The 72,089-nt window shown below is 41.0% G+C and overlaps 2 protein-coding genes across 3 annotated transcripts; one reads left to right on the top strand and one right to left on the bottom strand.

Moving 5' to 3' along the window:
* The first annotated feature begins 42,127 nt into the window (after nt 1-42,127).
* On the top strand, nt 42,128-56,495 carry fancl (FA complementation group L). Its single transcript, XM_037272010.1, has 14 exons — nt 42,128-42,440; nt 42,865-42,923; nt 43,030-43,090; nt 43,651-43,707; nt 43,969-44,066; nt 47,288-47,384; nt 48,904-48,972; nt 51,187-51,337; nt 51,946-52,029; nt 53,527-53,572; nt 54,222-54,303; nt 54,943-55,059; nt 55,627-55,698; nt 56,089-56,495. The coding sequence occupies exons 1-14, from the start codon at nt 42,354-42,356 to the stop codon at nt 56,122-56,124; spliced, it is 1,116 nt and encodes a 371-aa protein (XP_037127905.1). The 5' UTR covers nt 42,128-42,353; the 3' UTR covers nt 56,125-56,495.
* Nucleotides 56,492-63,603, bottom strand: LOC119134865 (serine/threonine-protein kinase VRK1-like). Of its 2 annotated transcripts, none has more exons than XM_037272008.1 (13): nt 63,456-63,603; nt 62,575-62,709; nt 62,391-62,446; nt 62,236-62,305; nt 62,075-62,162; nt 61,845-61,953; nt 61,616-61,708; nt 61,333-61,465; nt 58,830-58,950; nt 58,335-58,393; nt 58,012-58,190; nt 56,931-57,086; nt 56,492-56,778 (listed from the first exon to the last, which is right to left on the bottom strand). In XM_037272008.1, the coding sequence occupies exons 2-13, from the start codon at nt 62,702-62,704 to the stop codon at nt 56,584-56,586; spliced, it is 1,389 nt and encodes a 462-aa protein (XP_037127903.1). In that variant the 5' UTR covers nt 62,705-62,709; nt 63,456-63,603; the 3' UTR covers nt 56,492-56,583. The 2 variants fall into 2 exon arrangements, with proteins under 2 accessions (XP_037127903.1, XP_037127904.1); XM_037272009.1 differs by having other exon boundaries at nt 56,492-56,775.
* Between the last annotated feature and the right edge of the window lie 8,486 nt (nt 63,604-72,089).

Here is a 72,089-nt window from a genome sequence, read left to right as displayed (position 1 = left end):
AGCCATTCCCTCCACAGGTATTGCAACACAGGTGAGTTCCCTCTAGGTACTTTGACTTCCCTGAAGAGGATTGATCCCCAGCTCTTCTGCCCTGAGTGGCTTGACCTGGATACCTAGCGGTGTTAACGAAGGGTCAATGCGACTCAGGGGGTACGTATGCGGCCCCCCTGAGTTCCGACTCTAGGAACAATGCACGCAGGGTGTGGTGGTCCAGAGCGGAAGGACCTTAATCCAGGCTCAGTCTTCTATGAGGGTTAGCCTCGCTCATGCAACAGCACATTGCACCACACACGTTAAAATTGAACTCTAAATGGTGACCTGGAACAGGTTCCAAATTCTTGCCCCTAATATTCACATCCCCTAGTCCAGCTTAGGTGACTAGGCCGAGGATGCACCGGGACCTAGGCGATGTAGAGTAGGGTTTCTTTTTCAGCCATTCCCTCCACAGGTATTGCAACACAGGTGAGTTCCCTCTAGGTACTTTGACTTCCCTGGAGAGGATTGATCCCCAGCTCTTCTGCCCTGAGTGGCTTGACCTGGATACCTAGCGGTGTTAACGAAGGGTCAATGCGACTCAGGGGGTACGTATGCGGCCCCCCTGGGTTCCGACTCTAGGAACAATGCACGCAGGGTGTGGTGGTCCAGAGCGGAAGGACCTTAATCGAGGCTCAGTCTTCTATGAGGGTTAGCCTCGCTCATGCAACAGCACATTGCACCACACGCGTTAAAATTGAACTCTAAATGGTGACCTGGAACAGGTTCCAAATTCTTGCCCCTAATATTCACGTCCCCTAGTCCAGCTTAGGTGACTAGGCCGAGGATGCACCGGGACCTAGGCGATGTAGAGTAGGGTTTCTTTTTCAGCCATTCCCTCCACGGGTATTGCAATACAGGTGAGTTCCCTCTAGGTACTTTGTTTGACTTCCCTGGAGCCTCGCCATGTCGGAAGCACAGCAAAGTTGGAGGAATGGATCCAGCATCTCCTTAGGTCGTGCGTTGACATGGGACAAAGAAGATTGCTCAAGAAGAAAGAAGCCTTTTTTTGTAGGTACAACCGGGAGGAGAGCACTGGGGAGGCACTGCTTAGTCAGGGCTGGCTCCAGTGCTCTTGAACCCCGATCAGAGGAGAAAGGCAGCGGTTCACCGCGGCTGGTTCTCACTCTGATTGGGGAGGATTGATCCCCAGCTCTTCTGCCCTGAGTGGCTTGACCTGGATACCTAGCGGTGTTAACGAAGGGTCAATGCGACTCGGGGGGTACGTATGCGGCCCCCCTGAGTTCCGACTCTAGGAACAATGCACGCAGGGTGTGGTGGTCCAGAGCGGAAGGACCTTAATCCAGGCTCAGTCTTCTATGAGGGTTAGCCTCGCTCATGCAACAGCACATTGCACTACACACGTTAAAATTGAACTCTAAATGGTGACCTGGAACAGGTTCCAAATTCTTGCCCCTAATATTCACGTCCCCTAGTCCAGCTTAGGTGACTAGGCCGAGGATGCACCGGGACCTAGGCGATGTAGAGTAGGGTTTCTTTTTCAGCCATTCCCTCCACAGGTATTGCAATACAGGTGAGTTCCCTCTAGGTACTTTGACTTCCCTGGAGCCTCGCCATGTCGGAAGCACAGCAAAGTTGGAGGAATGGATCCAGCATCTCCTTAGGTTGTGCGTTGACGTGGGACAAAGAAGATTGCTCAAGAAGAAAGAAGCTTTTTTTCTTGTAGGTACAACCGGGAGGAGAGCGCTGGGGAGGCACTGCTTCGTCAGGGCTGGCTCCAGTGCTCTTGAACCCCGATCAGATGAGAAAGGCAGCGGTTCACCGCGGCTGGTTCTCACTCTGATTGGGGAGGATTGATCCCCAGCTCTTCTGCCCTGAGTGGCTTGACCTGGATACCTAGCGGTGTTAACGAAGGGTCAATGCGACTCAGGGGGTACGTATGCGGCCCCCCTGAGTTCCGACTCTAGGAACAATGCACGCAGGGTGTGGTGGTCCAGAGCGGAAGGACCTTAATCCAGGCTCAGTCTTCTATGAGGGTTAGCCTCGCTCATGCAACAGCACATTGCACCACACACGTTAAAATTGAACTCTAAATGGTGACCTGGAACAGGTTCCAAATTCTTGCCCCTAATATTCACATCCCCTAGTCCAGCTTAGGTGACTAGGCCGAGGATGCACCGGGACCTAGGCGATGTAGAGTAGGGTTTCTTTTTCAGCCATTCCCTCCACAGGTATTGCAACACAGGTGAGTTCCCTCTAGGTACTTTGACTTCCCTGGAGAGGATTGATCCCCAGCTCTTCTGCCCTGAGTGGCTTGACCTGGATACCTAGCGGTGTTAACGAAGGGTCAATGCGACTCAGGGGGTACGTATGCGGCCCCCCTGGGTTCCGACTCTAGGAACAATGCACGCAGGGTGTGGTGGTCCAGAGCGGAAGGACCTTAATCCAGGCTCAGTCTTCTATGAGGGTTAGCCTCGCTCATGCAACAGCACATTGCACCACACACGTTAAAATTGAACTCTAAATGGTGACCTGGAACAGGTTCCAAATTCTTGCCCCTAATATTCACGTCCCCTAGTCCAGCTTAGGTGACTAGGCCGAGGATGCACCGGGACCTAGGCGATGTAGAGTAGGGTTTCTTTTTCAGCCATTCCCTCCACAGGTATTGCAATACAGGTGAGTTCCCTCTAGGTACTTTGTTTGACTTCCCTGGAGCCTCGCCATGTCGGAAGCACAGCAAAGTTGGAGGAATGGATCCAGCATCTCCTTAGGTCGTGCGTTGACATGGGACAAAGAAGATTGCTCAAGAAGAAAGAAGCCTTTTTTTGTAGGTACAACCGGAAGGAGAGCACTGGGGAGGCACTGCTTAGTCAGGGCTGGCTCCAGTGCTCTTGAACCCCGATCAGAGGAGAAAGGCAGCGGTTCACCGCGGCTGGTTCTCACTCTGATTGGGGAGGAATGATCCCCAGCTCTTCTGCCCTGAGTGGCTTGACCTGGATACCTAGCGGTGTTAACGAAGGGTCAATGCGACTCAGGGGGTACGTATGCGGCCCCCCTGAGTTCCGACTCTAGGAACAATGCACGCAGGGTGTGGTGGTCCAGAGCGGAAGGACCTTAATCCAGGCTCAGTCTTCTATGAGGGTTAGCCTCGCTCATGCAACAGCACATTGCACCACACACGTTAAAATTGAACTCTAAATGGTGACCTGGAACAGGTTCCAAATTCTTGCCCCTAATATTCACGTCCCCTAGTCCAGCTTAGGTGACTAGGCCGAGGATGCACCGGGACCTAGGCGATGTAGAGTAGGGTTTCTTTTTCAGCCATTCCCTCCACAGGTATTGCAATACAGGTGAGTTCCCTCTAGGTACTTTGACTTCCCTGGAGCCTCGCCATGTCGGAAGCACAGCAAAGTTGGAGGAATGGATCCAGCATCTCCTTAGGTTGTGCGTTGACGTGGGACAAAGAAGATTGCTCAAGAAGAAAGAAGCTTTTTTTCTTGTAGGTACAACCGGGAGGAGAGCGCTGGGGAGGCACTGCTTCGTCAGGGCTGGCTCCAGTGCTCTTGAACCCCGATCAGATGAGAAAGGCAGCGGTTCACCGCGGCTGGTTCTCACTCTGATTGGGGAGGATTGATCCCCAGCTCTTCTGCCCTGAGTGGCTTGACCTGGATACCTAGCGGTGTTAACGAAGGGTCAATGCGACGCAGGGGGTACGTATGCGGCCCCCCTGAGTTCCGACTCTAGGAACAATGCACGCAGGGTGTGGTGGTCCAGAGCGGAAGGACCTTAATCCAGGCTCAGTCTTCTATGAGGGTTAGCCTCGCTCATGCAACAGCACATTGCACCACACACGTTAAAATTGAACTCTAAATGGTGACCTGGAACAGGTTCCAAATTCTTGCCCCTAATATTCACATCCCCTAGTCCAGCTTAGGTGACTAGGCCGAGGATGCACCGGGACCTAGGCGATGTAGAGTAGGGTTTCTTTTTCAGCCATTCCCTCCACAGGTATTGCAACACAGGTGAGTTCCCTCTAGGTACTTTGACTTCCCTGGAGAGGATTGATCCCCAGCTCTTCTGCCCTGAGTGGCTTGACCTGGATACCTAGCGGTGTTAACGAAGGGTCAATGCGACTCAGGGGGTACGTATGCGGCCCCCCTGGGTTCCGACTCTAGGAACAATGCACGCAGGGTGTGGTGGTCCAGAGCGGAAGGACCTTAATCCAGGCTCAGTCTTCTATGAGGGTTAGCCTCGCTCATGCAACAGCACATTGCACCACACACGTTAAAATTGAACTCTAAATGGTGACCTGGAACAGGTTCCAAATTCTTGCCCCTAATATTCACGTCCCCTAGTCCAGCTTAGGTGACTAGGCCGAGGATGCACCGGGACCTAGGCGATGTAGAGTAGGGTTTCTTTTTCAGCCATTCCCTCCACAGGTATTGCAATACAGGTGAGTTCCCTCTAGGTACTTTGTTTGACTTCCCTGGAGCCTCGCCATTTCGGAAGCACAGCAAAGTTGGAGGAATGGATCCAGCATCTCCTTAGGTCGTGCGTTGACATGGGACAAAGAAGATTGCTCAAGAAGAAAGAAGCCTTTTTTTGTAGGTACAACCGGGAGGAGAGCACTGGGGAGGCACTGCTTAGTCAGGGCTGGCTCCAGTGCTCTTGAACCCCGATCAGAGGAGAAAGGCAGCGGTTCACCGCGGCTGGTTCTCACTCTGATTGGGGAGGATTGATCCCCAGCTCTTCTGCCCTGAGTGGCTTGACCTGGATACCTAGCGGTGTTAACGAAGGGTCAATGCGACTCAGGGGGTACGTATGCGGCCCCCCTGAGTTCCGACTCTAGGAACAATGCACGCAGGGTGTGGTGGTCCAGAGCGGAAGGACCTTAATCCAGGCTCAGTCTTCTATGAGGGTTAGCCTCGCTCATGCAACAGCACATTGCACCACACACGTTAAAATTGAACTCTAAATGGTGACCTGGAACAGGTTCCAAATTCTTGCCCCTAATATTCACATCCCCTAGTCCAGCTTAGGTGACTAGGCCGAGGATGCACCGGGACCTAGGCGATGTAGAGTAGGGTTTCTTTTTCAGCCATTCCCTCCACAGGTATTGCAACACAGGTGAGTTCCCTCTAGGTACTTTGACTTCCCTGGAGAGGATTGATCCCCAGCTCTTCTGCCCTGAGTGGCTTGACCTGGATACCTAGCGGTGTTAACGAAGGGTCAATGCGACTCAGGGGGTACGTATGCGGCCCCCCTGGGTTCCGACTCTAGGAACAATGCACGCAGGGTGTGGTGGTCCAGAGCGGAAGGACCTTAATCCAGGCTCAGTCTTCTATGAGGGTTAGCCTCGCTCATGCAACAGCACATTGCACCACACACGTTAAAATTGAACTCTAAATGGTGACCTGGAACAGGTTCCAAATTCTTGCCCCTAATATTCACGTCCCCTAGTCCAGCTTAGGTGACTAGGCCGAGGATGCACCGGGACCTAGGCGATGTAGAGTAGGGTTTCTTTTTCAGCCATTCCCTCCACAGGTATTGCAATACAGGTGAGTTCCCTCTAGGTACTTTGTTTGACTTCCCTGGAGCCTCGCCATTTCGGAAGCACAGCAAAGTTGGAGGAATGGATCCAGCATCTCCTTAGGTCGTGCGTTGACATGGGACAAAGAAGATTGCTCAAGAAGAAAGAAGCCTTTTTTTGTAGGTACAACCGGGAGGAGAGCACTGGGGAGGCACTGCTTAGTCAGGGCTGGCTCCAGTGCTCTTGAACCCCGATCAGAGGAGAAAGGCAGCGGTTCACCGCGGCTGGTTCTCACTCTGATTGGGGAGGATTGATCCCCAGCTCTTCTGCCCTGAGTGGCTTGACCTGGATACCTAGCGGTGTTAACGAAGGGTCAATGCGACTCAGGGGGTACGTATGCGGCCCCCCTGAGTTCCGACTCTAGGAACAATGCACGCAGGGTGTGGTGGTCCAGAGCGGAAGGACCTTAATCCAGGCTCAGTCTTCTATGAGGGTTAGCCTCGCTCATGCAACAGCACATTGCACCACACACGTTAATATTAGACTCTAAATGGCGACTTGGAACAGGTTCCAAAGTCTTACCCCTAATATTCACATCCCCTAGTCCAGTTTAGGTAACTAGGCCGAGGATGCATCGGGACCTAGGCGATGCAGAGTAGCTATTCTTTTTCAGCCATTCCCTCCACAATTATTGTGATTACAGATAAGTAACACTCAAAAATTGATTGTCGGTTACTTTGTTGGCAGGTATACTGTATGAGACATGTGGAACATCTTGATTTGTTCGAGATAAGTTGAAGAGAAGCCTGTCCAAGTATGGTCATTTGTATTCATTAACAGTGCTAACGAATGAAAGCATTAGTTCAAACATGGGATGCATCCTCCCATCTTTTCTTTTTATCTTAATAAAGTAAAGAAGAAATGGTGTATCTACTGTAAAAGTCAACCTTGCATCTATAAGAGTTTCATCTTTCCACCACTGGGAAAACACCCCGATCCTTTTAAGCATGTATCCATAGTGACCCCATCCTTTCATCAAAAGTGATAAAAGCTTTGCCTTAACTTCTGATGCCACCTTTCCCCAAGCCCCCCACTTCCTCACTACCTACAGTCACCACATTAGAATCAAGAATGCAAATGGGGCTGGTGCCTCACAAAGCCTGGGGTGACCTATATTACAGCTAATGATCGGCCACAGTGTCGGAAGAGGAGCTGGAATGAAAGAGAATTTGAATGAAGCTGACCCACATACAAAGACACGACCAGTTGGAAAGGCATGTTCTCTTCCTACTAAGTAGGCCACAATGGGCTTCAGGATTATGCACAAGTTCCCCTTTTCTCCTGATGGAGGAAAGTGATGGTGAGCCCCTAGCAACAAAAGTCATCCCTTGAATATCCTAGCTAACAGGTTGCAGCTCAACCTGGTCTCAACTTGAATTGGGTTCAGGCTGACGTTCATGGAGCAAGGCGAGCAAACAGAACCAAAATGTTAAGTTCATGTGGAGCTTGTTGTTCCTTTATCAGCAAAGTCCTCGTGTAAACACATCAAACAGAATATACAGATCCCAAGGTTGTGTTTTCGCTCATTTGTTTTGCTTCAAGTGATACGCAAACCAGTTGTAGTGTTTTGAGCTTTTTTTTTTTTTTTGGCTTTGTTTCCATGACTGTATTGCCTGTCTTAAATACATTAGTAATTCAATAGAGAGAATTAAATGGGATACTGTTTTTCTTACATAAACATTTTTATTACAGTCTCCAACCTTTAGAACATAGGTGTCAAAATTGAGGCCCGCCACATCATTTTAAGTGGTCCTCCATAGGAAAGCATGATTAGAATGCAACCCACGACAAACGAGTTTGACACAATAAAGCAACAGCTGATTAAAATCAAATTTGAGTTAACATAAAAAAATTTAAGATTTGCTTTACACGCTTTTGGTCTTTAGTACGTCAGAGCAAGCAGCATGCTTCTAAATGATGAATGCTTTTGTTTGGTACCTTAGCTCTTGTCAGCACACAGAGGCGAGAGGCTTGTCTTTGTGAACACTAATAGGAAATGCTTTATTTCCTGAGTTCATGTGGTGAACGAACAGGTAGTAATTGGTGCATGTGTTAATCCTGGGATAACAAGTGTTTTCTAAGGAGAGTCAATGATCATCTTACAAGGTCAGTTTAGCCCTCTACGCTGCATGCATAATGGAGAATGCAAAGGCTAATAGGAGCATAATCACATCTCAAGCGCACACACACATGCACACACCTACACACACATGGCTGTGTTTCTTACTCATTTTAAAACTAAAGGTAATCTCAGCACAAGCCAAGAAAACAAAAGTTTGTTCTTCAATGACAATCTTCTGTCTGTCTGCCATTCTGAAAGGCTTTCCAATAGAACAGAGACACCCTGTGGTACAGCCTCCACTTTACTGCCATCTTTTCAAGGGGCCCTTCCCCCTTTCCCTCAAGCCAATGGGATTAGAGCCAGGAGGTGGCGGCAATAGCGACCACGCACTGTGACCCGTCCGTTTTTTATGACTTCATTATTTTCCCTCCCTGCCACGCTCATTTTCATTTGCCAAAGCGAGAGCATAATGACTGCGCTATAAAAACGCTGCTTTAACGTTTGCATACTGTTCTCATTTGGTCTGGCCCACAACCCTTCAGCTAGCATATGGCAGGTAATCAGGTCTGCAATCAGGGCTGCACGTTACACAGGGCCTCGCTTTCTGCACTGGGGCTATTACCCATCTGTCTCAACACACACATGCGTACACACACACACTATGCAAGGAACCAAATACACCAATAGATATGGACACACCCTCAATGGACATTTCAATACACACACGTCTTTGCATTGACTGCAAACACAAAATATCACATATTAATGATCCCCTGAGTATTTGTGCTAACTTATGGACGCTATGATCCAAAAATGTAATCGCACAGGTAATTCACTGTATATGTGGCAAATTTGCTTTTGAAATGAAGTAATTTTACCATTCCATCACCAAACTCCTTGGGCTGGTATGATTATTTTAAACACATTAACTCTTTCCTATTAGTTCTAGAATGTTAGGCTACATTCACACTGTGGACAAATGTGACTCAATTTTTTTTTTTGTGCAAATGTGAGACATCATTCTGGATTCCATTCTCCATTGATTGGCCCTCTTGTGTGGAGTTTGCATGTTCTCTACATACTGTGGTTTTATAGGCAATTTGGCTTTCTCCCACATTCCAAAGATATCCATGTCGGGCAAAGTTACAATGCTAAATTGCTCATAGGTGTCAATGTGAGTGTGAAATGGTTGTTTGGACTATACGGTGCTGCTTGCTCTGCACAGCGATAATAAAAAAAAAAAAAAAAAGCTCTGCACGCACTGACATCAGATGCTTCCATATTTACTCCCATAAAACATTAGCTGAGTTTGTTCACATAAATCCAGAGTGAAAAAAGAACATTTCTGTGTCGCACACAGCAGTTCTGAGAATTGGCAATAAGGAATGAAATAGGACAGCCTGTTTTATGTTTATGGTTTTAATATGGTTGACAGACTATTGTGTAGTCCAAAGGTCACAGTTTCTGACGTGAAAATTGAGGCCAGACAAGGATCATCTTCTTTGGCAGGCAAGAGTGGAACTTCCCCTACTCCAGCCAAAAGACCAAAAAGATATTTCAAGTCAGCATAAAATTTTAATCTGAGGGGCAGCCAAGATTTAAGGTAAAACATGGTTGTTCTGCAAATATATAGCAGCAGTAAAAATACAAATCCAATCTGACAACAGAGATGGAAACCTTTACCTCCAACTGAACCAGCTTTGAAGATTGAAGGTGTCTTGCCGTGGTATATCCTGCCCCCGACCAGGCGCCACAGTTGAATCCATCACTGCTGCCTCATTGGTACTGACGTATTTGTACAGGTTGACTGACTATAAACATGCACAATGTATATACTGACTCTCCCGGTCTTGTTTGTCGAGCTCTCGGACTGAAATCCATTATTACCTCCTGAAATGACAACTCATTTCCCCAAATGTGATGCATCCCTTGCCTCCATGAGGAGGGAAAGTAAACACAGCCCCAATCTACAGTGGGTGGAAAAGCAGGGTAGGGAGATAGTACTTCAAATTTGCTAAGTGAACTGGAAATGGAGAACACTCGACTTACAGAGTTAAGATGATAATGAGAAGAAGCATTTGAAGCTATTTATCCCAGAGCACCAATAAGGTATGGTAACACAGTTTTCCAAAAGAGGTTTTGCGCGCGTGCATGCAAGTTATGAAGTTGCGCTTTTTTTTTTTTCACTCCCGCTCGTCCGCGAAGCACACGGCGAGAGCGAGCCCATGATGTGGCTGCTCTTGTCATGAAGCTTCATCATAAAGTTTAGAAATGCATTTTGTTCTGGAAAAAATCTTGAATATGTGTAGACACCACCGACAAAATGCTATTTACACCCCCCCCAACTGGCCACCAAAATAATAATAAATAAAAATAAGTAAAAAAAATAAATGTGAGAATTAAAAAAAATGAAAACAAATGCTGAAAAATAAGATGGCAATACGCAAAATGAAGTAAAAATGGAAACTGTCAATAACTGTGATTTTTATCGTAGCCTTTTTTAGGTCATGTCGTGTTACTCCCTTCACGACTCTAAAATGTTTGCTCTAGACAGATTAAGTCTGAATATTGATCTGGTTACCGGTCTAAAACCTTCTATTTCTGCTATCAAGTCTTACAACATTCATAAAGATTACTAATCTTACTATGATTGTGAGGGATGTGAGTCACCCCGCTCACTCTTTGTTTGAGCTTCTGCCCTCTGGGAGGCGGTACAGGAGCCTGCGCTCCCGCACCACCAGACTTTCCAACAGCTTCGTACTCCAGGCTGTTAGGATCCTGAACTCGCTCCCCCTTTCAGCGTAGCGTCCTGTTCTTGCTGTATGCTCACTGGCTCGGTTTTGCCCCTCATGTTCAATGGGTTATTGGTCTGTTTTTATTCATCGCTCATTTTATTTTATTTAGTTATTATTTATTATTTATGGTTGTGCCTTCTTGTTTTTGTATTGTGTCGCCTACTTGTATGTCTCGTCACCGTGGGATGGAGGAAACGGAATTTCGGTTTCTTTGTGTGTCTTGACATATGAAGGGATTGACAATAAAGCTGACTTTGACTTTGACTTTGACTTTAATCTAAAACTTGCCCAAAATAGAAGTTACATCCCCTTTGGTTTCTCTCATCGGTCCCTCAAGTTTGTCTCTGTACTGTTTTTGGTAAATTCCAGCCCTACCTTTCTTGCAATCATTTACATGTACCTATATTTCTCTTCATGAAAACTAAAAGTAGGATTGTGAAACATTCTCTTTAGCCTTATGGGCTTTATTGCTGCTCCCACTCACGGTTTTTGTGTTCCTGCCATGAACTGCTGTCTGGCCTTCGATGTCTGTCATCGAGTTCACCAATGTTTTCTTTCTTTTTCAAGACATTCTAAATGCTTGTCTTGGCTAGCATCACTGTTTTAAGAAGGTCATTTTTCCACCTTCTCTCAGCTTCAATCAGCTTTCTGCTTGTCGTGTTGGTTACACTCGTCTTCAGTCTTATCAATGTAGTCTTTACATCTTAAAACCCAAATCGTAAATTGAGCGTTAAAAACTCAGTGCTATTTATTGTTTGAATAATCAAAGTCGCTTTCTTTTGTGTATCAGAACCAGATCTAAGCTGCTTCAATACCTTAATTAATAAGCACGCATAATCAAGTTCCATCCTGTCAGACTCGCTGGCAGGATAATGATGTGATGAACAACAAAAATAATGATAATTAAAAAAAAAAAAGAAAAGTCCATCAGCCTGCCCACCAATCCATCCCACACCATCAGCCACATTATATGTGACTGGTTTAATCGCAGGCCAATCACCGACAGGTCACAATTAATAAAAGCCACAGTAGGCACAAATAAACAAGTCTAAATTGCTGCTTTAATCGAATGATGCAAACACTGGCGTGTTGCAAAAGTTCACCACTGCCACTGACAATTTCCTAATTGTAGTCAGTCATTCATGGCAATTTTATTAACATGGAGTGAATGTCGTCTGCCCTTCCACTGTCACAGCACCAGGGATCTAATTTCATTATTTTCCACAAGATTTGCTTGACTACTGCCGTCATGCTTGTGGCGTGCCATGGCCAGATGTTTATGCTATTTAGATGAGGACGCAAACCCTGTTGGGTAAACATAATTAAAGAAAGTTGAGACTTTCCTTTTTTTTGTTTAACTCCTCGCGCTCTCTCTTTGTGTCTCTACCTCTGCTCCTTTGACTCCCTCTCATTGTTAACTTTACCTTCTCAGACACTTTCAATTAAATCCGTGCCACATGGCTCTCTGAGCAGAAGCAAGAGGCCTGCATGGAGGACTGAGTATGCAGAGAAGTGTGACTTAGTATGGGCAGATGCTTTCGCCAGCACTATGCATATAAATATGAAGACATTTTGCACAAATACATTTAAATTTACTGAAAGGCAATACAATCTTAAGTTAATGTGTCAATTAATGTATGACCGTTCTACCCTGCAAATGGAATCCAAACATTGTTGACCTCGTAGCTCACTCCATGCGTCCGTGTTTATTAAGACCATCAACTAGCGCCCTGGCACATAAGCGTTGCTGTCCATGTCTGGTGCATGCTAAATAACACGACTGACAGCGTAACAATGAAAGAGGCTGGGGGTAAACTTAATCACTCATGTCATACTGCTGTATCGGGCCAGACTCTTTCTCTATAAATGTGTGGAAATCGGCGCTACAAACCATTCTCTGGCTTTTAAAAAAAAAAAAAGATAAAAAAAGTGTATTTATATTTTATCACAATCAAATCACCGCTCTGCATTAGATATTTAAAAAAAAAAAAAAAAAAAAAATCATAAAAATAGAAGAAAATCAGTGCCATCTGGTGGAGCAATCCCTATGTACTGTTTAGGGTTAGGGTTAGGGTTAGGGAAATTGTGCAATACAACGTCCAACACAAGATGTGAGCTTAAATTTCTTGGATATTAAAAAGTGGCCATCCGCCTTTTATGACATGATGGCAGTGGTACAATAATACAAACGCTTAAAACCACAATACTACAAATGTCATCACAAGCTAAGTCTTTGCATTTTGTAAGGGCAAATCATTATCATGCAACTTTATTGATTGCATATGGGGTAGTGTATTTCTTAAGCCAAGGTAGCATTCATTCATTCAACTGAGTGATGTGATGACTGTATTTATTTATATGCGCTAAAAGTAACCAGCTCATTTGCACACTGATGAGAGAGCATTAATATGTTTGATAACAGAACAGAATGGGATCCTGGTTTCGTCAACGTACGTATGTTGGTATTTGCAGACATAAACATGAGTATTTTTTTTTCTTTATCCTTTTAAACACAATTGCATTTCCCTGTATTTTAGAATGGGATTCTGGCTACTCACGAAAGCCTTAATTTTAACCATCACAACCAGAAGCATTCATTTAGTCCCTTTGATAGAAAACACCCGATTCTCTGTGCGCATTTCAACCACGCGCAGCAGGTTTGATGGCTGAAATATGCCGCGTAGCTCTAACCATGCAGTCACTTTTTAAGTATGCAGGGCGCAGCACATTTGATACACTTTAGTGCACACGAACTGAGTGGCTGTCAAAAATACAACAGGCAACTCAAGTAATTATGCAGATTTATGCAAAACATTAACAAGAAGAATTAAAGGCACAAATGAGGTGGCTACACTTGAATTGTTAAGATTATGAATAATTACCATGAATCTTTTTACTCTTAATATAACTTGTTTTTGATAAACAAAGCCTTAATTATCGGAATACTTTGGAGGATTCTGGTGACCTTCATTAATCTTAGACAACAAGTCTCCGGTGAGACTTGAGATGAGGCCTGCACGCTCAAGCACACGTGCACGTCCCCGTGCCGGCATACACACGAAGTGACGCGGGGTAAACACGTGCGGATGGTGCTACATATGCTAACTAGCTACTTCAGCCTGGAGCGAGGTGGCGGACAGGTAGGATTCATAGTTAAGGTAGAAGAGCTTGCTTGTCTCACACTTTGGTTCGTTCAGGTACATGGACATGCGCATGCACACACACACGCACAGCAGGTGACGCGCAAACTCCGTTGAGAAATGACAGAGCCTGCTCCATTACTAATTACAATTACATCTCATTTCCTTCCCCTTCCTACTTCTTTCTAAGTTTGAATATACCAGCAAATCAAATTGGACGTGCTCCTCAGTACACTCCGTGATTAAAACAATGGTCTGCCAAAAAAATACAAGAAGCACTCGGACATTTTACAGGTAAAATTAATAAGAATTATTATAATTATTATTTTTAATTTGACATAGTCCTGTTTGTACTGGACAACGCAATACAATGATTTCTTCCTAAATAGTGTCCTATTCACACATCTCACATATCATATCATTATATTATATCATCTAATATCATGTAGTATGTCATGATTGGCTGTATAACTGATGAGAAAAAAACTATTTGGTTTGACCACAGCATGTCTGCTTAAAAGAATTGCCTACGCAGCTCCCAGGAATTTTTTTTTTTTTAATAAAACTTTAAGGACACATTCATTCAGACATTAATTAACTGATAATCCCAACTGTGAGTGCTAAGCTGCAGTAACAATAGTCAAAACACAAATGTTATTGTTTTGCACGCTCAAAGAACAAGCTGTTACTTGGCTCACCATGCCCTACAGCGTATGGCCAATTAAAAAGAAAAACAAGTGAGGATTACAACTTTCCTCTAGTGTTAGCAGTGTTAGCACAATTGCTAAAATGAAAACAAAAGGCTCAGTCAGCTAAGCCTTGACAATTTAAATGACATCCAAATCACTTTATCACGATCATATATGAAAATAATTTTTCGTGCACATTGCATATAAGCTGTAAAATATTAACATCCTGTAATCCTACTGCTGGCAAAATTACATTCACATTTTAAAAATCTGATTATCTTAAATGGATACTCTGCATACATCAAATTGAAAACTGCTTCAAGAATATTAAAATTGTATTGCAGCCATATTTAAATTCCTAAAGGAAGAGACATTTTCACTGTAGTTGTGAACAAGGTTATAATAGCATCCTCTTTTGCTGAGCTGGGCAATTCTTGTCACAAAACATGTCCAGGGCGTGGATGGGTTAAGGAGCATCTGATGAGAAATGATGTACATACGACATGGTAGGCAAAAAAACACTATTTGATTATTGTGCTATGCTTTGGTGAAGACAGGGGCTTTGCATCATTTAATGATTTAACAATCAGGCCTAGTCCCGGGGGCACCCGTGCCACGGGGTTCCTGTCAATCACGTGATTGTTGATTGTTGACATTTAGCTGCTCTATCTGTGTTTTTCCCCTCTCTGCCATGTCTGACTAGGAATGTCTATTACATCTTAAATCCTGATTACTTGAGGCTTTCAACATCTTGTGGTGACCAGCAGGAAGAAACCTGATCATTTGTTAATTCTATTCTGGAAAACCTTGGAATTTTCTCAAGGATTCTATGCCTTGTCAAGGACGTCACACTATATGATCGGCTTCTTCAAGATCTGTTGTTGAGGTCATTTACTTATTCCAAATTCAAACAGGTGCGTTAAGAGAAGAAGAACACAAAAAGAGAAGACTTAAATAAAGTTAACATCTGTGATGAGTCATTAGTCGAGCAGCTAGTGGTCATTCCAAAATCCCTTTTATTTTGTCTGGCGGAGATTTTTTTCTAGCATGCTAATGATCACATGAGGCTTGAAGTTTAGCAAAACTTCTTGTTTTTATGATTTTGGTTTTTATGAATCAATAAATCACAATATGGAATCCTATGCAGGAATATGAAGGATGATTAAAAATGTCCGTCATCCAGTTGTCACCTTTTACCGCAGTTGTCTGGAGAGATGGCATATACACAACCAAGGCCAGTGTGGTCTACTTATTGCTTTACTGTCACTACCAACAAGAGGAGTTACTCAGGCCTACACTATTGATCCGGGAACCATTACATTCCTCATCTACAGGAGAACAAAAGAAGCGGATACAGTTTGGGAATGCTTTACAACCCACAAGAAACATCAATGTAGGACTGCTGGCCCAGTTTACATAGTAGAAGGAGAAAACAAAGAACAAAGGAGTGGAACTAAGGGAAGAAATGGTCACCATTAAGCAGTTAGTCAAGGCAGCCAGATTTACTGTTTCTATTTCTACATTTTTTTTTTTTGTCTGTGGATCAATGAGGAGTCAGTTCATTTTCTCCAACATCAATACAACGCAAGCTTGGTACAGCCCGCTCCCCTCCAACTACCTTTCATCCTGGCCACACTGGAGTTTGTGAATGCTCGAGGTAGCGGCAGTCCGGGACCTTTCTGTGCCACAACCTCAGCTGTGTGGAGGCAAGTAGTATAAATGGGAAAGAAAAAGATGACCTCTCATGAGTGGTTTGGGGCGATGTCTGCCTCCGTTGGAGTTGTTTGCCGGAACTTTTGACAACCTTTCCCCACTTCTTGCTTGGTGGAAATGTTGGCCGGTCTTTGCATTTCCTGCCCTTGTGTTTCACAAAGGAGGTCTCTCATCTCATGGAGGGAGAGTGTTTTTTAAATGAGGAGGAGGTTTCTGCTGCTGTGCCCTCACTACTAGCTTCCCGAAGCTATAACCCCTGCCCCTCCCCGTCTCGTAACCCGTGTTTGAAAGCTGACAAAAAAACTGTCCAAAACTCAGCACCTCGGGCCAATCCCAACCTTCTTCACACCCTGACCTCCTCTGCTGTGTTTGGGATGGCATGGTTTGTTGAGGGAGGAAGGAGACTTGGCACATGGCTTTAAAGTGTGGACCTATACTGACAAAACTGCATGTGCTGGGCCAATGAGGACCAGTTTGTTTTCTTTGTTTTTCGTTTTTTTCTTTTTTTTTTAAATCACCATAAGGTAAAAACTGGCAGTAGGACTTATCAATTCTAGAGGAGTGGCAGAGGAGGACACGGTCGTCAACCAGATAAGAATTAGCCCCACACTTGATTGAACCGTGACAGCGCAATGACACCACCACCCAGAAATGGATGCAGCTACTGAGTGAAAATGTGTGAAACCAACCAGTGATGTATGTGAAGCATATTGCCCAGATTCAAGCCCCGGACCCTCTTTAATTGGGCTTAAGTGAAGTGTTGTTGTTTTTGTGGCCCCTGCCCCTGCCTGCAGTTACCTGCTCCAGCATGACCTCTTGAAAGAAACTGCCAGCACTGCCATTTGGGCCCGTGTGTTTGTGTCTTACTCTGAGATCCCTTGTGGCCCCCACCAAGTGCCCAAACACACGACATGAATCTGCCCCCTCCTCCAGGCGAACAGATGTCCCCCTAAGCTACCATGTCCAAGATCACACATACACACACACACGACGTGCTCGCACACACAAATATGTCCAAGGCGACAACGGTTCACACAAAAGAAATCTTTATTCGCACTGCTGCCGCTTCTTGTTAGAACACAGCAAAGCCAATCTTTTGACTGCTTTCATTGGATATCGCCTTCCTTTCTTTTTTTCTTTTCTTTAAATCCAATACAATTTCTATTCATTATACTATATCGCCATCCTTTCTTTTTTCTTTTTTACATGCAACAATTTGTATTCACTATGTATTAACATTCGTTTTCGACATTCTCGGATACACGACAGATTGTTTATTCTTTTGAACAAAATTAAAAAACAAAACTAACATACATATGCATTTTCCCTTGACACCAAAAATACTTTGCATGCTGCTGTTGTATTCGTCTCCCTTTCACCCCACATTTTTTTACATACACAAAAATAAAGCTCTCTACACCCTGAACTTGTGAAATTGTCATCACTGACTGCTTTGTGTGCGCATAAAAAAGTGAGCGTGAAAATACAAGTGACTCAAGCAGCACAACCTGACACATGTATTCCACCCCCCCATAGCAACGGCGGGCCCACAAATTCATGTAAAATAGCAGTAACTCTGCTTTTTTAAAAGCATACGGGATAATGATGGAGATTTCAGCTTCATTGTGGAAGCCCACACCCATCAAATATTTCATTCTATTTTCTTGCGCTGAGGGCTGACCGAGCAATCTATGAAAGAAAAAAAAAAAAAGGGAAGGTAGCAGACAAGATTAGGGTAGGGGTCACTTAAACACCATTAGCTACATGATTTTACATTTTTCTTTATATTCAAAAGTAAAGCAAACTGTACTTGATCCGATAAATCTTTCTGTAACTGGATGCAAGTTGTATTCAGTTTTTCAATTTGTCTGCCCATGCATCTAAAAGAAAAGTTTAAAATAACACTGCTCAACTGAATGATTGTCTCAGCATTGATAAAGTGGAAAAAAATAAAATCTCACCATAAATCACTGGAAACATCACAAGAAAGCAATCATAATTTCATTCTCAACGGAAGGACTGTACTCTTATTATTCTTCCCTTAAACTGAAAAATTCATGAAATGTCACACGAGGCTGGGTAGTTCTTAAAGTTGGCCGTATTCTGCATACTGTCTCACTGGCCTTCACAACACCGGCAGAAGCTGCCAACGTCTGATTTATTTCAAACTTGCGAAGTAAATGAAGTTCCGCTCTCGTGCATGTACGGCCTCGACACAAAGGTGGTAAATGGAGAGGAAAGCAAGGCTGGGGTGCAAAGGGGCGTGCTGGCAAAGAGTTAAGTAAGTTGAGGTCAACAACAAGTCACGGCGACCATCGCCCTTTTATTTCCCTTGAAGCGATTCAATATTACACAAGCATCTGCTTGAGGAACCTTTTGCATTTGTCTTGATAACCTATGGGATAAATATGCAAAAGCATTCATCTTTGAAAAAGGAGCGGGTGAGAGAACAAGGATGGGGTGAGAAAGAGAGAGGGCATCATGGTGGGGGATGCTTGCAACAGGCACACACACACACTCACGTGCACGCAAACACACACGTGCGCACACAGAGTCAGAAATTGTTGGTAATGTGCAGACATTCACCAGTGGATGAACATCTTTCACTTTATTAGCATGACAAAGAACACAATCATTTTGGTTATGCCTGAATGCCATTTTCATTAACTTCACAATGATTTATTAACAAAAGTGTCAGGAATGCTGTGGAACCTGCAGTCTCTGGCTGGAAAAAAAATGGCAGCCAAAAAAAAAAAAATTAAAAGAAATCAAAAAAGTTACAAAGGGAAAACAAAGTGAGCCAAACTAGGGAAATGTCGTCTTACAGGTTGAATAATGAGACAATGAGACGGGGGACAGGGGTGAGTAAAGGGTTAAAAGGTAGATGGTTTTATAACAGCCAATTCCATTCTAAATGTAAAGTATATCCAGTTAATTATGACATTCATTAGGTTTTAACGCAGCACATTTCAAACTGGGACTCCCAGCTGGGAGACGTTCTGCAGTCGACTAATAGGGAATTCCATCAGCCATGGAGGAAATTGGGGCTCATGTGGTTTTATATGACGCTTTTGTAAGCCCGCATACAGTACATGAAATAGGCAAGAAAGGAGTCAAGCCAATGACCCCTTAGCTTGGATCAAGTCTGCTCATTTAGCAATGACATAGAAAAGAAATCAGAACCCATAGATCATGTGACACACCAATGAATGGACAAATGAAGTCATTACGATTACAATGTTAAGTTTCCTTCAGTATATGCGGCTCGATTTCCCCATTGCTGCTTGTTATTATTAAACTGCATTCTTCTATGGCTCATATTTTAGTGGTGTTCAGAGTGAATATATATGTCAAACATATAGTGAGAAGCTAAAAAAAAATACAAATATAAATAAATAAATCAATATTAAAATAAATCAATATTAAAATAAATAAAAATATATAGCGAGAAGCATCTCACATTCAGCTAGTGCTGCTTGACATTGAGCAATTTTCAGAATGATCAGATACATCAATTAGATTCATCTCAGATCTCAAATTAGACATTGCGGTAACATTAGTCATGCAGGCTGCAGGCCAGAAAAGTTCATAAGTTGTTATGCAATGTCAGAAATTAAAAATATGCACTCTATAATCCTCATTGAGGCACAATGATAAAAGCCTGATGATGATTTGGACATATTTCTGATCAAATTGGGAAAATATAATTGTTTGTAATGTGTAGAATCCTAGCATGTTTTAATTTCCTTTTTAGGTGCAAATGGAAGTCAGAGGAAATACACACATACACACACACACACACACACGAGCTTCGTGCGGTAGGTGTGGTCATGGAGGAAGGCTGAGTTAGTCAAAATACAGAAATGATGGATTTACTGAGGTGGATCAGCCCATCCAAGCATTGGACAGACAAAAAGCCACCCGTGGCTATGGTTACAACACACACGTATGAAGACTTTCTCAGATGGTCTTTCTTTTATAGTAAGAAGGACAAAAAATACCAAAGCCAATAAAATAAAGCTCAACAGGGCAATTTAGAGAGCAGTTTAAATCAATCCTTGTAAGTACAAATATTTCTGTGCAGGGAGAATTTATATGTTTAATTACTGAGCTGAGGTGGCAGGCCGAGGCTTTACTCATTACAGTAAGATATATGAATGGCGGCGAGATTCTGGATAGCACAGGACAAAAGGGAGGACAAAGTAATTAGCCGGCTCTTATTTAATGGGACCCTTCCTCAAGTCGTTCAAGAGTCCCGTCGCGGCTTCGTGTCCATATGCTTCAATTCAGAAGTCATTTTATAAAGGACCGCTGGTGGCAGGTAGCGCAGCAGCAATTAACACTGGCAGCCAATGAAATCGGTGGGGATTGAAAATGATGTGTTAAACACTGTGTAATATTTGATTGTCCAGCTTTTCTTACCACAGTCAATTCGCCACCCCAGCCAGCAACCCCCGCCCCCCTTTTCTCTTCTTCTCTGATGGATTTTCCTGCAGGGAACACACAGCCAAATGCTGGGATTCCCTGCAGTGTGTGATGACACTGCTAGTTTTGGCAAATGTGCGTATTTGGCCAAAGTGTGTGTTTACCCTCCCATGGCCTGTAAGTGGACTTGGCTGTAAATATTGCTTTGGCGATCCGGAGCTTGTGTGTCTGAGCGTATGTGTTTAGTCGAGTGGCACGTGTGCTGTTTGAAGAGGCAATCGTGTTATGTGTGCCATCTTACCTCAAGGACTGGATCGGTACCAACCAGCTCAAGGGAGGCACTGACCACATCCCACGTGTGTGTGTGTGTGTGAGTAAATGAAAATATCTCCGAAGGGATATGAGTTTCCCACTGAAATGAAAGCTTGCAAGGGTAAAGGTCACATGACCAGTAAGGAAGCTTGTTTATTGGCAGCAGACCACTCTGCCTTCTTGTACACACCAATCATTTTGAAGCATGCCAAGTAGCCCAAGGGTATTGTTTGGCCTGGGTATTTCTCACTGGACATTACTTGGCTGTGTGTGACCACTGGATGTTCACCGTCTGGCCGCACGTTTGTTTCATTTGGCAGGCTGGTATTTCATGTCTGCTCTCTCTCTGAGTGCGTACCCCTTTGACCTTTGTCAAAGGGGAGCAATTTACATTTGGGACTTATATATATATATTTTATACAGACATTCAGTTATTTCCTGTGTGAAGTTTCACAGTCAAAAATTTGTCTTCTAAGTAAAGATGCAACTTGTGTGGTAATTTTCTGCTTCCAAATCCAATTTATACGCCGACTCGCATGAATCATCTTCTATTAACAAAACACAAGACTGTGGAGAGGTGAAAATGCTATTTGTTTCCCAATTTTTTTTTTTTTGCAAAAGAGCCCTCGCCTACCCTTCACCACACAAAACAACCCCCCCCCCCCCCCCCCACAGTGTCATTATAAAATGCAGGCGTCAAAGTTGAGAAAAGTCGCCAATTGTGCCTAAAATACTGATGTTCATATAAGGAAACTTAAAAAAATATATATATATACACCTCCCGTATTAATACGGGAGTTTTACATCACTGCAAATGATCCATACAAGCAGTCTAAAACCAATTCATAACCTTGAGTGACCCTAATGTAGGCGACATATTTATGAACAATTCCTAACCCAAGTTGAGTTCTTTTTTAACCCAGCATTTTTAAGGGTGAAACATTTGACAGGTAAAAACAGCAACATCGTTTGTTTTCTCGCGCATTTGAAATATATACTACCAAAATATACCCCCAAAATGACTTTTGGCTCTAAGAGAAGCATAAAAGAATTATAGAAAAAAGAATAGAAAGATGGGGGAAACAAAAGGAAGAGACAGCATTATCGGGAGGAGTAAAGCTCAAGAGGAGGAGCAGTGAAATCCCAAAACTAATCTGAGTATAATCAGGGCATTGCCCCAGTGTCCTAACCCTGTCTGCACACTGACACACACACACACACTACTAAGCCTACCCCATAACCCCCAGTGTGTGGGCGGTGGTGTTCCCATGACCCAATTAACACATCTGGGTCAGCGGTATTCAAGTCCAAGCTCCCACAGTCACACACACACGCCTAATGCAGGTTAAGGTAAGGCAGAGGGTGAGGATAATGGTTTTTATACCTCTCTTGTGATTTATTACTAAATTAGTAGACATATTGTAGCCATTTCTCAGAAAAGTCTTATTTCGGTGACACACACATACACACAAGAGGTGAAATGACTTGATGTACTGCACTACTGTGTTACCTCTTGAGGTTTAGTTCCAAGCATTTAGCCACATTGAAATGACAGCAAACACACAGCTTCATCTCAGTGTTACCTTTTATAACACTGGATGTAAACTAACTAGTCCCTCTGATGTTGTTGCTGCTGTTGAGGCTGGGTTTTTTTTTTTTTTAAACAGGAAGCAAGAAAAGGGCACGTGAAGAAAGTGGTTTGGCTTTTTTTAATGTAAGGGTAGTTGTGCCTGTATCGCATCCCGAAATAAATAAATAAAATAAATGTGAAAATGTTTGAAGTGGTTTTCTGTTTGAGACAAGGGAGCAAAGGTGTGCTTTTGCGTTTGAGGCGAAAGGCTGGAGTGTGAATGTGTGTATCTGCGTGTGTGTGTGTGTTCAAGTCCCTCTTGACAGTTTTTATAAAAAAAAACAGCCGTAGCCCAGGTAAATGGCATGCTGTCCTCTTGCACATGCCCAGTGGCTTTCTTTTTTTCATCCCATGGAAGAGTTCAGAGGGCCGGTTAGCACCATTCACTGCAGACCCCCAGGCATTTGTTGAACACACAGCTCAAGACACATACACACACGAATACTCACACACTCTGAAAACTCAAGCACAAAGTTTTTATTTAAGCACTCACATGCAGCATCCACAAACACAATCAGCCATGCTCTAGGCTCTCAAAAATTCATGCAGCGTTAACAGTTCACGATATACAGAGTAATGCACGCACACACAAAAACACGCAAACATATTTTGCATGCACACGTGAACACTTACACACAGTCGGCCTTCGGCTATGGTGTTCAAACAGCCGTGATATTGAAATCCAGCAATAGGTGGACTGGCAGGTTTAGCTGAGGTCTACAGCAGGTTATTGATCATGGTTAGCTTATTGTGAAAAACTCTGCCTGTGGCGTTGGGGTCATTCACACCAGAGGTAGATGTATATATGTGCGTGTTTGTGTCCATGTTTATGTCCGTGTGTGTGTCTGCTCATATTGAAAAAGGGCATTGACGATACAAAAACAGATCTGTGGGGGTTATGAGTAAATAAATCTATATAGTGTATATAAAGTAAAAGAACAACAACAAATGCACATCTTAATTTAGACCTGTACTGGACTGCTGATCCAATGAGTCCTCCTTTCATTACCTTGACGACCAGGAGCAGTGATAAGGTCTGGAAAGGTCAACTATACCAGAGTGTGAAGAAAAAATCGAGTGCTCATTCAAAGATGCCGACTGACCCTTTCAAGTAGTGTTGCAGATACATTGATGTTGTGTATGCAGTGGACATGTTGCCAAACACAAATAGAGAAACTTATTTATTTTCACAATCTTGTTTGACGGTCATTCCGCAGGTGTTAGGTCGGGTTGAGATCAGACGTTTACCCCAAGCTGATCTCACCATGCTTTGATGAACCCTGCTTTGGGATCTTTACCTTTACACATACTGTCCCCATGTCATGCATCTGCATGATCAGGACCCTGGACAGCTCATCCCTCCTGCCCCTCACGTTCCTTCAGCAGCATTTACTCCCACGGCTCATTTCCACACCTGCTCCCAGGTAGTTAGCCACCCTATATACACCCCGCACACCCAGCCCTCTGGTTCAGTTCCTTCTGGTGCCCTACCTGTTGTCTTGCCAGGTTGCTAGCCGTCATGCTACTTGGCTGTTGCCCTACGTTGCTAGCCTGTATGCTACCTGTTATTTTGTTCTCCACTACTCCTTTTCCTTCAATTAACCTTGGTCCAAGCTTCACTTGGTTGCCCTGCCCCGTTCCGTGACATCCCATAAAAGAATAGAAATGTGGCAGACGTAATGGTGGTTTGAAAATGAACTCAAACCTGGCCCTTTTTGAATCACTGTTTGTGGCAGCCTGTTGTCTGCAATGACGTCAGCCACATACTTAAAATAATTTGAGTCAAACTATACCCTTATTGATATTTAGATTTTATTTTCAAGGAAAACACCTATTCCATAAACGAGGCATCCAAATTGTATGCTGAAAAATGTACGAGCTTGTAGTAAAGGCTCCTAAAAATGATTTTAAAGTTGAAGGATGAAATTTTTACTGCTATTTTATGACCCGCACAGAAAGCAGGCAAGCATAGAGGAGAAAAGTGAGGTTGAATAGGAACCCTCAGTAATTCAGAACACAAGGCAGATATGTTTTGCATGTTCCGCTCCTCCAACTTCTATCCAGTCCAACTCTTTCTCGCTCAAAGGACCAAGGGGAGGTTGCATAAACATTTTGCTGGTCGGTTCATACTTGATCTGAGTATCTCATTTGCTTGTTTTGGAAACATTAAAAAAGACCCCCAAAAAAATGTTCCTTTCATTCATTCCCACTCTCATCAATCCTAAAGGGCCGACTTGAGGCTGTTATAGAGATTAGGACGGCCGTGCTACTGACAAGGCAGTTAAATCTACGCTGGCTGAGAAACTTGGCAGCAGCAAAAGAAGAGCTGCTTTGGCGAACAGAAAAAAGAAAGTCGGGTCAGGAAATAGAAATTTGGATGGTCTAAAATGGTGTATTGAGGAGGCAGTTTAGTTATGATTGAAGGCAGATGTTAGGAAAACCCACAATGCTCTCAGAAAACTGAAACTGGCCAAAGTAATAATACAGAAAATTAAAATTATTGCCAACATCTTTTTTTTTTTTTTTTACCAATGACTGCATAATAGGTGAGATAGAATATATAAAAAAAAAGTCTATTTCTTTTAGCTTTACTTCTTTCAGCAGGTTATGCTTTGGTGTAATTTATCTCACAATCAAATTATACTTCCGACTATGATGATATAAATATTTGAGTTATTATCAGGTACAAATTTCCCAAAGCAATCAAGACAGGATGGTGCCACAATTTATCAGTAATGATAAAACATAATTTACATATACAAAAAAAAGTCATCGTAAAGGGGTGTGTAGTTCATCTAGAAGAAAATATGCACTTTAACATGAAAATGTATTAATGATGTATTTGTTTATCATGGAGCTGCGTATTGTTATCTGTGTGTCATTCAGCTTCCACCCACCACCTCAGTGTTACAGATTAGGCCGCTTAGTGCTCACCGCAGGGCAAGCTAATCACTAAGGAAATAAAAAAAGGCTGAGGAGGGTGGGGGTCGAGAGAAAAACTGAGAGAAGAAAGCAGAGTGGTGTTCAAACCCCTCCCCAACACCACCACAACCCGCTAAACTCCCCCGTCCAACCATCCGACGCCCGCCAATCTCACCTCCGTAATGCCCACAGGGCACCGTCACGGTGACAGCGGTGTGACAGTAATCTTCCACTGACACTTGTCTGTTTCCCCCCCCCCCCTTCTTTCTTTGACTATTTTTAATGGGGAAGATGAGAGCACTCCTCTGACTCATACCCAAACTGCATATATCCTCCTTATGAACACAATCAATCCAAGTCTCTGCAAACAGGAGGAATGTTGCACTTGCTGAGTTTTGCCTGGCCCAAATGCTGTCTTGTATTAAAAAAAAAAATACATTTATGCCCTGAAATTACTTAGTTATTTGCAAAGAAAAACTGAATATCACCAAAATCATCTTATTCTATGATATACGGTAGTTTTTCATATTGTTCATAATTAACCGTTTTAATTTTAGGATTGTATAATAAAAATATCAAAACATTTAAATATATAATATATGAATAAAATATAATAATTATTAGTACAATAACTGATAAATATTTTGTTTGCATGTCACAATACCAAAATTAGAACATTGTAACATTTTGTTAAATAAAAGCCTTGCTTGGGATCCCTGAGATTAATCTGCCAAAAAATGCTCCGAAAAAATGACAAAGTTGCTCTACAAATATCAGTCAATGATTGGCAAAACTGCTCCTCAAAAAAAGAAATATCAGCATTGTACTTTTCGAGTGCCGACATATAGGGTAACTTTAATCCGCTGTTTTTCAACTCGAAGGAACAATGTAATTGCAAACTCAACTGTTTATTGTGAGTTCTTTCCTACGTCTCTAAGAATTGCTCTCCTTCTCGACTTCAACGCGGAGCGATGTGTCCTCATATGTGTCGGTAAGCAGAAGGTATAGCACTCCAGACAAAAAGCAAAGAACCAGATTTAAGAGTACTGTCGCTCGGTTTGAACCAAACATCTCCATAAATCCTAATACATCGGCTTTCTCGGCGGAGCAAAAAAAAGAAAGGGGGAGTGAATGCGTTTCTTCTTATCTATCTGTCTTTCACTCTTTCCCCAGTGTGAGAGACAGAAGGGAATAAATGGCTCCTCTCTCCTCTGCTCTCTCCTCGGTGTGGGCTGACAGCGCAGCAGATGGTGGTTTAAGCAGTGAATTTATGAGCGCCACAATCTTAATGTTGCAGAAAGAAAAGAAAAGGACTCGCATCAAACGCCATTGACAAATGCACTTGCTAATATTAATGCACTCCTCATTCATCCAATATGCTGCCTAATTGCTTTTCTGTACACAGTAATATGGCACCTGCTGCTCAGTCCGGCTTTCACATCAGGGGTGGGAAGGATGAGGATGTGGAAGGAAAAGATGAGAAAGTGTCTCTCGCACTTTTTCCTTTCAGTCTTTCCTGCTTTTTTTTTTTTCTATGATGGATCCAAGGCTGCGGATCATGCACCAAACCTGTCAGCTCTCCTAATTAAAATTTCATACTTATAAACTCAGAACAAAAAAAAGAGTAAAAGTAAACAATCAATTATGAGTTTACGCGAGAGGCCATCACACATTAACGTAGTTTGGCACAGTGAAGGAGCCACAATCCTATTTTAAGTACAATCATACCTTGAAGATCCACGGACTTTATTAGAGCTTAGCAAGGCCAGCTTGACTGCAGATTGAGCCTAAATCCAAAAAGACAAAGAGAAGAAGCACGCCTGTTCCTTCATGGACTCTTGTGGGTAGCATTACTTCAGTACATTGGTGTAAAATATGCAGTTTGTCTTAAATAATGAAATCATGGTTGAATAAGTCTATGGAATCAGAATAAAGTGATATGCATGTTATGGTGCTGTTTTTTTCCTGATGAAAAAGAGTTGGACTATTATTTATCCGTCTCCCTGCTGAAATGTGACGTTTTAAGAAGAAACAGACGAACATCATTATTTAGTGCTTTGCATCACGTCTGGGGTCCATCGGGGGCTCGTGCTAGCCCCCTATAGTCCCTCCATTATCTGCCCTCCAGCTGCTGTTAAACGCACTAAATTGTAAAATAATGAGTTTGTAAATTACACACAATTATGGATGCAAATTGAATAAATTCTCCAAACTATAGACTGTCCTTCCTCATTGTATAATTTTAATTGGTTCATGTTTGATGGGGACTAGCAGGTAAATTATCATTTTTTGCTATTTGAAGCATGTTTTTTTTATTCATGATTACATCACAGAGAAAGTTGCAATTTTATATATATATATATATATATATATATATATATATATATATATATATATATATATATATATACACTACCGTTCAAAAGTTTGGGGTCACAAAATTGTTTGAGTGACCCCAAACTTTTGAACGGTAGTGTATATATTTATTTAGATAATTATTTATAGATTATATATATAATCTTCTGTGTAAAAAATCTTATAATATATATGTATACTTATATTCATAGATTTTTTATAATCTTATACAAATATAAGATATAATTTATAATATTTAATTCATAATATTTTATTATAATAATATTTACACTACCGTTCAAAAGTTTGGGGTCACCCAAACAATTTTGTGACCCCAAACTTTTGAACGGTATACCATCCACTACACAAGGAAACAATTATTCATCCAAAAAATAGCAAGTTGTAATAATGAAGCAGCAGACACCAGCAACATCAGACACACAGTCAAGCAGGATGCGGTTTGAGGATCTGAAATACACACCTACTTTGAAGCACTCCTCTCCCTGGTGTGTCTGTGTACGTGGGTAGATGTTTTTGCATGCATTTACATCGTCGCCGTGTGTGTAGTTTGTGCGTGTCTGTCAGGTTGTCTACGTGTGTGCGAGCTCTCGCTAACTCTTTTATGCGTGAAATGGAGAACACTATGCACCTGAAGGCACACGTCAACATGCCAGAACAGCCATCAGCTCAGGACTTGAGTCATATCCAGCTGTTTGCACACACAATCATACGTAGACAAACACTAAATCATTCCTGGCTGCGTTTAAGCATGAATAGAAGAATTGATATAATTAAGGTGATAAAATGATTCTCTTTTATGGCACAATTCCACCATCATTACATTTCGTGCAATCAACAGTGATATTTTCCCCATGAGAAAAAATACATGGTGTTACTTTAAAGGATAAAAGTGTCACTCATATCCAACATTTGCTTCGAATAAAACATGCGATTGTAGCTAGCAAACTAACACTGAATGAAATTACTGATGTTATTGAAACACTCTGTGATCATGGAAATGATTTCTCTGAAGAGCTTGGTAATTATCCTGGAACTCAAGAGTGGCACCCAGAGAGCGCAGAAGGTGCATATTTGAAATACAATGTTTTGTTATGTGAAACAGACCTGCTCCAAAAGAGTCTACGGGTTATACATTTTGTGATCAAAGTAGATTTTTCTTTTTTTTTTTTGCACGATTTAAAATAAACATGTCATAAGAGCATATTTTTTTAACCGTCTCACCTACTCGCAATTCTTTACCATGGTCAAGTAATGACTCACACATCAACAAATGTCAGGATGTGATTAGCAAGAAAAAACTGATTTGCGGGGTCGCTTGTGCTGGGTAAAGTATAGACATACCCACATATATCTATTTTTGGATCTGTGCCATAGATCTTTTTTTTTTTTTGTGAAAATCACTCTACTCTCTCCCGCGCCTCCCTTCTGTGCCAACTGAGAGCTTTGCTCCAAAACGCTGGCTTTAATTTTTAATGAAACACTCATGTTGCTGCACCTGGGCACATTGGCTAGGCTGGTCCATCAGGTAAGGGTTCCCCGGAGGGTCATTAAAAGTAGGGATGCTGCGCATACCGGACCTGCTTTGGTGCCAGGTTGTTCTGTGAGGCCTCCGGAATCACCTGCAGTAAAGATATGTGCATCTTTGCACTTTAAAAATGTCTTTGTGTATATTTGTGTGCGTAGTCTATTCATCACCTTTGCTGATATCTTTTCTTCGTGCTTCCTAATTACGAGCTGGAGGCTAAATTACTGAGCACTATATTTCCAGCTGCTATGCAGCATGTTGAAAATACCTATTCGTTTGGGTAAATCCGTATCACAACCTTGTATTTTTTTGTATCATTTGATGGACTTATAAGAGAAGTTATTATCGTGAGCATCATGGTGGTGAACCTGAATGCTTCTCCCTCACAACCTGAAACCTGAAAATTTAAGTTAGTGACAAATAAAATAGTTTTACTTTTAGGGCAACCTTATTTAAACTGCCTTCATGTTGCTGTGGCAGTAAAACTCAGTCATATGTTAGACATCAATAAGCTGAATTCTCTGGAACTCGCCTCAGGGAAGAACCAAAAGCACCCAGCACCCTTGAAGACAAATATTTGTACCCGCCCATCTCTGGACCTCTAGCATTTCAATCGTCCATTATTGAGAACATTTATTATAAATATTGTATCCTACACAGTGTAAATAAATGGTTTGTTTATCCATCCATCCATCCATCCATCCATCGTAGCAAGCATCTATGGACATGACTGCGTGGTGCATATGTGATCCTGCCCACTCACCTTTGGGAATAATATTTGATACTGCACTAAATGTAGCTCCAATTTGCCAACAATGGCTCCACACTTGCCCTCCTACCTGGAATAACCTAATCCCTGAGGGGAGTAGGGTTTTAAGATGGTCACACCGACATTTGCGCACACGCGGGCACACGCACACACGTGGCCGCACACACACACACACAGATGTATGGTAAGTGGTCCCACAGCCTAATGGAGTTTAATTACTCCCAGCGCATCCATCAGGGGCTCCAGTAGGAGAGTGGAGTATTTTATCACCACTTTTAAGGGTTATTAGTACAAATACACTGTCATCCTGCATTACCACTGCAGAGTTTTAAGGTGCCATGCCCTCACCATATTCATTACAATCTCTATCAATATCTATCAGAAGTGTACGCTCCCTCCTTTTACCCCTTCACTCAGTATCTTCTTCATGCACTCTCTGGCATTGTAAGACCTCATATCAGCGTCTCTTCCTCGTGCCTTGCTCTCTCATTCCTCTGAGACATTTCTCAAAGTTTTTTTCTCCTCTTGTTGGCTGTCACCCTGACTTGAAGTGAGGAAGTTTGTCAGGAACAAGCTCGTGGCTGTACAAGGACCCTGGTCACACAAGTGAGAAAGAAAAGGAAAAAAATAGCAACGCTTAAGCCAAACTGAAAACTGAACTCAATCAAGAAATGTGATTGAGCTCCACAAAGTGATTTATGGAATTTTTAGGCTTTGGGTATGAAGTGAAAATAATGTATTATGCCTTTATTGTGCTTGTGTGAGCTCTTATGCGCTTCACACTTTTTTTCTTTCCTTTTCTTCTTACAAAAGGAAAATTCAGAGTTGAGATTCTACAGCTCTGCCCCTATTTGTGATGGTAATGCATTGTTGTTCACGTGCGGGCTTTGCATGAGACAGAATGCCGCCCCGCACCTCCAGAACTGTTTGATTTCATCAAGCCGCTTAAAAGAGGACGGCAATTTTTTATTTTATTTTTTTAAACAGGAATTTTGACTAATGAGAATATGAGTAAATCTTAGTCATGACTAGTCAGGTCTGACCGTATGTGGATGGAAGGCCCAATCTGCTTTCTCTCAACTGTACAATGAAACATGGAGAGAACGAGATGAAAATCGGAGTCCTGACACTGCTCTGTTGCAGGTTTTATGGTTGTGGAATGTTATTCCGAGGTAAACATACAGCTTGAATTGACTAAGTGGCACACTTGTAACGCTTATACAGTTTATGTCCATGAGCCACACCTGGCAAAATTGTCCTTAAATGCATCGCCGTGATGAACCAATCCTCCAGATTACGCAGGCGGGGCTCCTGCCCTGCTTGAAAAAAAAAAAAAAAAAAAAAAGGGCGTTATAATTTAAATTTGAGGTTTTTATATATAGCAGCAAATTCCATTTTAAAGAGATTACAAAGTGAAACCGTAAAATCCGGCTGCCAGACCCGCCTCAAAGCCCTGCAGGTAATGAGATTTTTTTTGTTTTGCTTTAATCGTAACTTTGTGTACTATACGGTCGTCATACTATGCATGTGTCAGCAGACGTACAGAACATTAAAAGACAAGCTACTCCATCATATGAGCACCATATGTTTCATATGCTAGCCCATCCCCAATCCACGCACACAGCCATTAGAAAACACATCTTCTGTCTTTTTTTTTCTCTGTGTAATTTCCTACTTAAACCACAATCTATCCAGGTGGCTGTTTATCCTCCTTTAATTACAACTTTTTTTTCTCTCCCTAGGATCATAAAATAAAAATCTATACTTGCACTCCCTGGGTGCTCATTATCCAGTTTTACATATACAATAGTGAAATAAAACGGGAGTGTAATGAACATTGGAATTTGACCCTGTAGTGTTTGGGCCATGCAAAAGGTCAGAAAAATTAATTGTGCCTTCTGTTGCTGTGGAGGAATGGAGAAATGAAGAAAGAAAATGAAGAAGAGAGTAAAGGTTATGTGCGGAATGAGACATCACGGGTATCTTAAACCTTAGTTTCAAACGGAGTATAGTGATTTATTTGTTGTGTGTGTTTGGGTGAAGCACCTCCAATCCTTGCTGTCATAAGAACAAAAGCATCCCGCACTACACACCAGTCCAAGTTGGGTTGTGCCCTGTTATTTATGGAAAACGAGGAGTGTATGGATTAAAGAGATGATGCCAAGAGTGTGAAGAGCAACCAAAAAAAAGAAAGACGTGATTCATTTCCCAAACCAGGGAAAAGCCAAAGGACAAGCAAATCAATGGCAGTTTGGATGATATCTGGCCTTAAGCATTGACAGGCCCTGGAGTAGTTGGCATGAATGGAAATGCAAAAAGTGCACTTTCTTTATCGGCAGCATGTGTTTCTTTGGCGTCATTAACATTTCACAATATATACCTGTAAAACATTAGTCGAGGTGCTCTCACAAGCAGCAAAGGAACCAGTGTGCTAAATACATATATTTTCCCTTCTGAGCTGAAAGGATTAAGCTGAAGAGTTGATGTTAGTCATTTTCAGAGAAAACAGAGAGATCCATCAAATTCAAAAGCAGCCAAAACAATCAAATAATGCAGTGGATAAATGATGTCACACTCTCAAATCTACGGCTTATTGTCTGGGCACAGGGCCAATTCACATCACTACACCCGTTATGGAAAACAGCAGGAATGCTTCGAACGGGAGCTCGTCATCAATATACGACAGCCGCTACTGTTTGACAATGTAAATCTGATACGTAAAGCGTTCGGGGTGCCTGCAGCATGTGGCCACATGTGAGGAGGAGAAGGAGGACGCCGATCCCTGGCTGGCTCATTGCCACTCATCTGGGCACCTTGTCTATAAGCAGGGCAGAAAATCAGACACACCAGGAAAGAATTAAAGGAGAAAAGAGAGGGAGAGAAAAAGAAAAATGATTTTATATATATATATATATATATAAATAGCAGGGCTTGCCAGAAGGCAAAGGAAATGAGAGCAAGTGAGCGCTGGAAAAGAAGGGCTTGAGCTTGACACGGGGCTTAAAATTGAGAGGGGGCGGAAAGAAGGGACCTACTGCGTGAAAATGTCTCCAACCAAAGCAAGGATTAGTGTTCCAACCTCCTCCACCGCCAAGATCCGCCAGTACAACTAATCACCTTCCCAGCTTCTCTCTCTCACTCCCCTTCTTCTTTCACGTTCTCTTTTTTCACACTTTTCATTTCCTTCTTCTTTTGCTTCCGCTCTTCGTCACCCTTTAGGATCATTTTTGTCCCTCTCGTCGCCATTACGCCCAAAATTAAAGCAGAATGTTCTGCCAGGCGTGATTAGCCGTGAACGCCTAACTATAGGCAGAGGTTGGGGCAGAAGTATTTGTTCGTCTTGTCAATGTACACACTTCAAATGGTATCATAGGTGATGAAACTGATTTAAAAAAAAAACATTAAAAAAACATAAGAAAAAATATTAAATATTATATTAATATTATTATAGAGATAAAAAAAATGAAAATAAAACTAAAAATATACAAAAACCACATCAGAGCCTCCTCTCTTTTTTGTGTATGTCAGTGTCATTCTGTATCCCTTCTTCTATGATCCCACCGCCCCACCTACTCCACCTGTCAGACACCACCCCTCTTCTTCTCCCTCCTTTCTCCTCCCACCCTCACTCACTTCTCTTCCTCCTTCCGGGCCGCTGTATATTTCCTCTCTCGTGACAAGGCTCCTCACAAATATGGCGACAGCATAAACATAAACAAGTCAAATTGATCACACAATGAGCCAGACGGTGGATTTTGGAGAGAAGTGAAGGAGGTGGAGAGGAGGAGGAGGGGGGGGGTGTCTGAAACAGACAGGAACGATTAAGCTTCTTTCTCGCTTCTTTTTTTTCAAGCTTGAGCTTTCTTTTTCTGTTGTGTGTGTGTGTGTGTGGGGGGGGGGGGGGGGGTAGTTGCAGAACCATCCTGGAAGAAAGCGACACTTCATAAGCAGATGCCTGGCATACGATTGCAGTCGGGGGAGTGTGTGAATTCATTCTCCTCCGCTATAAATACACGTCGCGTCCGTGTATAGGTGCAAGCACAAAATGTAATTAGGCAGTGAGGCAGAAACGCAAGCTGCCTTTCTCACTGTTTGCATATTTTGTCCACAAATAATGGAGTACAAAGGCAATGAGAGGAAAAATCTCTCTTGAATATTCATTTACAAAATAACGGTTTGCTGATAAGGCCGAGGCATGTGATAATCAATTAGCTAAATGTTCTACAAAAACCTGGCACGGGGGGGGGGGGGGGGGGGGGGGGGGGTTAGCAATGATAAATATGCACACACACATTTCCGTCTTACAACAAGCAAAATGACAAATTCAGCAGAAGTCAGCACTGAATAACCATTATCCTTGATGGAATATCACAAAGAACACAAAGTACGTCTGCAAAGAGACTTTTTTTGTTTCAAGTGTTTGTATGATAACAGTTTGTTTAACATACTGTGTATCGAAATGCACCTGCTGTTGTCTGCATGCGTGGGATGAGCAATGTTGGAGTGAAAGATTAGGTGTGTGTGCTTGTTTGTTGGAGAGGTCAAAGGCAGGCTAACATCAAGCCAGTTTTACTTTGGGGGAAAAAAAATGTTGCGCTCCTTTTGCCAAACAAATTGAAGGGAAACACCCAACCAGATGTCGACTATCTCTAATGGTGTGACTAATTATCATGTTGTATTATTGACAAAAGATAAATGCATCAATGACAAGACCAAGTGAGTAAGCTCACCATTTCAAACAAGCCGAGAGTGACAGTTAATGAAAAATGATATGTGAATTAATAAATAGTCCGCTGTTACATTTGATGCCTAAAATGAAATGTTCATCAATCAGTGTGACGTTATTTTTTCCAAACGGTCACAGATTCATTTTGTGTCAATCACGCAATTTATCATCTCAATAGCTGCTACAGCTCTAAATATCCTACATGCGGCTATACGGGAATATGCATGTAATTTCTTTTTGAAGGCCTATTAAGGTGCATGTCCAGTGTAATTAAATGGTATTAGCGGCAGCGCTACGGTATTATGCATTGCCATCCGTACCGCTACGGTGGTACTGCATGTGAAAGCAATTAGGATACATGCAATTAGGCCTTGTTTCTATTAATAACAGCTAACAAATACTCATGTAAGTTCTGCACAGCTGGTGTCAATATGAAGAATAAACGTTAGCACAGACAGGCTTTCTTTCCCAAAGGCCTCGTGTTGCCATGCATGACACGCCGTCCTCTGCTGGCCAGCGAGTGAAATACAGCTGACCCCGTCTCCGTGACTTCCTGCGTCCGTCCGGGCTGAGAACAAAGAGGCAGTGGCGTGCCAAAGAGGACTATCACTCTCTCTCCTCTAGGGAGGACAGGGGAAAGGCATCCAAGAGGTGGGGAAAGGAGGGGTTTGGGGGTCCACCGAGTAGAGTCATGCAGATGTGCTAAGCCCAACCCGGGCATTCCGCTTCATTGTGCGCCTCTGGGTGCATGTGTGTGAGAGTGTGAAATAAGATGGGAGAGCATATTGGGTGGGTGGTGGTTGTTGGCACCGAGGGCTGGGCTGGGAAGACATCTGTCATCATATCATCAATGCTGTCACATCATAGAACAAATGGGCTGTGAGATTTTTACAGCTTAAAATACAAGCGATGGCAAAAGGTGTCGTTACGTCTGATCTATTACCGCTGCTTTGTGCCTTCTTTTCAAGAAAGCACAAAGCTCTGACCACCAAGTCAACTCATGAAAATATTACAACGGGAAATGTTTTTTGGAGCACAGATGCAAATCTGACAACTCGAAAGATATAAAAAGGCGCCACCAGCTTTTTTGTACGTGAACGACCTTGTCTGAGGCCCAAAGTCACTTTCTGGTGTGTAGTAGCGCCACTTCTGCACAACGATAAGGGCTTAGACTTAGAGACGGCGAGCGTATTAGGTTTAATTTCTCCCATCACACTTTTATTTTTGAAGCGGGTCACCACACTGAGGCAAGGTGTTCTATAATGAAACCTTGACTGTGAAGAACTTCATCCTCTGCTTTGCTACCCGGTGTCTCGGTGACAAGACGACCCGCTTTGTTGCCAAGAGAATGAAGGAGAGCTTTGAACTGCTGACTGACAGCGCGGGGAAGCCGTTCCAGGCGTAAATGTAAATTATTGTTCCTTACACGTTTAACCCAGCACCTACAACCCCCCCCCTCCCCATCCTTTCTCTCCTAACCCGGTTCCTCATTTGGAACTGGTTTGTGGAAGAACTATTGAGGGTTTGGGGGGGGTGGGGGACAAAACTGACATCATGTTGCCCTCTTTTGGCAGGTATTTGCAACTGCATCTCGCTGTCCCCTCACCTCCAAAATAGCCAGCGAGGAGCCAGCTCATCCATTCTCAACTGCGATGACATGAAGACATGATGAAAAGGAGTGATAATGAAGATGAATTTGGAAAAACGAAAAAAAAAAGCTGGTGGAATCATTGTTTTTGTAAAACGCTTTTTTTTTTCCATTTCAAATATAAAAGCCTATCCAACTCAATGCAAAAATATAGTGTTGTATTTCATACGCACAGCCAACACCAAAAAACAATCAAAGAAAATTAGATGAGAAATGACCATGTTTCATTTCCGTGATGTGAGGAGGTTCAGGAAAAAGTAGTGCAAGCCATATAAATTTTGTACACACAAACCACTTCAAAAGTACCTGGAATGCAGTCAAATGGATAAATGTGCTTTTAATATTAAATATTTTTTGTAAGGATATCTCATGATGGGACTAAATGAAATGTAGAAAAATTTGGAAGGTCTAATTTTGTTGTAGTTTACGTGACAATTTTACCCCTGAATTTTTTCACGTTTTATATGATCTCTTATTCCTCATCAGAAAACCCCCATCAAAATTATATCGTGCGCCAAAGCACATCATGAGAGTGTTCCATATTGGGCACCTTATGAGAAAACAGGTACAAAGAGAAAATGGAGATTAATCATTGACCACAATTGGATTTAAAGTATAAAGTGACATGAAATGGAGATTGAGGCTTGTATTCGCCACTTGATCTTATTTTACATGCAGACGCTCCCGGGCTGAGCTCGCTGGCAGCGCCTGTCGTCAGGCAACGCTCCAAGCTTTTTCCACAAGATGCATCTCGACGGAATCAATACGGCCCTCGCAGCATATCATTAGACATAAGTATTATAATTACTTGTGTTATTAATTTGGCCTTAATACCAGGGATGATATGTAATTCAGCCCCGTAGAGGGAAGCAAAAACAAGATCATCACAAATGCATCTCTTATGAAAATCAATATTGAAATGGATATTCCAATAAAGCCAAAGCACTGCCCCTGTATTTGATTCTCATGCATATCCAACAATCATTTTCTGCATTCATTTGGAAAAAAAATATAGAAATACCAGCCACATATTTCACACGGGCGTCTCGAGTCGGAGGCAAAACACTATGGATTTGTGTTGCCTTGCAAACAATTTTAATAAAAAGCAATTGATTGGGCATCGAGTAGCTAGCCTGTAGGCGTGAAGCACTAGACCCCAGTGGGTCCAGATCATTAAAGTCCTCAACTGCTGGCACAAATTTGTTCAATAAGAGTCTGGAACTCATGCTTCAGGGTTTGATTGGGATACAGCCGCGTCAAGCTGTTTGTGGCTGCTTCACAGACCGCAAAGGGGCTCGAGTGTTCTGAAAGCCCGTTTTGCTGAAACATGATAGCTATATGTGATTGGAAAGACAAATAGCACAATCCGAGCTCATCTTAAATATGCTTAAATGACTAGTAAATGGAAATACAGAGACATTGTTGGCAAATAGCGCATGTCGAGGAATAATGTGACACTCGTACGTTTCAAAATGACTTCAAATGGGTGATAAACACAAGACAGGACAAAGTTCACTACCAATGGCGCATGTGCATCGAGGTAGATTCACGCGGAGACTTTCTGCAGTCGAGAATCACAGCTTTGGTGCTGCGACACAGTTTTTTTAATTACCAGGTACTTTATTTATGCTTAGGATTTCAATTTCTCTCTCCAAAGCTGGTAATGATATTCAAAACGCCTGCTGGCAAATGTGAATCCTTATTGTCTGCCGTCTTTCCTTCCCTCTAAAATATGAATACCTCGTTTTTATATGGCTTATTTGTCCTCCAGTCACTTTGTAAAATCTTTATTCTGTGCCACATATATTTTTAAATGTGAGCCTTGCTGGAAGGGATGGCAATAAAGTGTTTTTTTTTTTGTTTTGTGAAGAGGATCAATGTAGAATGTATTATCCTGCACTGCTGAGACTGACTTCAATAATAAAACAATTGATCCTTTAAAGTGAAGCTTATTCTAGGCCAGCATGGTAAAGGAGGATGGTCCATTTCAATACTGCACAGATGGAGAATCACAGCAGGCTATTTCACCCCCTACCCCAAAACCTGTATATTATTTCAAAGCAGTGTTAAATTCAGAGGGCAATTACATTGTGGAATTGCAGCGATTCCACAGGAGCATGTCCAACAATAAAGCCAATAGGATAAGCAAGTTAACAAATAGCATGCATAGACACACAAGGCTAAAGGGATGTGGAAGGATTGTCAAAAGACAGATTGTGCTCGCCATTCACCTCATAGATTTTCCTGGCTGATGTGATTTTGCCATTGTCCAAAACAGAAGACGCTAATGTTGGCTAATAAAGCAGGAGGGAACAATAACAAGCATACAGTCAATCGTGGGCACCTAACAAACTCACTTCACACACTCAAGTTGACTTGTGTAGTGTCCTTGTAAGCTGTGCAATGTTTGGTTTCCCCAAAATGTCAAAAAAAAAAAGATTTGATGCATTTTAAACTGAAAGGATAACCACAAACACATTTTCATTAGTTTTCTGACCTGGAAGGAATTAATCAGAGGTCAGTGAGGAAGTGACAATTTACTTTACTATTTATTTATTTTTTTTAATGTATTTTCCTCTAATAGAAGCCTATACTTTAAGATGATTTTTTTTCTCAATCAACACTCAACATCCCCAATGTTTCAGATTAGGAAAATGAATAAAGTAGTTGCTGCAATTTAGTTTTCTGACGGAACACATCCATTATACTCCACCACAGTAAATTAAATGACAGTTGTACAATCTGGGATTGCACCAGCTTCCTTTCATGCTCAAATATACCTTTGAGTCTATTAATTATACCAATGGGGAAAATGAATGTAAATTGTACCTTGGAGAACAGACACTGAGTCGAAATGATCGTAGCACCTTTCGAAGTTTTGCTTGTGGTGTAAACTCAATACACACCATCACACACACCAAAGGTAACTTTCCATCTCGGGTCAGCTACTGGTTGAGGTGTGAGGGGCCAGGCCAGACAGACGCTGCCTTGTAATCCCATCAACTCTTGTCAGTCAGTAGTCTGGATAGAAACCTTTCTACGAGACCCGTAATCCATGGCTAAAACCTCATGGCTCACGCACTGTCCTCCCTCTTATCTGGAAACACACAGGCACACATGTGCACGCACGACACCACTAAATATTCCTGGAAACACATGATGGCTGCTTCACTCAAATTTTATAAATCAAACATATAGAATTAAAAAAAAAAAGCATGGAACGCAGTAAAGTGAAAATGGGTTTGCCAGGCAATATTTAATAGCAACCATCTTACCTTGAGAGACTTTCAGTATGTTTTTGGTTGTATAAATACTAAAATACTGAACAAACTCAAAATGCTGCAGAAGGAAGGTAATATATCATTGTGTATGCACAAATTACTAAATCTATTAAACCATTCAATCAATCAATTCCCAGGAACAACATGTGCCATTATCATTCAGATGCATATGCCCAAACACCATGACAAAAAAAAAAAAAAAGGACTGCAAGTGATAAATGCTTCTAGGACACTCCCGTTCTTTTCTTGCCTCAAAAGACAGCAAGGAACCGGAGGGGAGAGAGAAAGAGAGAGAGAGGCGAGAGAGCGAGAGAGAGAGAGAAGGACCCACACGGTGTAGTTCCAGCCAATTGCATTCCAGAGAAGTGACCATGGCCAGTGATAAACAAAGCACCATAGATCATTCCCTCTCACGCAGAAGGAGCCCAGCAGTGAAGACAGAGGACGTGCGAGCGGTCAGAGAACCAGAAGCAGACGACAACAGAGAGCTCACCCACTGCTTATATGCATTTGCTTCTTTTCTTCTATCCTCTCTTGCTAAGATTTTCTTGCAGTTTTTCACAACCGGAATGCCATGAAAGCCAGTCATGCTGCATGCTTGTAGATTTTCTTTCCAAAGAGTGAGTCACAGAGAAAGGCTGAGAAAGAAGAGGGAGGGAAAATATCGCAGCTCTCCCTATGGCTACATTTCAATGCGTCCTGTGAAATAAATCCTTTGATTGTTCTAATTTCCCTAAGAGAACCAAAACATTGCAACTTACCCAATCCCAGACACCGCATTCAGGATCATTCGAGCCCAGTGTGCGCCACAGTCAGAAAGCTGATGTATTCCTCCAGAACAGATGTGCAAAAAGGGGCTGTGAGGTTCTCTCTCTTTTGTTTGTGAGCTGAATAGCTAGGTTCCTCTGTTTGCATCAGCTGGCTGTTTGTTGCAGCTTGGAAGCAGGTGGATGACAAAAACATCAATCTCTCTGGGCACATTGTGTGTGGCAAGCATGCATTGAAGCATGTCTCTCACTGGCTCTGTACAGCACATTGACACATTCCAAATCTCTGCTTACAAATTCAGGGTGTAATGTGAGCTAAAAGCGAACTGGAGGTGTGGTTGACGGGAAAAAAAAAAGTAGTTGCTATAGTTCGACAGTTGAAGGGGCAATTTGATACATATTAAGTATGTTGAATTTAATGTGGGCGTTGAAGAATATCCTGTCAGTGTTTGTCAACCTGATTGCATAATTACATTTAATGCAGATCATCATGATTTTAATTATAAAGTTCATGTAATCTTACTTAATTTTTGCACTGTAGCTGTATTTATGTGAGTAAATTAAGGGCATAATAATAGGAATGTTTTCTAAACTTGACACCATAGGCAGTTTTACTGGGTGGCAAAGCTGCCACTTTTACCAAATGGCAGTTGGCAGTGAAGCTATCAATAATAAATTCAAAATTGTATTATAAGTATTCCATACTGTGTCTCCAAAATGGGTATAAAAAGGGTGTTTAGAATTTACGCCCAATCCGATCCCACTTTCTTTCAAGAAAAAAAAAAATTAAAATGAATTTGACAGACAACAGTCAGTCGGGTTACCTGAAATATACTTTTTGTTTCTCCAGTGTATGTTTAATATGTCTAAATGGTCTGTCAATACTAGTTAACAGTATTTCTACATAATTGGTGGCTTATTGAGGCATCACAGCAGCGCTACCTTGCTTACTTTGAGGCTTTGTGCCTGGCTATAGTAAAGGATGTTTTGAAAACAGTACATTGTAATGTAATCTGAGATTTTATACCATTGCAGCTGCAAACATGGGCAGCACAGGCATCTGCACAAATAAAACATGCAAACATGTCTAGATCTACACCTTCATGGATTAGGAGAGAAAATACATTCATCCCTTTTGTTTATAGGGCCTGTGAGCTGGAGACTGACAGTGGGCACGAGACAGAGAAACCATGCAGTTGTTCGCCAGTCACTCACATGACACATTTGGACAATCATTAGAATCAAGTTCCGGAGACCCCATCATTTACAACAATGTTTAACAACTTGCAGAGAGACTTGAATCCATCCCCCCAAAAGTGGTTAAACATGTACACTTATACGACAGATTATGTAGTGTAGCGTCAATGAAAAGCGAGTCACGACAATGTCCAAGTCAATATACAGTGATCCCTCGCTACTTCGCGTTTCGTTTATAGCAGCTTCACTACATCGCAGATTTTTTCTTCCAAATTAAAAAAACATTTAAAAGTCAAAATAAAAATTCTAAATTGAGGAAACGTGTCTAACGTAGTATTGCTCCAAATGTTCGTTTACATTCCTTTAAGTCTGTTTTCGCGTGTTAGCACAATCGCGAATTAACATCTTTCCGCTAACTCGTTAGCCTGCCCAGTACTTCTTGATGGTGACCGTACTTCGCGGATTTCACTTATCGCGGGTGATATTTGGAACCAATTATCCGCGATAAACGAGGGAATACTGTATTTTACAATTTTCCTTTGAGTTCCTGAACGCAACTCGGTGACGTTGTCATGTTTGTTTGGCTGATGGTAGCGGAAACCGAGGTTATTTCCTCTGCTTACTATTTGAAAGTTAAAACAACGTATATTACTCGCTAAGTGTATTTTATTTCAACACAAAAGTGAAACTATTAAACTTTCAAAGTTTAGTCCATGCATTAGACAAATCAGGCGCACGGAGTTGGTGGCACAGGTCGCATTAGCGTTTGACAGATGTTTTGATAGCAGTTTGATGGCTTCTATACTGGTAAACGATAACCCAATTCTCTTACCCCTCAACGTGGAGAAAACGATCTACGATGGATTCATCACTGTGCATGTAGGTGGAGTGAAGACAGATCAGTAGTACGTTTTAAAACAATGCACAATGGCTCCAAGTATTGTGGGACTGCTCCGCAAAGGTTGCAGATTTGTTCCCCAGTTTCCCCTTTCGATTTTGCATCATACATATATGTGTATTTACTAAAAGCTGCAAATTGCAGTTTCAAGCGTATTTAATATATGTCTATGCGTGCATGAGAGTTAAGGACAGATGATAAACTAAATAAATGTCCATTAAAATACTTTGTAAATTAACACTTCTTAATCAAGTTGAATAAAAAAGCAGACATGAGGCTCATTTGAAAATACAGACGCCAAATAGTTTGTGTAAACAACTAATTTGCAAACTCATGTTGTCGTGTTTTTTTTTTTTTTTTTTAAACTTGACTATGTAACTTAGCGGGTGTTTTTTTTATGGATAGGAAAAAGACCTGAGACTGAGAATACATCTACCACCAGATCGCCAACTCAAAAAGGCCAAGTATGTATGATGTCGTTCATACAATTGATTCATAGACTATTGTTGTTTTTGTTGCTGATGTTTTCCATCCTTAACTGTAGGTATAAACATGCATCCTATTTTATAGGTTGCATTGCTGTTGGAAGTTAAAACACCTCATAAATGGCTATGAACACATTGTAAAGCAGGTAATGCACTACAATAATGTTTCCCAGCCTTTATTGGGGCAAGGCAATTATTTTATATGAGTAGACTTTGTAGTAGTACTTTGATATTAGATAATCCCACATGCACACCTGATGATCTCTTATAGCACAGTAATCCACAGTGGTTGGGAATCTGCACTTACTATACTGACAAAATCTTTGATTGATTGTTTTTGTCTGAGTCATTTCACATCTTTTGTGTTGACTGTGTCATACCTGGCATTGTTCCTGTGCACCCATCAAGCACACTTCACTCAGAAGCTGAGAAAAATATTTTTCACTGTTTAATTAACACCGCCTGGAAAATGTCCCTATTTGTTATGTGGTCCCTCAGGGTTATTTGCATGAGATTGATATTTCACCTCGGGCTGCAAAGTTCATTATTTTCGCAGCCTTTAAGCTATCATTAATTATTAAAGGAGGTGGCAGCCCCCATTAATCACAAACACGTGTTTGATTTGAATGGCTGGCTTGAGGAAGAAGAAAAAAAAGTGTCACTTTATTATCTTGCCATTCAAAGATGTCTCTTCCTTCTATTGCAGAGACTGCATCAGTCCACTGATCTTGTCAGTTTCATTCTGGAACTGAAGACTGTCTTGGTAAGCAGAGCAATGATATATTGATTAGCGATGCTTTGTTGACATTGTTGTTCATGGGAATCCCACACATCGATTTGGTGGCACACACGTACATGAATATTATATTCCGTTAATAACCCGTTTATTGTTTTATTCCTCCAGACCCAGTCTCAGCTTGACTATATTTGTGTTTTTGATTTTTTTTTTTTTATTACAGTAAATAATTGAGTGAGAAGTGTTGTGCATTGTATTGTGGCGTTATTGTCGTCCCTGTTATTGCAGGAAGTGTGCCTAAGAAACCATCCAATGTGCGCCTCAATTCCGCCTCCACAGTACTACTCCCAACTCATCTTGGAAATGGAAACCCTTGGGTGGGACAAGTGAGTTTCTATAGGATGTGCAAAAACCCTTGACATAATTTCTGGAAGAAAAGACGGTGGACCAAAATCCACGGTAACCAAAATTTAGCTATTTAGGGAGCTTCTATTGAAACAAAAAGGTGCCACAAGATAGAGCTATTAAGGAAATAAGTCAATTGTTTCTATGATATTAATGATAGGGAGTTTTTGTGTGTGCTCCCCAGAGGTCTGATTATTTGTAACTGTGTCAAAGTGTTTTTAATTGGACTAACATCCGCTGATGTGCTCTCCGAGTAGTACATTCTCATTGGCTGCCCTGCAACAACATAACTCCACGCTAACAAATGGATCTTAATGACTTCCTTATTTTTAGTTATTGAGTTGTAGTTAAAGTCCGGTCACATTTAATAACTGTCAGTACACGTGTTGTGACAGGCCCTGTAAATAGCAATGACTTCTCTCCTCAGGAGGAGTTGAGCTGCAAAATGGAGATGGAGACTTTTTTTTTTTTTTCTTGCATGGATTAGTCCTTGGCTACTATAGTCATTTTCCACTTTGCTCTTAATGACCACAGCTACAATTATGATATTAGTAAAATGCAAATAGCTCTAATTGAAGACTCTCAGGTTTTAATAGAAGGGGGAAGATATGCTGGAAATGTGAGGCATTATACACGGTGGACCTCAATCTCCAAAGCACTTGAGAGTCGCTTAGTGTCTTAATTGGCATAGGCTGTGTTAATAGCCACTAGGGGATTTTAGATGTAATTCTGTCTGCTGATTGGGCCAGGTAAATGAGTTGTTCTGTCTCTCCCTCTCACCCCCCCAACCCCAACCCCAGATCAACCGTTACCTGGCTTCGGAGATAAAGTCAGCAGCCGAAGTCTGATCGCCTCACCGTATTAGACATAATAGCTCGGCACCTTTGTTTACATTGTATTCACCACATAGGGCGACTTTTAGACCTGGCTGGTTGTACGTTTACAACCTTTATTTTTTTTCAGTCGCCACATCGTGAAATGTGCGCGCACCCTGGCGGCCCGCCTGTGACTATAGCTTTAATTAACACACATAAGTCAAGCTCACATACAGTACACAAGTATGCGTATACCCCGGCACAAATTTGCATGTTTCTATCTGGAAGCAGCTCGGTTGGCCGTGGGGTTGCAAACGGGATGGTCTCATCAGTCTTCCCAGCATGATGTCTGACTGTCACGCTGTTTCCATCACGGCCAAGTAGGGATCGTAACTCGTTCCTGCTAACATGTGAAGAAGAGGTGTGTGTTAGTGATGCACTGTTGAGACTTTTTTTTTTTTTTTTTTTACTCCTGATACAACTACTGGTTGTGGAAAAACTAAACAGTCCTTTTGTAAAAATGAAATACAAATGGTTAAGAAATCATTCAAATAGAAAGGATTTGAACTGATTGTACTGGATTTCCAAAACCCGTTTTGCCTTGTTGCATACGACTGTGATTTGGTACATAAATAGAAGACTGTGTTCAGACAGCGCATATATAAGTTGAAGTAAGAGTTTGTGCTGTGGCTCTGTATGTGATATGTGAAATATAATTGATCCTACTTTTCTCTATTTTGGAGTCTGCAAAATTGTACCACCCTCCCTCGTTTAGCTCGTATTATGTGCCGTTTTCTGCTGGTATCTCAAAAGAGACAAAAGATATGATGGGGCTTTTGCTGGTGCCATGACAAAAGTGTCATGTCACTGGATTGGAGTTTTCTTTTCGTAAAGCCACAATCATTTAATTAGCGGATTTTACTAAGTGTCAGCTCTTTTCCCTCGGATGCTTGTCACTTTGTTCACTTGGAAAGATCTATTAAATGCTCTCGCTTGACAGATTTGTGTATTTATAGCTGTAAAGTGTAATGGCTTTTTTATTGCTCTATACTACTATTTGTGTATGAGTACTCGAGGATATTAAGCTATCATGACACAGAAGCTGTCTTCTGGTGCAAGATTATATTTATCAACTTTCAGCATCTGGCACCGCTATCGGTATCAAAGCGCCGCAAAGACAAGGATGTGTGTGAATTACAAAAAAAAAAAAAGATTCTGTGTTTGAAGATAAATATAGAGATACAATAGATATGGAGCAATTGGGGATAAGAGGTGGGGAAAGAGAAGCAAATTGGCCTCATTACATTGTGCATTTTGTATGTGTCGACTTCAATGTGAATACCCTTCACTTGTGTTTGATTGCAAGCGTGCGATTGAACGGTCACATTTATGAGGTACTCGCCGCGGACATGGTCGGCCATCATTCCATCACCTTCCTAAGATGGTGCGTGCATGTCATCCCCGGGGACACTGCTCCCATCACTCCTCTCTAACACACTCCATAAATCCTTAGCAAATATACAGCCACGTCAAGCTCACCACACTTTGTAAGGTACTGTAAATCTTGAGGAGGGACTCTACAATTCCTTTGTCTTAGATCAGTCTTTTGTCTCAAAGTTTCAGTTGACTAGAAACTGGACTGGAAAGGGGGAAGCTCCGAGTCCTTCATAGCGTGCTGAAGCAGCGGCGGGCAGGGCAGTAAATCTGACTGTAGTGCTGGTGCATGATCGGGACAGATCAGTGCAGTGTCCTCCGCCTCAGCAGGTTGTAATCAGCTCAGGAAGGAGGGTCGAATTTATAGGCCGAGCATAGCCTGCGACCGTGATCTCGCTCGTAAAGTCATCCAGAGACGCGTGATTTTATTAGTTTATTTTTTTTTTCCTTGGGTTCAATGCTTTATGAAAATGTGCAAATGCTCTGCATTAGAAAATGTAGTCAAGTAAGCCACAAACAATTCTATAGAAAATTTAACTTTACGTGCAAGAGAAATGTAAGCTTTAACAAAAGTAGCTGAACTATGTTAATGCTGTTCAGTCTTTAAAAGAAAAAAACACATTTGTTTTAGCTTATTCATTGGGATATAAATAAACACTGAATTGTAAAATATTTCGCTAACAATGCTAGTTCTTTCTAGCAATATAAATTTTTTTGACTAATGATTTTTTTTATGTTCAAAATTCAAAAGTATAGTCGAACGGCTGCGGACTTTGAACGAACCTTGACAAGAACGCACTCACAATTCTTCAGTGGGACAGAGACTTTAAATAAGGGAACCAACGCAAATTTGGAAAAATACATTTTTATATATTATTATTTAGACATGACATCTGCACCTTAACGTAGTAGCATTCACATTGTCGTGTTTGTGTTTTTTTTTTAAACTGCAGACTACTTTTCATAGACACGCAGTTTCAAACGTTGAAGGTGAAAGCCGAGGACTCGTCTGGACGGCAGCACATTCTTACCATTCACCTCAAATCTAAGGTAAGTGTGTAAAAACACACATACAGTCGGCATTGATGACTAGGTCATCTTCTTGATAAAATGATTCATTATCACATGGAACGTGGTCCATCTTGATGTTGATATTCAGCCAATCCAGATCCAGGTCTGACTTCATTTACCACATATGGGCCATTCAATTTGCTGATAACAAATCAGCGATTTACATCTGGGCCCTTAAATCTGGGGCAAACTGGAGAGGGTGTACAGACTTGATAACCCAGTGTGAGTGAGATGTAGCACAGATAAAACATCTCCACAGAGATAGAAAGTGATTCTCTATGAACAGAGAAAGCAAGTACACTTCGTCTTATCTACATTTGCGTGTCACTACTTGCTGCTTTTAAGATATGTACATGGACAGTGACAACCATGTTACTATAAATGGTTGAAAGGAATCTCGGACATGATGCGTTGTTACCCTTTATAGTAGGAGAAGGATAATAAAACTTGAATGTAATTCTCTTGATAGCTGCTATTAAATCTAAAAGTCTTGGAAACATGGACAGTAGCATCACTTGTATTGTCAAATTACAATTTGATTTTTTTAAAGCCCTTAATCAGTCTAAAAGAACTTCACAGTAACTAATACCAAAATCTCAAAATCATTACAACAAAGCATCCAACAAATGAATATTTTATATATATATATATATATATATATATATTTCACTTATATCACATGTGATATAATCTCACAAAACATAAATATTAAATTTTAAAAAATGGTTCAAAAATACCATCATACTTTTTTATTAATTTTTTTTTTATCTGGATGAAATTTTGGTGGGTTAATTCTTACTTCAAATATCACTTTTTCAACGGTACATGGCCAGGCTTTTTATGGCAATTATTAAGAGCACAGGCAGCTGTTGATTTACGATATTTGTTTGACTTTACCACGATGCGGCGATGCTTACCTAAGCCCAGCTGACATCCACCTGGGACAAGGGAGGATGCTGAGAGCCCACTCTGTGCCCACCTGCCCACCTGGCCATTTACACTCTTCTTTCTGGAACTGTAAAAATACGTACCTGCCTTCCAGCTTCTTCCACCCGATCTTGCGCCAGGTCATCCCTCATTTAGCACAGCAAGGGGGCGAAACAGTGCTGGAGGAGTTGCGGATGACAGGGAAGGGAAAGCAAGGGTAAATGTGGAAAGTTTTAGGGAGAGAAAATTGTATTTATGCTGATGCAAAACATGCTTATCGTACTTTTACTGTCTGGAAATAAGAAGCACAGTTTTTTTAAGCGCTACCTTTTAAGTCAATGGTGAAATGTTGTCGGAATGTAAATCCACTTAAACGTTTTTCATTTCAAATTTTATCACAACCAATATTGGACATCTTGTTGGTTGAGTTGATTGATTTTATTTTTATTTTTTAATATTATATCATGTTTTATATATTTGACGTGATTTTAAGGTGTATTGTTCAATTCAAGTCTTTAATGTCAAATTCTTAATTCGGTGTGCTTAACGGACCCATCTTCCACGTCAACAGCACCCGGCAGAGGCTCCTGAATGCTCAGCTGACCTGCCTGTCCCCCTTGACTTAAGATGGACACCGCAGGTATGCAAATGAATTGATGGTAACACTCGTGCTCTGGTTTTCTTCCAAGGAAATTTGCCTCTCATCTGAGCAGCCTCCATCAATTCAAACGCTGTTGTTGAATCAACTCATGTTTGACTTCTCTCTTGTTATCGCATCTGCACAGTAGTCAAATGAAGCTACTTGTTATACAGCTGTTTTCATGTGGAAAACAAAAAACAAAGATTTTTTTTTTGTTAACTGAATTGCCTCCTCTTTATTGTCGTTTCATTCATCAGTTCACTCCTCACATCAGTGGTTGTTTTGTCCCTCATAACGACGACTGCCCAATATCAAAAGCATTGTTATCAGATTTTCAAAGAAATTGTAGGACGGACTGACTGGGTGCGTGTGTGTGTTTGTGTGTGTGTGTGTGTGTGTGGTGGTGGGGGGGGGTTACATGGCAGGCATACAGTGAGGACCAGCTTAGAACAGCGCTACCGTATGGAGCCTGTCTGCCTGCTGGGCTGGTGATGGATCTCTCCCACACTACAACATGAAGTGTGTGTGTGCGTGTGTGTGCACGTATGTCTTTGTGCTGTCTCTGTGTGCGTACATGCACATCTATGCCAAGTGCATTTTTTTTTTGTCTAATGAGTGATGGCTAAGTGTGTGTGCGTGTGTATGTGCGTGAGTGTAGGCCAGGGGGAAGGGCCTGTCTGTCGGCAGTCCTGACATGTTCATTTGAAAGACTAATTATTGCTTGCTCTGTTGCAGGGCCAAGATGTGCTACTCAGGGCAGAAATTAACAACTAATTCCTATCCCAATCTAACAGTGTGTGCTCTATATAGATTTTGCGTTTTTAATTGAATGAGTTTTTTTTTTTGCAGTATATTATAATACGTTTGGTTGCTACTCCAATTTAAATGCTCGATCATACACAGGTAACCCACAGTGCAGTCTATATCTTGGGTTTTGAGTTAATCAAAATTCAGATTAGGTTTTAACTCCTGTTGTGGTGACTTCAAGTAGCGACCTAAGAGATTGATTAGGGTTAGCGAAAAGGACAACAGCCTGGTTTGTTGCCACGAAACCTCTGGGCAGCTTTAATAGAGGTGGACATTCCATCGGTACTGATGGAATGACAAAATCAGAATCAGAATCAGCTTTAATGGCCAAGTTTGTGCATGCCAAACAAGGAATTTGACTCCGGTTGGCGTACGGCGCTCTGTAACGCCGTCCGGAGTGGAGTAGTTCGAAAATGAATTTTGTTACAAAGTTTTATTTTAGTTTTTGGACAGAGTAGGGTTTAATAGGAAGCTGTGAAATCGTATTATGCAGACCCATACTCTATTTCAGAAAGTGGTGTCATGCACCAAAAGTTGTTTGCCAACCGCCAAAATACAGAAAAAGAATTTCCCAACTCTGTTTAAAAGAGGGCTTTGCACTTTGTTAGTCAAAGAAGGAAACAAACATTTTACTGCAGTTCGGAAAATAACACAATTGAATTAGTCCAATAATTTAGGGGCAGGCAGCAACCGCATAAAAGCCATATTTGGTTTTCCTTAACTGTGTAAACTGAGCACAAAAGAGAAATTAAGTATCACTTAAGCTGCTTTTGGAACATTTAAATTCATGTGTATTAAGGGCAGTACAGTTTCTTGCTGTATTATCATTATGTATAGATAAAGCTTCACATATATCAACATAAAAATGTAAATGCTCAGCCTATTGTTTTGTAATTGACTCAATAAAGTGTAATAGCTTGTGTGTAGCTATTACCGTTAAGAGTATTGAGGGAACTGGAGCTCACGTTGAGTCTTTACTAAATTCCTGCTTTCACTGGTACGGCTGTCTTAGATACAGGAAGAATTCAATTACCTGCGCTTATCTTTCTTTTTCTTTTTTAATCTTCCTGAACTGGGCTTAGCATAGTTATCGTGAGCGCTAAGCATAATCATGCCACTGGCATTAATTGGGCTGTAATTGCAGAGGCTCTCAGTACCTGGACGATGCTTAATTGTGTGCACTGTGTTGGCACAATGACCTATAATTTTTTGGTTCTTTTTTTTTTTTTCGCTCTAATTTCTTTCCCACTCGTACCATCTGTATTGCTTACCCGCATCTCTCTCAGCTTTCCGTTTCCACGTTAATGCGTCTGCCCCAAGTTTCGCTGATTTTTGTTTTCTGTTTTGTGTTACTCGTTTGAGTCAAATAATGCTCTATTGATTTCTGCTTCTTCTCTGATTTTCCAGTCGTCTTTGAACCAACTCCACAACCAGTTCCTGCTGGTCATAGAGGCTCTGACTGAGTTCTGGGATGTTCTTGATGAGGTTGACGCAAAGACTTGGATTCTGGAGCCAGAAAAGCCGAGTCTTTCTGACACTATGAGGCGAATAGCTATCGGTAACAAACACCAATTATTGCCCGGCCTGATTATCAGGGCCGTTATTGGTTATCGTCGTCCTTAACCACCAATAATCGGCCCTGAAAAAAGTATATTGTCTGTTAGAGTGGAGACAATATGCCCTTTTTAAGCACTTGCAAGTGGAGAGTCATTCGTCGCTGTGCGTACAGCGATGATCGAATGAGGTCTGACTTTGGATTCTTGCAAGAGAGTATTTATTGAGAGAAAGCAGGGTGGGGGTGTTTGGTGGTCACCTCAGCAACTGGTTAATCAGTGCGGAGGGTCCCAGCTCATTGTTTTACAAGGTCGTGGAAACAGAAACTAGTGGAGCATTTTAGATGACTAACTAAGCAAGAATGTTTCCACACCATTTGGAAAGTTTCAACAACTGAATGGTTCAACTTTTCAGAGTCAAGGAAAAGTAAAAGGTTTAAACAAAGTTAATAATTCTAGTCTACATTCCAACATAATCATACGATCAAGATAATCTGTAAACCCTAACATTGTCTATCACTATTATCTATTTGTGTAAGTAAAAATTTTGACAAAAAAGTAATCATATGATATGATATATGAAGCAAAAAATAGTATTCAAATGTTTCTGCAGGAAACAATGTCTCCATTAAAGTGGAAGTGGATCCCCGACACCCAAAGATGCTACCAGAATGCTGCCTGCTGGGAGCCGAGCACGGTCAGTCGGACCCCATTCCGATAGTAACACTTATTTATATATTATATATTGAGTGTTAAAGTCTGTATTTTTCCTAAGCTTCCTGAAATTCTTGCGATAAATGACATAATAGTGAATACCTAACGTACGGTGGGTCTCTTCTTGTCTTCTTTGTTAGTCACCGGTGAATTATGCACTGTCCTGATGCTCTCACACTCATTCCAGAGCTCATTCAGCTGTCCTTGACAATACTCTGATAAACGGTCAGCAACTCAATGCTGTTGAAACACGATCAAAGGGATAAAAAGGAGGTGCATTTTGGACAATGTATTGATCAACTTGTTTACGCAAAATGTCCCCTTTTTAAGAATGTATGGCAATTCCATTCAATGTTTGTGTCGTGAACAAACTGGATTCTTTAAATTAGGTTTGGGGTGATAATCCCATTAAAGTAAGAACAAAACTCACATCTAGATTAACTGGGGGGAAAAAAAGAACATAGTATTTGAATAAGGAACAAGGAGATGGAGTTTGTCAAAATTGCAGCTCTACAAAACAATTTCTAAACAGTTGCACATGAATAGACATGATGAATGTTCATCTCCGTTAGCGTGACTATTTAATATTCGCTGCTGGGGATTTTTATGATGTGTTACGCTCAGGATCAGTGGTTAAGATCAGCATTCTTCAGTTATCATGTATAACACTTACTATCTTGTTCAGGGTGTGCAGGGCTGGCATCTCTGAACCTCCCCACTTTTCCCAATATCTGAGGCAAATTTTAATGTTGTTCTTGAATTGTTTTTCCACTGAGGGTAGTGTGTCCTCGCAGTCATGACACAATAAGATACATGCCACGGATAAACTCGAGTAATGAAAAAGCAAAATCTGTCTGTGCTGGCTATTATTCAGATTAGCTCAGTAAGACACCATCAGGTGGGGAGAAAAAGGAAATATCACTGCATCAATTTCCTTACGTTTGGAGTTGAGCTGGGGCGCTTGCGTTGATTATTGTCTTCCGTCATGTCAGAGCTTTCACTCTGGCACGATTTCATTCTCGCCGTGGCAACCTCTGAGACATCCGACGAGCTTTCTCTTTAATTCCCCATCAATTGTCAGCCATTGTTTCTGCAAATCCAGGGTCATGAAACGCCAAGCGTGTTGCCTAGCAATGCGACTCAAATGATATTAAACATACACACTTCAGCCGCCCGAGACGCTAGGCAGGCGGCGACTCTCAAATATGAGGCGCGCAAAAATATTGCTTTTTGCATGTAGGAATAAGGAATAGTTAAAGTGATGAACACTACTCAGAGACAAGGATCCCCTGTGGAACACAGCAAGCAGTGCCGCTTCATATCTGCATGCACTCACAAAGGCTGTTAAATAAGAATGCATGTGAGTAATATCGGGAAATAATGTATGCTGGGAAAAATGATATCAATGTAAAATTATATGCCGGTATGGAGGTGGTGACTTTGAAGAAATCAATTGTTAACCCCTTTTTTCCTGTTGCAGTTGTGACTCCGCTGAGGAATAAACTGAACGCCAATATGCATTCATGGTTAGTGGTCAGCCTGATATTTGAATAGTGCTGTTTGTTATTTTATCTGTCTTCAAATTCTTGAAAGTGATCAGTCTCAGTGAAGGTGGGGAAATTTATTTCGAATATCATCATCTGTGGGTATTGAAATTGCATTTTAACAAGGGCTGGGCAACAATTAAAAGGTTTTATCTTAATTGCATGAGATCTTTGCGATGAATCGTACGATACACAAAATCAAAGCACACTTTTTAATTTAATTTGTCACCGTATAAATGAAAGTGCCATAATAGTTTGCTGTTTTAATCATCTGTATAGGTGAGGTAAAAAAAACAACATAACCCTACATTCAGTGTTTTGTTGAATGTTGACCAATTGTTAACTAATGTGGGCGCAGAATTACTCTTATTTTTAGATGAGGAAAAAAATCACCACAGGTTACATTTGCTTCACAATGACACATGTCAAGTACTGTGAATGTATCTAACACTCTTCAATTTAACACAGTAGCGGCACAAATGCGCCTTGTTTTTTTTTCCCTCGTGCCATCACCCCATTTCTTTTTTTAAACCAACGGTGAAAGTCTCTTAATCGTCCCCTAGTGTCTTTGCAGGCTCATTTGCATGTGGTTAATTAGTGTGTGAAGGAGCTGTCTGTGGTCTGCTGGCAGGAACCCGGACTCTGGTGTCTTGCAAAACCTCCAGGATGTTTTGGAGATCGAATTCCCATCACCTGCCACCCACGAAAAATCTGTATGTCACACACTTGCCCCCCTTTTCCATTTCAAACATGTCTGTTCCTATCGCAATTACCTCAAGGAGCATTGTGTGTGTGTGTGTTTCTGTTTCACATCTCAGCATGCATACTCCTCTTGGTGTGTCTGCCTGAGCGTCAAATCTTAAGGGGGCGGATATTCACTATTGTCTCTTATTGTGTCTGTTGGCGTTTTCTATTTTGTTTCTTGCGAAGAGGTGGTAACAACTTCTCTAATTGGGTTGTTTACAGATCGAGCTATTAAAAACAACAAAGATGGCACAATTCTGTGCGCTATTGCAATCACTTTAATCACGCAAAAGCATTTATCTTTTTTTTTTTCTTTCTGGTGGCTCTTCTCCCCTCCTGTCGCTGCAGTTGACTTGAAAGAACGCTCTGTATCCACTACCACCATTAATGCTTCAGTCTCATTAGCATTCAGAAAGAAAAAAAAAAAAGTTTAGTTGACCAGATGTTTTTTTTTTTTTTCCTTTGTCTGCCACTGTCAGTTAATGGCTGGCTGTGATAAAGAAAAGGCTCTATTCAGTCTATTCTGTATTATTTTATTTATTTTTGAGGGCACAGGACAAAAGAATACATTTTATTTAATGTTTGTAATATTTTGAAATCCTGCGCAGATGTTCAGTGTGGAGTGCGGGATTTGCTACTCCTATCGCCTTGAAACTGCTATTCCGGATCAGGTGTGCAACGATCCTCGGTGTGGTCAGCCCTTCCATCAGGTGTGCCTGTATGAGGTATGAAGGGACACACACCGTGTTGAAAATCACAATATGCACGCTGTAACCAATTAATAATAAGTTTAATTTCACCTCACTTTATTACTTAGTCACTTTGAGCATGTATCAAATACGACGAGTACTTACAAAATGCAGTGATGGGAAAATGAAGCTTCAAATGTGCATCATGAACCAATTGTCCAAATCGGGTACAATATATTTCAGCATAATTCAGACTAAACTTTCACAGAAATGCACCTGATTGACTGAGAGTATTTAGCATGGATGTCTGCTTCTGACGAAAAAAAATGCTCAAGTATGCTACTTTACCATAGATTTACCCACGACTCCAATGTAAAGTTACCAATTTGAAATATGTCCAAAATTCTCCAGGCTTTGCGCTTCCAATGAGCTCATTCTTGAGCAAAAGGCCCGTTAAGGTTGAGAAAATGCGGTGAGACTTTGATGTGCAACTTTTCAAAGTGCGCAGTGCGTACATTCCATTGAAACAAACGTTATCACTTGACACGTCGAATTCAAGGTGACGATTTGATGAAGTAGTATTTTCTCTTTTGTCTCCTCCAGTGGCTGCGTGTGCTGCCCGCAAGCAGGCAGAGCTTTAACACAGTTTTTGGAGAGTGTCCTTACTGCAGCAAGGTACGCCTGCACATTGCCAAGTGACTGACAGCTGCCTTCATAAAGGCCTTTGGTGTATCGTCAATAGATATTCAGTATGCTTAATTAGCATAGCTCAGTACATCGCATGGCCTTCTCTTTACTGAAAGGCTATTGGCAGCAGAAAAAGGTGCTGCATTCACACTGAAGCTATTTGTGCCATCATCATAAAGGAGTGAGTAAATTATGTGCCAGTGAACATTGCTGCGTGTCATTGAATCAAAGACAAAAATGAACTTACTTGTGTGTATGCCTTCCAAGTTATTTGATAGCGCAGGTAGTCAGAAATGAGTGCACTTTATTACATTGTTGTTAAGTATCCTTCGTAAATCATTTGACGATTTAATAAGTGGAGCTTTTCCTCTATTTCAGCCCATTACTGTGAAAATGGCAGCTCAGAAGTCCTGAGAAGTGGCTTTGTGTTCCCCATCAACCAAAGGAAACAGTCTAAAAGCTAATTAGAGCCAAAGAAAAGAAAGTCACTCTTTGTGTTGAAAAAGTTGAATCGAGGAAAGTCCAACTGGGTGGCGGCCATGAAGACTTGACTGTTAACGCATTTGGGGGGAAACAGTTTGCACAATCACATCTTCAGGAGTCAAGCGCTCATGCTCAAAGGTGACAAATGTGGCTCTTCTCCTGACTTCCTGATTCACACTGATGATCTTGAGGTCATCTGTATGTCTCCATCCTCTTGAGAAATGTATTGTTTGTTATAAAGGGAAATTTAAGGCTTTGCTCTGTTGAAACCAAGCTCAATTAAATAAAGAGAAAAGACTCAACTCAAATTATTTTATTTCAGGGGGTTGGAGTGGTTCTGGGCGGAATTCTTACAAGCAATCAACGTAACATGTACACAAGGTTTCGTTCTTACAACTTTTTAGGCCGACCTCTCTTTCCTTTTGGAGGGCCTCTTATGTAGCGTGGATCAATGGGTTTGCTTCTGACCTCTTCTTCATCATCCTCGTCGTCATCCTCGTCGTCAAAATCTGAGCTGTCATCTTCCTTGTAACTCTTAGCTGTTGTAGTCCTAGTCCTCTGCGGTCTTAGGACCCTATCACTCTTCTACAAATGGAGAGAGAAAAAACAAACAACATGAATATTTGGATTTGTTGAAGTGGTCATGCAACAGATTTGTCCGTTAATAAGTTGCATAATTTACTAAATGTAATTTAGTAAGTTTATAGCTGTATAGTTGTAATTTTTCCAGACCATACCTGTGGAACTGGGGGCCCTCGTGTGTATCTTTTAGGCACTTGTTTAGGCTTCTCCTCCTCCACATCCTCCTCGTCCTCCTCTTCTTCATCCTCATCAACAACCACTTGCATGGCTACAGACTTTGCTTTGGGGAAGCCTCGAGCTTTTGCTGTTCTCTGTGGAAAAAAAAGTGTTGTTTTTCATATTGTTAACACAAGCTGACTTTTAGCAATCCAGCTGGTGTGGTGTGAGAAATTATAATTGACCAAGCGAAGCCGGTGACTAATGAATCCGAGAATGGCCTTTGTCTCTGCTGACATTTCCTCTCTTGACTAAACCGCCCATAAATGGCCACTTCTGTTTAACTAGGGGTGGTCAAACTGGCCAACACTCTCACATGGAAATTAAATGACACGGTGAGGAGAGAAACAGGAGGGGGGCATAATTGGAGATATAAAGTATGTGTCATCAACTTCTTCAAACTGTGGCCTGAGGGGTCGGGAAGTGATTGCTGTGAATTGGAGGAGAATCCTCCAGTGTTGGAACGGCTCACCTCTGGTAGACATGCTCCCCCTCTCTACTGTCACGTCTCACCCAGGGTCAAGAGACTCTGTGGCACAAATTGGGCTACTTGTGACCAGCAGCCAAACTGCCGAATGCACTGTAAAGCTGAGTAAATGTTGATTTATATTACTTTCTGTATGATTAAAGATTTCATTTGTGAGCCCTCAGGAGCTAGTGGTGAAAGTCCAAATGAATGTAGCTAGCTAGCTACAGTAGCATGAAGGCACCACATTGGTAGTTTCTCTTAATAATTCTATTTTATATTGTATTTGTGAGTTCACAAAAACATGAGAATTTATCTTGTCCCAAGCCCCTGAATTTCTTTGAGCAACCACAATGCAATCTTGGAGGAGAAACCTCACACTCAATACGCAGCACCGAAGCTAAACTCTTGAACTCTGTCGATCGCTGGGCGTGAGTTCTTACCACAAGACAAAAAAACAATTGTGAGCTTTAAACTCAAAAACTCTGAAATTAGGCCAAAAATGAAAGTATCGCAGTACAGTCATTTCGGACACCCTGAGGTTATGTTCTCACCTTGCCCCTGGCAGGAGAACCGAGCACCTTAGACACAGACCTTTCCCCGACTCCACGCGGTACTGAAAAATCCAGTTTTTCCTTTTTTCCAGTCGACAACATTTGCCTGAGGCGCTGGTAGTCGGGCTTGTCTTGGAAGCCCAGAGATTTTGCGTACAAGAGCAGGGAAGCCACCTCATCTATAGACGGGAGGAACAGAGTGTACGTCAAACAGATATGCAAATTCCAGAGTCAACTAATTGTTTTTGTTTCATGTCTCAGGTCTTGCTGTTTAAAATAAAAGGGTTCAGCAAAAGTCCTGGAACTTCAGATGGTGGGCTTACCTGTGCTGGTTCCACACACTGAAAGCTGTTTGACAGACTCTGGCAGCTTATCCATCAGTCTAAGCACCAAGGAGGAGAGATAAAACAGTGATGGAATGAGAAAGAAATTATGAGGGGGGAAATATTTATAAGGAGATAGTCAGGGTTGGGGAAAGGACACAGCGGCAATGAACCAAAATTGAAGCAAATGATTCAACTGATTCTTATTCCAAAATATAGAACTGTCAGAATTGGATTAATGGCAAATGTAACTTGTAATGTATGATTTATTCATTTATTCTTCACAAATTGGCTTGTGCTGGTTTTATAATCCTGGAAAACAATAATGGATCCTTGACCTGTAACCTGGAGCATCAATTAAGATTTAGTCTGTTGTGGTTGTGGGTTCGTCAGAGCCAAAATGGATGTTTGGGTGTGAGATGTTGACAAGGAAAATGTGTTTTAAATGTGTTCTACCCATCTCAAGTAATATATGATCAGTTTGTAAGGACCTACCTGGCCTTCCCTTCCATGACCTTAACTGGATTCTTGAGATCATTATCCCAGGGAAGGGACCCACATAACCAGTGAAGAAGACAAAAACCAAGAATCTGGATGTCGCCACGTCTTGATGGAGCTTAGGCAAAAATAAACAGTAGACATTTTACATACATTGTTAATATTTTGCGTTCCAATTAATGTATAAATAAATGTTTGAATATTGAGTGTGACATTTAAAAAAAATTAATAAGAATTGCAGAAATTCCTGTACAAATTTGGTTTCAATCCATCACAATTACAAATACCGTAATTTTCGGACTATAAGTCGCGTTTTGTTTCATAGTTTGGGTGGGGGGGCGACTTATACTCAGGAGCGATTTATATATGTTTTTTTTTCACAAATTTTTACTTGATCATTAACACATCACTTACTTACAAGTATAGTTGACCACTTCACATGTTATTTTTAGTATAGTTGATCACTTTGCTTTGATATCTTTATCTTGAACATATTCAAAACATGAAAAATAGAGAGAAAAAATCAAATAAAGTAATTAATACTTTAGAGCGCCATATCCTCTGGACATGTCCTCTGTCACCAGGATGACATAAAGGACGAGAAATTTGATCGATGGATTTAATGATTTGGAGTGACACAAATGGTTTGATATTGTTGTTTATGTGATAGTTATTTAAAATATAGTTTATATATCGTTGTATGGGCCTGTGGAATAATTTGAACTGCGGCGCGGCACACAGCATTGTTGACAAAGGACGATCGATGGATTTAATGAATTGGAGCGACACAGATGGTTTTATAAACGTGTTATTTATGTAATAGTTTTTTTTAAATAACTGAATGTTACGTCAGGCCCGTTCTCAGCTCCTCGTTTGTGTTTGTCACGTTAGCATACCGTATCGTTTAGCCTGTTGTTGCTTGTTCATGTCTGTTCTTGGTGTTGGATTTTGTCGAATAAGTTGCCCCCCAAAATGCGGCTTATACTCCGGAGCGACTTATATATGGTTTTTTTTCACATTTCTGGGCATTTTATGGCTGGTGCGACTTGTACTCCGGAGCGACTTATAGTCCGAAAATTACGGTAATTGAATTACCGGTAGTAGTAAAAAGCATATACAGTATTTGAAGAAAAAAAGTAATGAACCAGAGAGTGCTTGCATATTCCTGTATGTGAAAAGAACTGCATGGATCTACATTAATTTGTGAAGTGCATCAATACTTGAAAACCAAGTCCATCAAGAAGGGTCGAGCCCCAGGAGTTTTAGAAACTCAATACAGTAATGGCCGTCACACGTCTTTGGAGAAATTACGTATCGACTGGTTTCATTTGAGGGGAGAAATCTCCTCCTTGAGCCATGACTGGCATTGATTCTCTCCAGCCAACAGGGAGGTCCAATGGGGAAGCATGGTCCTGGCCACTCAGGACAAGATAATCAACGGGATGCTGGTAATCTGACTGCACCATAACAGGCTTGTAGCACTGAATGTGTAGGCATTTATAAATGTTCAACTCTTCATCTTTGAAGCATTCCATCTTTGCACGGAATGGGAAGATGGAGGCATGCACCGTTAAGTAAAGTGTTAAAAAAAAGGAAAGAGCTACAATGAAAATGTGTTGAGTGAATAAAATACTCGTTTGCCTTCACTCGAGTCATTAAATGGTCCGGCCCAGGCAGGGAGGCTAAACGATCAATGAGGATCAGGAGGCAATGAGGAGTGTTGGAAGGCTGTTTAAAGTGTCTGCTTAGAGCCCTTAACGCTTGAAATAACAACATGACAAACTCCGCTCGTCTTCATGAATGACCATGTAAGATTTCCAGTGAGTTAAATTGTGCTAAAATTACATTGCGGGAATGTGAAAGCTATTTTGTAAATATTATTATGAGGCTTCCTAAGGTTCTGCAGCTAAAAAAAAAAAAGGATAAAATTAAGATTTGCGTTATTTTGATTCTGTACATTATTTGATGTTCCAACAAAATTACCAATTTAGAATTCAATACTGCTGACAAGTCAGTATTATTTTAGGCATACACCATTGCTGATAGTCAACCAAGCATCCACTATTGACCCGCTTGGAGATGGTGCTAGCCAACGTGGAGGTCATGTGTGACTGGTGCATCCTGCTAATCAAACATCAAAGTCACCACTTAACGGAGGAAGAATGCATGTTGCAGGTTATGACTTCAGCTAATTAGTAAGTTGTTAAACAGAGACTAGGTCTGGGAATTCTGCAGAGGCGGTGGACGAACAATCGATGGTCAATGAGAAGAGAAGGTTGCAAACAGGGAATTTGCCAGTTAAATGCTCCCCCCTCCCGAGGATAATAGCTTTGAGTCTTAAAGAATACAGTATAAAGATAGTAAATAATAATCAAAACTTTTGTACTAACTAAATCATTAACATACAGGTTTATTGCGACATTTTTTACGGCCAAAACAACATGATGGTCATGAATGCCCAACTCAAAAAGACTTGATTTACGACGTAATCTAAACCTACCAACTCCTTTGTGGGCGTCAAGACTGGTGTACTCAATGGTTCCATTGTGACCTTTCTTGGGGTTTTCCTTATAGTCTTTTTGGACTCCATCAACACAGTACTTGCGGGCCAACCCATAGTCGACTAAATAGAGCTACGAGCCAGAGGGGGAAAAAAAAAATGCTTGGACATTATCATATGAAAAAACTGCTATAGTTCTCTCAGCAGATGCAGTATTAGCACATCATTGTGCAATTAGTAAATGTTTGAAAGTGAAAACATCAAAGATTTAGCATAAACTGACCTTTTGAGGGTTTCTAATACTCAGCATGAGGTTGGAAGCTTTAATGTCTGCATGAACAAATTCATTCTCGTGCACATACTCTAGTATATCCACCTAAAGGAGAACAACAGATGGCATGACAAAAATCTGTCATGGAAGGGACTCGGGACCCAAAATTTTGAGAACTTCTCCAGTCAATGCAAAGCTGTCCTGGAGTGTCGACGTGAGTCACGTGGCTTTCACAACTCACCAGTACTTGACCAACCCGGAGCACAGTATCTTTCTTAAATCGACCACCGTTACGTTCGCTGATTTTCTGTAGATCAGTGCCCAGTCGCTCCATAACCATAAAACGATACCTAAACAAAAAGAACAGATTTACAAAATAGATCCTTTGGAAAAAAACTGTTGAACACCACTCAAAGCCAGTCAAACATAACATCTGGAGTAAGACCCACATACATATGTATTTATAATTACCTGAGGCCATTATATTCAGTTTGCCCTGATCCCCAGTATTTTGGGACCCCGAGGTGCTCAAGTTTTCTACTTCTCATCCATTGTTGCACTAACACAAAGGGACAAAAGTGATTGAGGCCACAGCACATCCTTAAGCTACAAGACAGGTCGGTGGTACTCACCAGTCTCTTGTTTGGCCGCTTGTATGTAGAAGCTGAGCTCAGAGAACAGGGGGCCACTTTCAAGGTATTCCTGCACAATGATTCAATTCGAAATTAATTCCTTAAGAGTTAACAGTAATAACACATGCATATCCACAAATTGTAAAGCTACTCACCACTTTTATTACAAAGTCGGTATCTGTCGAGACGGGGCTGCCAATGTCTTGGGATGCTTAAAGGTGTTTTGAGACAGAAGGGGAAAAATGAGTTTGCATAGAGTACATGCATAAGTCATACATTCTAAAGAAAAACAAGCCCAAATCAAGGTATATACAGTATTACGTCCTCTGTTCTGATTACCGTGGTAGATCAATCCAAAGCCACCTTGACCTAATATTTTTCCCAGCCGCCATTTCTTCTTCACCTGGTCTGTCAGTATGAAGTCTTCCGGGAGCGGCCTGGGTAGCGCCCTCTTTTGAGGAGCTGTCATTGAAACTGAACAGATTACAAAAATGATGTATCACAACAATACACTTTTTGAAGCAATCAAAAAAAAAAGCAAGCCATACCTTTGTGAGAAAATAATGCATTTTCAAAAGATTAATAGAAAAAAATATGACTGCAAGCGGCTCAATTTTCTCACGAAAATATGCTGATTGTGATATAAAATGGTGATATCATTTAGCTTGGATTCACATTGCAAGGCGTGTTATGCCTCTTTCAATTTGTTATTGTAGCCCAGAATGTAAGCAAGACTTTTACTATTGATACTATTTTAAAACCAATACATGAATTTGAAAATCACATGCCATATACCAATCCCAAGATACCAAGCAGGGAGAGGACAACGGAGTTAGTATGTGATCTTTGAGCATCGTTTTTTTCTGTGAAATATTTCCCTATGTTTAGGCTGCAAAAATAATGACATCCAGTCCAAATCAACGGAGATATGCCGATATTACAATCATGCGTCACAAAACGTTTGTTATTTCCTGTTGTTATCGAGTGATATTACAGTGAATTCAAAACTCGCAGCATCGCCAGAGTTAACATTATACTGCGCTTTTCATATTGGTAAGCGCTATTAATCTCGATCTATTGACAATCACGATGATACGACTAAGTACCGCTTGCAGTATTGAAGCATCAGTAGTTTGATAGCCAAAGCACGTCAAAATAGCAGCTAACTTAGCCATGTGGGCAACATTTTCGTCACCGAGCAATGTTAAATATATACCAACCTGAAGAGGGAATAATCAGCGTGTTACGTTTGTTACTATGCAAGAAAGTAACGCTTCAGTATGAATGTTGTGAAAACTGTTGAGGTATAACACATCTAAGAGGAGTTCAAAATGGGACCCGATCACTTCCTGAAATTTTCCCTCCCGATACAATAGCACCCAATCACGAGACAGAAAAATGTTGTTCAAGTAACCCAGAGCCAATAGAAAAGCGGCTAAGGCGGACACAGCCATTGGCTGCGGCGCACAAAGCCCCGCCCAACTCTCATTGTTGACTTTCTGGAGTGGAGAGTGGACATAGCTACTTTACAATAAAGGAGACATATCATTGAAAATCCGATCTTTTAGCTTTAGGATACATTTTATTTTGCACTTGGAGTCTCCAGTCTTTGTAAAATTCATTTCAAAAATGTTTCAGATGACACTCTCATATTGGTATATGTGTTGAAAAGTTACCTGTGTCTATACATGAATTTAACTAGAACGCAAGTACTAACAATCAGCAGAAGCAGTCTCTTGTAAACTGCTTACTTAACATTCGTACTAAAATCAATAATAGCTCGCATATGAGACTTCAAGCATGCTTGTTGTAACGGAGGCTGATCTGTCATTTGCTGCACAACATGGTCAATACCACGCCTGGCTGACAACTGTGGCTGCTGGAGCAAATGCAGTACTTGCAAAGACAAACACATTCTCACACTCCCAATCAAGCTTGTTCATTTGTGATGAAAGAAGAAGGAAATACAAGCCTGTGTTGTCTCTGCCAGTGTGCACCTGCTGTGAGATTATTGATCTGCAGGAACCTGCTTTCCAAACCGAAAGTCTCGTGTGAAACAAAGAAAAACCTTGGGCAATGAAAATAAACCTTGTGTGCATATTAGATCAACTTGATACTTTATAGAAATCTGATGGTCTGTGTTATAAGCAGTACGATATTTTTCTTGCATGGTGACATTTTGTTTTTTATCTTACAAGGGTGTGGAGTAGAGTATTGGATGGAATCAATGCTGATCTGTTAGTCCACAAGTCAGCTAATGGCTTTGCAGTGTAGCCATCCAACTCACCATCAGCTCTCCTCTTGCACCCTGTGTGTCATAACATCTGGTGGGATTACAAAAACCACAAAAAAAACAAGTATTGCATTTGTGTGTTTCCTTCATACAATATGAGGAAAATGTGGATGATGTCACTACACATTTGCTTTATTACTTTATTTTTTTTGCTCATGTGCTCCTTCCTACGGTAAAATGCTTTGACATGGATGCGGCCATGCTTTATATGACAAGCAAATTAATGTACATCCTAACACTACCAAAATGTGTCATGTCTTGAGGAAATATTGTCTGATGATTTGTGCAGCAAATTCTGAACATTAACATTAGCACAGATATTAATGTCAACACGACAGAAGAGGTGTTCAAGCTGGACTACAAATATTATAGACCACTAAAGTAATTGATCTGCGGTCATTGCGGCAATGACAGTGATGCTACTTTCCTTTATTACAAGCCAGTGTACAACATGAATTTGTAGCATGACATAGAAATGATAGTGTGCCTTTCATCTTGGTTCAGTACCTTGTTCTAATGACAATTTCTAATGTTTAACAAGCCAGAGCAAGAAATGGCCTGTCTGTGTGGCTCACCATGGTCAGGGGACCTTATCCCATCTGACATTGGGTGAAAGGCAGATTAGCTCCAAGACTGGTTGATCACAGAGATGGGCAACAATTCACACTCACTCCACCATCAATAGCCATAATTGGAAACTGCCAAAATAGACGCCACACTCATTACTATTGGCCATTTCTCATGAAACAATTGCACTTATTAACTGAGAAGTGAGGTGCACCACAAACTGGTCCCCAACCAATCACAATGCACATCTAGACAAAAACAACCATTCACACCACATTCATATCTGTGGCCAATTTTAAGACTTAAACTAACCTAAGAAGCGTGTGACGTAGTATGTACTCCATCATCGATGCCAATTGAGAAGAAGAAGTCGATCTGACGGTCTTAAAACAGTGATGATGGAAGCGTTGTTAAAATAATGTTGAAAGAGTGATGGACTGGCTGACGGTCCTAAAATAATGGTGACGAACTGTAATTAACCAACGGGGGAAGCGTGCTTGTAATAACGATGATGGAGTGATGGACTGACCATGACAGATTTGGTCGGTTTGAAATAATGACGGATTGACGAAGACGCACAGTTGGCCTGGCCGCTGGCGAGTGGCCAATGATGAATGATAGAGCAGCATAATGTATATATAATTTGTGGAGTGTTCATTAAAAAAAGATAATTAGAGGATGGCACATTATTTGGTTCGTAAAAGAACAGAAATGGGAAATCCAGATCCAGAAAGTAAACCTCTGACCAACTGTAGAGCTCTCTGTGGGCTGCCTTGTTGACCAACTTGTGTTTTTCCTCTCCACGTGAGGACACAGTGACACCAATCTTGGTGAGGGCAAGAGTGAAGAAGAGAGTAACACCATTTTGTGTAACTGGCCCTTGTGCTTTACAAGCTATAATTGCATTCTCACCAACCAAAGTAATGTGTTGTATCCACTACTGTGTAGAAGAATGAGGATGAATGGACGCTTTGCACATAATCCCCCGTGCTGGCAATATGCGGCTCAGCCCTTTTGCAAAGTTGTCACGCTACGAGTGTTTTTTGCCATTTTGGACATGACAAGTGTCTACACAATAGTGTGTGTGCTCTCCAAATTGTTAACAATTTGAAACCATATTTCCTGCACTAGGAAGCAAGCACTGATCAGGATTTTGATTAGACCCTAATAGCCTTCTGCCCTCAGGCTAAATTGATGAGGGGAAAAAAAACAAAGCTAAAAACCTAAACCAAACATAATTTTGTGGTACTCAGCAAGTGGAAAGTGGTACCATTTAGCTGTTAAAATGTAATATCATTTCACATAGTCACAGCAAATTTCACATCTGCATCCAAATTACAATATTGATCATCAAGTCCAACTTTTATAGTACTTAAAAGTGGCAACATACAGGTGTTTACACCTATTTACATTATTATTACAATAATTCATACGGTATATAAAATAGTACAGTTGTAAACACCAACCAATAACAAAATAAATGAAAATACATGAATCGTTTTAAGGTAATCAGCATCAAGTTATGAAAGTCACCACCACCGACACGTTATACATGTTCTCAGGTTTTGTACCTTTTACCACTAAAGGTATTATTTTTCCCTAATGAGTGCATTATTAGTGCTTGTCTCTCAGAAGTATGATGTTGTTTGAAATGTATTATCTGTGCTTGGAAACTATAAGCAGATATGTTATCTTGGTACTTGAGATACACTTCCCGCACCCTTATTAACATAATCTTTTATTGGTCCCATGGGATTTTGAGTAGATCTGTAAATCAGGAAGCAAACAACAGCAATGCTAATTTTGTCTTTCGACTCGTTTTAACCATGTGTCATACTTTGCATTCTAATTATTCCTGAGGGGTCTGAGAAGTACATGATTCACATATTATTCAGCACAAAGTGTGTTAGTCTATCATAATGTCACTTGATTTCACATCTTTGAATAGAAACAAGGTATGTGATTAGGTTTTTTATCGAAATAAATAAAAATAAATGTGTAATAATGATCTCTGAAAAACCTGTTGTACAAATATGCATGTTCTGAGGGTTGTTTACTGTTCGCAGTACATGCAGGAGAGTTCAATTACGTTAAAATCAAAATTCAAGTGCGGTTAGATCATTTTCATCGGACAGTGATGAATACGAAGATAGAAATCTAATACATGAATGTGAATTAAGATGTAATCATACATTTGCATCCCCATATACAAAATGTCACTTGATTTCATTCTTTTTGCAAAATGCTAATAGTTTCACAAATCTGTAATTATTAACATCCAAGTAACACAACAAAGAAATATCTTTCACATTTTCTCTTCTATCGTTTCAGATAATACAACAAAGGAATAACGCTCACGTTTTTTTTGGTATCATATCAAGTCCCGTCCCAAATTCATTCAAACCTTAATAAATAATTTGATTTGGGAAATATAATTTTTTCATCGTGTGTGTGTGTGTGTGTGTGTGTGTGTGTGTGTGTGTGTGTGTGCGTGTGTGTGTGCGTGTGTGTGTGTGTGTGTGTGCACGTGTGTGTGTGCGTGCGGGCGTCAATCAAACTCCTCCCAGGTACTAGAGGGCAATTAGCCAACTAGCATTTGCTTGCGACTACTTTTACACTTTGATGTTGCTCCTCAAACATTGACGGATCATTTCAGTTCAAACCCCATTGGTACAGAGAGTGTTAATTACCAAGGTAATTACCATCTGCATCCAAACACAGACTTTCCAAAGACTGACTTCGGATCCTGTTGTGGCCCGGAAGACTGCCTGTCTAATCCAAATTGGATTATCATGTCGGATCATGGGTTTACATATATAAAAAAAAATATACTAAGAAATAGTGGGTGCAAAACATTCCAAGCATGTTATTGACTCACTTTTTGAATTTAGAATCTATCCTTTTCACTCATATTAAGCAAGTAAATCTATCCGTAAGAATTGCATATGAATGCTGAGAAATGTTGCTTGGACAAAAATGTCAAAAAGAAATGAGCAATACACTGTACTGCAAAATGCGAAGGGGAAAAAAAAAAGTTATGTGATACAAAGGTTGTCTGACGAATACAATGTTGACTACTCTGACATATGCTTGATATTTAGTGGCTGCGTTAAATGTTGTAGTGGTGAGTGAATGACTTTGTCAAGGTGGTGTGTTTGGCATGGCTGAGGGGTGAACGGCTAAATCCACTTTATGAATTCATAATCACATTTATATGAATACAGTGGAAATCCTCCCATCGTTTAGATTTATTTATTTATTTATTTATTTATTTATTTATTTGCTTGCCAGCAGTTTGTGCATATATTACTATGCGAGGCGCCACGAAGGTCAACCCCGATTTCATCAAGCAGTGAAGGTCTCTGAGATTTGGGCACATCTCGATTCACACAAACCAAACTATCACCCTTTAACTTAAACTTACATAGTTTATCATTTTCTCTTGCATGTAGCTTACCCCATTGTCATGGTCAGTATCCTACAATTTGTTCATTTAAATTCAACGTAGAAAGTACACATCATTTAAATATATTTTTTGAAAACAAAATTCTTAATTTATGAGAACACCAACCTAAACGGAAATGTGATGGTTTAGACCAGTGTCAATTTCAGTTTGTAAAGGTTGTAATGGTTCCAATAAACAGTAGGCTGAACTGAGTTCTGCTTGGTTTACCTTCCATCAGAAATACACACACACACACACACACACACACACACACACACACACACACACACACACACACGTCACTTTGTCACTCTGATGCCAACAACAGATATGTCCATGTTGTTTTTTTTCCCCCCCCCCAGCTCATCGGTAGCACGGTGGGAATGCATTATTCAAATAGATCTTTGTTACTTCTCCGAGATGATTGTGGCACAATCAGCCATGAAATAAGTTTGCTCTTTTAAAAGTGTTATTCTCCCTCCAGGTCTCTCAGGTGTAGCTTTGTATTCAGGTCGACTTGCCTGCGCCAAAAATCAATCTCAATCAAAGGTGGTGAGGAGTTTATCATAAATTATCATGAAAAGGGTTCCCACTCAGTAGATGCTTAATTACAATCTCATTTGAATAAGTTTGCATATTAATGAATTTGGAATGAAAATGGTTTTCAGGGTTTGTGATTGAGGGCTGAGGGGTAACCCACAGCGATAATGACCACCCTTTAAAATGTAACTGTATTTCACAAACACACATATCCAAGTGCACAGATGACAACACACATCACAGCCAGTGCAACTAAGGTGGAAAGAGGAGATATTATTTTGCTTTTTATGATAGAGTTTTGGCCTCTCATCATTTTTAACGGTCCTCCGCAGTTGTTACATCTTACGACCACTGTAAAAAAAAAAAAAAAAAATAGACATGTGCCCACATCTGGAAATAACACACACACGCACACACACACTGGCTATGTGACGTTAATGCAGGCACACGCACTCAGGGGCATTTTAATATGATTAATGGCGGAGTGTCTCTGACATGAATAAACTATAACCAAATTAAAGACTTCATTAGTCTCAACTTGGACTCGGTGTTTGGTCACACGGTGAATCGGCGCTGTGTGATATTTGCCTCACCTGACTTTTTTCGCTTGTCCTTTTAAATGCACTGATGTTTTGAATTGATGGATTTAAAGCAGTATCATGCTGCAGAGTCGCTCTTGCTGTCAAAAGTTACAGACGCAGGAGTTATGAGCCAAAGAATAGGAATGTGTGGAACAGATTATTTTGAAACATCCTCATCCTAGCATGCTTGCATGCGTCACCTGTAACTTTAACTATTTCTTTGTATTGTAAAGTCCAATTGAAGAATGCTAATGCAAACATGGCCAATGTTTGGGGGGATTTAAACTTTTGATGTTCATTTACATATCCTCACCAATCTCCAAAATCAACAAAATTCATATTTTAAAAAGAATAAGACAAGCCGGTCAACATAATATAACTGCTGTCATGACAATTGCTTTATGTTTAGAGTCAATTATGCCCATTCATAATCCCATAAAAAGATGCCCAAAAAATAATATTCAGTACTTTTGTGTCACTTGTAAAATGTTAAATGCAGCACAAATGTCCTCTATTTTGGTATAAAAAAATATATAAAAAAAATGATTTTTGTCCATTTCATTGGTGCCCAGCATGACAAATCTCTTGCTGCCAGAATTAGGAACGCAAAGAGTATAGTATTAAGCGGTTCTGTCAGGAAGGACTTAATGAACTGACAGCTCATGCTGGGATGATTTTGAATAGTCAGTCAAAGTTGATCCACTTCAGCCAAACCTTTCAACTGCTATGCATACAGGTGCAGGGGATCCGAACAACGCCTTTTGCTTCCTTTGAACAGATTTTTCAGATAATGTGAGAGAAGTGGATTGCGTCATGTGCGCAGACGCCGATGCTGTTTGCATGACAGGCTCCAGCTTCAGAAAATGCGTTCCATTTAATGCGGAAACATCCCTTCGAATAAGATTGTAATGTGGTTCTGAATATTCACTGCTGTCAGCACCCATATAAAGAGACTTAAAGAGTTTATCCCTGCTGCTAATCTGTGATGACCCATTTATCTGCAGCACCGTGGGGAAATAACTTGACACAATGGAAATAAATCGGGGACTAGAGTACCCACCAGGACTGTCTGAGAAGAAGAAGAAGAAAAAGATTTCCTCGGCTGATGTCAGGATAGAGTCTTTATTCTTCACTTGATGAATTTTGAACAATGGCTTTCAACGATTATTTTTTGGGGTATATAAAATCACACTAATTTAAATCAGTTTATTCAGAACAATTTGATTTGTCTGTTTTATTCAGAAATCCTGAGGCAAAATAATTGTACTGCATTTCAAACTAATGCTGTGCATTTCACTTTAAGAACTAAAAAGTTGCTGTGGTTAATGCGCAAATTTGTAATTTCAACATTTTAAATTTCAATCTTTTTTTTCACTCCGTTACAAAAATGTTCCCACTTCCTAATACTAATTGTCTGTCAAATTGTTATGAAACATAAATATGGTTGTAAAGCATTTGTAAATGAACTATGGAGAACTAATTTAATCACAGTTAAGTAACAATATCAAAATGAACTATAAAATATTTATTGTATCAGTTCCTGCATAGAATTGCAAATTTCTTATAGTTAGTTCAGTACATGTATTTTTAAGTAGGACTCATGTTGCAGTAACAATTTAATGCGTGCTAATTAATAGGTTAAAATGAGTTTGCAAACATGATTTTTATAATGGTGCTAGTGAAAAAAGTAATAGTAAGAGCACATTTTTTTATGGGAGCCATTTTATTGGTTCACATTTATATAATAAAAAGTTGAAAGGAGCAGGTATTGCTCTACATTTATTGGCTCCACTAGATTATATACTCGACACTACATCATAATAGCCTCCATATAAAAATTATTCAACAATCTTAACAGAACTTGAAGCATCATTTCAGCCAATAGTCACTTTTTCTGTCCACATTGGGGGTGGACACATTTGTGACAATACAGCTGTCAATGCTTTGTGGACAACAATTCAATAATGTCTGAAAAACCTTGACTTGTCAAGAAAGAGAGAAAAAAAAAGAAGAGTTTTGTGGTGTGTTGCTCCACTACGTGTGATAAAGCCAAGGATTCATCCTTGATGCAATAGCAGAGACAAGTGGTAAATGCTAGAACTGCACCAGACGTCTCTTCCTCCTTCACACTTTACCTCCAAATCTTTGTCTCCCTCGGTTTCTCCATCAGTTTCCTTCAATCCTCTCATTCCTTTCTTAATCACCTTCTGGACTTGACCTTTCCATCTGTTTGCAAGATTATTAGGGCTACAGTTATTGCAGATTACGCCAAAGGAAAGTGTGTATAGTGTGTGTGTGTGTGTGGGGGGTTCTTACACACTTTTTATTAGATCTGTACAAAAGCACTTATTGACTCCTTATTTCACCTGAAGGGCACACACACACACACACACACACACACACGCGAAATGGTGGAATTATATTTGTG

This window comes from Syngnathus acus, chromosome 15, assembly GCF_901709675.1.
Source record: "Syngnathus acus chromosome 15, fSynAcu1.2, whole genome shotgun sequence".
Classification (NCBI taxonomy): Eukaryota; Metazoa; Chordata; class Actinopteri; order Syngnathiformes; family Syngnathidae; genus Syngnathus; species Syngnathus acus.
Note: the sequence above shows the minus strand (reverse complement) of the source record. Positions and strands in the feature narration are given on the sequence as shown.

Coding starts and splice junctions, on each gene's coding strand:
- fancl (XM_037272010.1), top strand. CDS start 42,354: ATGGCTTCTATACTGGTAAACGATAACCCAATTCTCTTACCCCTCAAC. Junction 43,091..43,650: donor ATGAACACATTGTAAAGCAG/GTAATGCACTAC, acceptor CTTCTATTGCAG/AGACTGCATCAGTCCACTGA. Junction 48,973..51,186: donor ACTTAAGATGGACACCGCAG/GTATGCAAATGA, acceptor CTGATTTTCCAG/TCGTCTTTGAACCAACTCCA.
- LOC119134865 (XM_037272008.1), bottom strand. CDS start 62,704: ATGACAGCTCCTCAAAAGAGGGCGCTACCCAGGCCGCTCCCGGAAGAC. Junction 62,447..62,574: donor CTTTGGATTGATCTACCACG/GTAATCAGAACA, acceptor AACACCTTTAAG/CATCCCAAGACATTGGCAGC. Junction 62,163..62,235: donor AGCGGCCAAACAAGAGACTG/GTGAGTACCACC, acceptor CCTTTGTGTTAG/TGCAACAATGGATGAGAAGT.